General features: G+C 38.1%; 2 protein-coding genes across 2 annotated transcripts; both read left to right on the forward strand.

Annotated features, from left to right (window-relative positions):
- The first annotated feature begins 6,212 nt into the window (after positions 1-6,212).
- Positions 6,213-8,504, forward strand: LOC110733165. The gene is made up of 3 exons (XM_021913178.1): positions 6,213-6,780; positions 6,895-7,126; positions 7,838-8,504. Exons 1-3 carry the CDS (start codon positions 6,213-6,215, stop codon positions 8,502-8,504), a joined length of 1,467 nt encoding a protein of 488 aa, XP_021768870.1.
- Positions 8,505-39,529: 31,025 nt separating this feature from the next.
- Positions 39,530-55,450, forward strand: LOC110733166 (protein FAR1-RELATED SEQUENCE 5-like). The gene is made up of 3 exons (XM_021913180.1): positions 39,530-40,274; positions 41,833-41,839; positions 55,219-55,450. Exons 1-3 carry the CDS (start codon positions 39,530-39,532, stop codon positions 55,448-55,450), a joined length of 984 nt encoding a protein of 327 aa, XP_021768872.1.
- The last annotated feature ends 16,639 nt before the right edge of the window (positions 55,451-72,089 follow it).

The following is a 72,089-nucleotide window of genomic DNA, read 5'->3' on the forward strand; positions in this document are numbered from 1 at the left end:
AGATTACTAACACCATGTGGTTTGGAACCACGAAAAGAGGATCGGGGATGATGGTACGAAGTGAGTCATGGAGTCACATTCGCCCGTATTGGCCTCTACTCGATTCTTATAGTGAAAAGTGATTCCTGCGATCTCAAAGGCATACAAACAAAATATTCAATTTGCTCCAAACTATTATTAAGCTAAATTGGTTGAATATTAATGCAACACATAATTCTAAAATATTTGTGATCACTTGAATTAAATAACAAGATTAAAAAGGAACCTAAACCGGTCATCTAAATTATCTTATTAGGCGTGATTTTCAATACATATTCCCTATAAACATGCAATATAGTGATCATAATAACAATAGAATAAACATTAATATTGAAAGCAATTCAACAATAATATCATTAGTCAAATCAAATAATAATAACAACCCTAATCATGATACTAGCAATAAGAATAAAAATAAGAATAATTAAATTAACTAATTACTCACATTCCGCGCGTTCCTTTAAATTGATACATCATGAATAAATTGTTAGTAACTTCAATAAAAAATATAAATCGAATTGAAATAATTAAACTAAATAAAAGTAGAGTTAATTTGGTCCAAACCCTCAGTTAATTATACCTTTTATGCCTTGGTTAAAGTATAGAACTTCAGGTATTGTATGAACTCCTTGGAGTACTTAAGGGAAGTATTTTGAGAGAATAGGATGGCTAGTATTTAGGCTAAAGAGGGAGAAGAGAATTATTTTATGATCAAGCTTGTTGATTATTGAAAAAGGGGAGATATGAACTCTATTTATAAGGAAAAAAGAGGGGTCGAATCAAGAAAAGATAAGAATTCGAATTGGATAAAACTCTTACGATAGACAACAGTTTTTTGCAATTTTTGTTTTTATCATATATTTTGATCCAGAATTCGGAATAAGATGAATAAGATATTGTTGGAAAGATCTTGAAGTCTAATTTATAACCCAATTAGAATCAGTTAAAATATTTTTGAGAATAAAAGATATGGCCGAAATAGTGAGACGATGTCAATTTTGGATAGAGTTTGATATTTTATTTATATCTTTTCCGTTATAGCTCGGAATTGATATTATAATATATCATTGGAAAGATAATTTCAAGGGATATCCAACCATATAAAATTTGAATAAAAAATATGAGGCAAGAAAATAATATCTATCTATCTTTGAACGTTTTTCAATTCGGCTAGAATTAGGACTTTCGAAAAGAAAAGTTTTATTCAATTTCAAACTCTTTAATCTTATCTTTTCAAAAAGGATAATTAAGATATTTTAGAAACTTATAGAAGCTTCCAATTAATCCTAATTGGTTTAATAATGGGATTAAATAATTTGGACCCTCCACATAATCATTGGTTCGTAGGTAAGGTGAGCTTAGGTTCGGTTTGGGTTTAGTTTAATATTTTGGTTATAACTTATTCGTTATAACTCGGATTTGGGTTTATAATATATCGTTGGAAAGATCTTTTAAAGCCCCATCCAATTATTAAATCATTATATCCCGATTATGGACCAAAATAAACTGTATTAAATGTTTTTATAATAAGGACACGAAATGAATGATTTTAAAGGACACGAAATGAATTATTTTGGGTTTAAAGGAACATAAAGAGGAAAATAAGTTATAGTTTGGGGAAATGGGCTAGGAACTGGGTTGTTTTATGAAATGTAAATATGGATTTAAGTACTCCAAGATTAATTACTCAACCCGACCAATAATGGCGATGAAATGTTCATCATCGGGTTTGGTTTTGGGGAGACATTTTTAGGTGTCTACACATATGTATGTCAGTTCCAATTAATTATAATATGAATGTGTTTGTTAGAGAATTAATTCATAGTAAAATATGTAAGTGAAGTACATGCATTCACTTAAAAGTGTTTATGTAATTACCTATGCCTTGTTAAAAAATTATTTAATCTAGAAATTCCAACCATGAATGCATTTCAAAATTTTAGTATATAGTTATTAGTTTTTTTTTATAATACATGTACTTAAATATATTGTTATCATTTTTTAATTTTTTTTTTCAAGTACAATAATTTGGTTTATGATTTTATATTATTACCTTTTTAAACAAAATGATATTCGAAATCGTTCAAAATATAATCACCTATGTATAACCAAAACTAATATCATTGTTGATTTTCGAATTTGATTATACTTTACTATGATTTTATTGTGAGATATGATCTTTTATTATATTACGAAAAATTTAGAGTATTAATTGGGAAGACAATCCTTCAAAATATAATAACCAATATAACAAACTTAATTTATATAACTGCTAGATTTGTAATAGTAAATAGATTGAAAGATTGAAAACAATCTTGAAGAACACTTTTTTATTCCATTGTTATTTTTATTTATTACATCAGAATTAGGTTAATTTTTAAATTACCACCTAAAAATGTATCCATTTTCAAAATTACCACCCGTTAAATTTTTATTTTTATTTTACCACCCCTTAAATTCAAAAACTACTCAGATTACCACCCATTTCAAAATTTCGGTGGATTTCTCTTATGTGGGCCCCACGTAATGATTCTTAGTGGTAACAAGAAAAATATGATCAGTAGTAGTGGCAATTCAGATAACAAGCTCTTGATTTTTTAGTTGTTTTCTTTTGGTTTTAGGTTGTCTTGTACTTAATAAACTGGTTTAAAGGGGAGGTGGAGTGAAGACATGGTTGATTGTAATGCTTAGACATAGCCGTTTTTAGCCATTAGGTAGGTATACATACCAGAAATCCACTAGAATTTTGCAATGAGTGGTAATCTAAGTAGTTTTTTAATTTAGGAGGTGGTAAAATTAAATAAAAAAAATAAACGGCTGGTTATTTTAAAAATGGATACATTTTTGGGTGGTAATTTAAAAATTTTCCTTAGAATTATTATCAGATAAAAACATAAAAAATGTACATTATGTTATTACGAAAAAAATAAAACATAGAATATAAATCAAATTATTAAAGTCATCACCTATTTATATGTATATCAACACCAATAAACTGTAATATGTGTTTGTAAGAGTATTCGTTCATCTTAAAATGTTCAAAATGTGTTATATGGATTAACTTACAAGTTGTTATATCAATACCTATTTTTTTGACCAATTATTTAATGTATAAATTCCAACAATCAATATATTTATATTCATCTTTTGGGATGATTTCAGTTTTTCTATGACATGGTATGAACATAAATGTAATTTATATGTGCGTACTATAATTATAAACGGTCATTGTATTCATTAACCATATTGAGCGCCTATAATTATGGCCAACAGTGTATACCAAAAAAAAAAACACATGTACATAAACATATTGTAAAGATTTTGTAAATATCTTTTACAAGTACCATTATTTGATTTACCGATTTACCGATTATATGTTATTACCTTTTCAAAAAAATATGATATTCGAAATATATCCACAAAATAACATCATTATCTATATTGCCGTTTCTCGAATTTGATTCACCTTCACTATAATTTTATGCTGAGATATGATCCTTTATTATTTTATAAAAAGTTAAAGTATAAGAGTTTACATATTAATATGGGAAGATAATATTTCAAAATATAATGAGCAATGTAACCAACTTAATTTATATAACTGCTAGATTATTTATAGTAAATAAATTGAAAAATAAAATCTATACAAAAAAATAGATGATAATGTACTCCTTATTTTTCGGCTAATGTGGTGATACATGCCACACTTTAAGGGATAACTACCGTAATTGTATTTATTTCATTGAAAACAATCTGGATGAAAACTTTTTTATTCCATTGTTATTTTTCGTTATTAAATTAGAATTATTATTAGATAACAACATAAAAAATGTACACTATGTTATTACGAAAAAAATAAGACATAGATGAGTGAAATTAAGTAGGTAATCACTTATTGAATATAATAAAAACATCAACCATTAAAAACCCTAATGGTTTAATCGAAATTAAATAGGCTCATTATCAAATAAAAACATAACCAAAATAAACGACAATGAGTGTGATTAAAACTAGCTAATCCTCCAACGTAAGATTGATGAGTGGCATTTATGCCACTCTTTTATCCTTTTTCTATAAGGATTCTCCCCTCATTTGCACTTGTTTGGCCCTTTTTCTAAGCATTTTTACTTAGTTGTGCTTCCTCTTTTCTTTCTCCTTTATCTTCCCTTTTTCTTAGTCTTCTCGCTTTGTTCTTATTGTGATTTTCATGCTTATGCTTTGTAGGAACCATCGGGATTTTCAAGAGGAGGAAACTAAGCTCAAGGGAAGCTGGAGGAAGCATGATTCAGAAGAGGTTCGGCCGAACCTCCTGAAGGTGTGGCCAGACCAAGGTGTGGCCGAACCTGCTCAGTGGTTCGGCCGAACGTTGAGGCAGGGACAAGATGAAATTTGGCAGTTTTGTAGGAGTGGCCGAACCACAGGAGTTCGACCAGACCAGGATCAGGGAGGTTCGACCGAACCTACCCATGGTTCGGTCAAACCTACCCTGTAGTGCGGCCGAACCTACCCTGTAGTCCGGCCGAACCTTCCCATTGTTCGGTCGGACCTTTCCTTTTATCAGCTGGCTCTGTACGGACTATATAAGTCCCATCTTAGAACGTTTGGAGAGATTAGATTAACTTAGTTTTAATTTTTCTACATTTAGCTTAATCTAGAGAGAGAAACACTATTAGTGTTCATTGGTAGAGAGAGAAAGTGTGGTTTTCTTCATTGATGAACTTGGATTTTGAAGAAGGAGTTTGTTCAATCCTTTGTAGACCTTCATCTTCAATTAATGAGGAATTTCTTACTATTTCTCTTACCTTTGTTTTTGATTTTGCTTATTTGATTTGATTTTTCTTCTTTGCTTATTAATCATGTTGATGCTTATTGATTTGATGATTGATATTGTTTTCAACATGATTTGTGAGTAGTCACCTAGCCAAGGGTGTGGGGATGGTGTAGTTGCTAATTGTTCATGATTTTAATGTTGGGGTTATGTTAATGGTGATTAAAGTCTTTGCATGCTTGATATTCTTTCGCCTTTCTTGCAAGTGCACATTGTTAGTTGATCAAAGATGAGCCTTTACTAACAAGTAACGGAAGTTGACTTAGTTGAGATTCATTACTATCGATAATTCTTTGTTTGCACCTTCTAATATATGGTTCTAATGTGGAAACATAGAGGCTATGTTAGGAGAAACCAATTAACCCCGGAAGGCGGTTAGATTGGACCCCCTTACTCCGGTATTCATGCATGTTTAGTTTACCATTGATATGCTACTTTGTTATTGCATGATCAAGCGTCAACTTCACCTACCCATTTCCCTTGGTGCCTAGCTATATTAATATTAATCCATTTCGTTCTTAGTTTAACCTTTTAGTTATTCACACTTCTTGTTCCGAGATAGCTTAGACCCTAGGTAATGAATGCAGTGCTTAAGCATTTCTCCGTGGGGTTCGACCCCTCTATTTACCCTATACACGTATTAGGTCAGTAGAGCGTTATAAATTCATTTGATTTAGGTGTAGTCGCTCAACGACACGATTATTGCCTTGTCAAATTGGCGCCGTTGCTGGGGAGACGAGTTCCATTGCTATTTCATTGCTTGTTTGAGACTATCTCATCTTTATTTGTTAGTGTTTGCTACTTTTGTTACTTGTCAGTGCTTACATTCTTCTTAGTTTTGTTGTATGAACAGAGGACGAACCCGCTCAAGATCTTTGATTCCCATCGATCCAGAGCTAGAGAGGTCTTTGTCCCTACTTCGAAGATAAGCAAGAGCGAGGAGTAGAAATTCCCACACTTCAACGAGAGGAGTAAGAGAATTAGAAGATACTTCACCCTCTTCACCCTCAAGTGAAGAGTTAGATAGCCCTAAATCATCTTCGAGTTAAGAAATCAACCCTTTCTCAACCTATAAGTTTGAGAGTGAAGAAGGTTCTAAAATGGGAGAGAATACGCCTTTGAGTCGTCTTGGGGCCCCCGAAGCTTTTAGAGTGCAAAGTGGGATCCTAACTCCTACTCCCAAGCCAACAATTTCGAGATCAAGCCTAATTTGATTGCCTTGATTGAGAGGAAACAATTCTTGGGTGGAAAGTTTGAGACTCCTCATGAGCACCTAAAAGAGTTTGAGAAATATTGTGACACAATAAAGGCCAATGGAGTGACTTAAGAATATATTCGCCTCAAAATGTTTCCATTTTCGCTAACTGGGAGAGGTCTAGAATGGCTAGAGAAGGAGGTGCCCCCTAATTCTCTCACAACATGGGACCAAGTGACTACGGCTTTCTTGAGAAGGTTTTATAACGATAGGAAGACCGCCGAGGCTCGGTCTTTGATTCAAGGTTTTCGCCAAAAGAGTGGTGAGTCTCTAAGTGCGGCATGGGAACGATACAAAGAGCTTCAGCTTCAATGCCCACACCATGGGATACCCAAGTATCAACTCATTCACACTTTCTATGGAGGTCTCACACCTCAAGGAAGAACAAGCCTAGACGCCGCGGCCGGTGGTACAATCATGAACAAAGGAGAGAATGAAGTGGAGTGTATTATAGAGGAGGCCGCAAAGCACTATGATGATTGGTACGAAGGAGAAAGGGATGCTACTTCTAGTAAGGGTGTTTATGCATTGGAGCAGGCCAACACAATCAACAACCTTTCTACCCAAATCTCCAAAATGACCAAGCAAATGGATGAATTGATGAAAGAAAGGTCCAACCCTCATGGTAATACCTCCCCTTCAACCAAGGGAGGCAATGGTATGGATACTTCCTCCCCCTCTTCTTACAATACAATGCCCTAAGGATGCATGTTTTGTTCTAATTGTGAAACCTATGATCATGATACCTCTCATTGTGTATATTCTTGTGAAGTTCAACCCCCTTCCCATGAACATGATGGTAACATGGAAAATCTCAATGCTATGAATTTTGCTCCTAGAATGGGAAATGTAGGAAACTTGAAGCCAAACTCCAATAAAATGGGGAATTGGAATCAAGGTGGAAACCGTGGTTGGAACCAAAGTGGTGGTGGTTATGATAACCAATACCATGGTGGGGGAGGCCCTTCCAATTTTAATGGAAGAGGCTACTCTAACCAAAGGGGGTATGGTAATCAAAACCAACAACCTAATTCCCGATACCATGACCATCAAAATCAAAATTTTGGTGACCAAGGTAACATGGGAAATAATCAACAAAGCAATGTTCCTAACCAAGGCACCGCAGGGAATAGGGGCCAATTTGTTTCTAACTATGCCTAAACTAATAGGCCTCCGGGTTTCCATCAACCCCAACTTCCTCCACCTCAACAACCTCTTCAACTTGAAGCTCCTCTAATAGATCCCGTGATGGCTAAATTAGATGCTCTTTTAAAAATGCGCGAGGAGGATCAAAAGAAACATGAAGAGGCCCAAAAACGAACCAATGCTCATATGAAAATGCTTGAGACCCAAATTGCTGAACTTGCATCTTCTTCTTCTTCTTCTTCTTCTTCTTCTTCTTCTTCTTCTTCTTCTTCTTCTTCTTCTTCTTCTTCTTCTTCTTCTTCTTCTTCTTCTTCTTCTTCTTCTTCTTCTTCTTCTTCTTCTTCTTCTTCTTCTTCTTCTTCTTCTTCTTCTTCTTCTTCTTCTTCTTCTTCTTCTTCTTCTTCTTCTTCTTCTTCTTCTTCTTCTTCTTCTTCTTCTTCTTCTTCTTCTTCTTCTTCTTCTTCTTCTTCTTCTTCTTCTTCTTCTTCTTCTTCTTCTTCTTCTTCTTCTTCTTCTCACATCCCAAGTCAAGGAGTCAACTCAAAACCTTTGTATGCCGTGACAACTAGGAGTAGGAAGGTAGTAGGGAGTGACCCTTTAATTGAGGAAGAACCCCAAGAAGAGGTGGAGCTAGAGAATGAGGGTGAAAAACCCAATGAGCCATTGAGTGTTGAAAAGGAAAAACATGTTGAGGTGCCCAAGGAAAAAGAAGCCACCCCCTTGCCCCTAAATCGCCAACCTAGAGAGGAAAAGCTACCCTTTCCACAACTATTTGTGAGAGCTAAACTTGATGCCCAATTTGGGAAGTTTTTGGAACTCATTAAGAATTTGAATATTTTCGTCCCTTTTGTTGATGCTATGAAGCAAATGCCCCACTATTCCAAATTTTTGAAAGATCTTTTGAGTGGGAGAAGGGAGTGTGAGATGGTGAGTTTGACCGCCAATTGTAGTGCAATTCTTTCCAACAAACTACCTACCAAATTGAAAGATCCGGGTAACTTTTCCATCCCTTGTTCTATCAATGGCATTGAATTTGATAAAGCCTTGTATGATTTAGGAGCAAGTATGAGTCTCATGCCCTATTCCGTCTACCAAAAGCTTAGTGTAGGAACCCTCTCTCCCACTAACATTACTCTCCAAATAGCGGACCGTTCCGTTAAGTTCCCCATGGGCAAAGTTGAGGACATTCCCCTTAGGGAGGAAAGTTCACATTCCCCGTGGATTTCTATGTGCTAGAGATGGATGAGGATGAGAGGATTCCTATAATTTTGGGTAGGCCATTTCTAGCTACTTCTAGAGCTATCATTGATGTGAAGGAGGGGAAGATATGCTTGAAAATTGACAATGATTCTATTGAGTTTGATTTGAATAATGTCATGCAACAACCCTCCTCAAGTGGTGAATGCTTTAGGGTAGATGTTCTTGATACCGTTCTTAATGAATTTTCTCGCTCCCACTTGCATGATACTTATGATCCTCTTGAAAGTGTGTTGTTGAATGAATCAAAGATAGGTACTCACAAAGAAGACATACAATTCTATGAGGATTTGCTTGAGGAAAGCAAGAAGGAGTGCAAGGGCGCGAGCATGGAAGAAGAGGCTCCTTACATTCATGACCTCTTTCAAGTTGAAGAAAGTGAAGAGAGCCCCAATGGTAAGGGAGAACCAAAGGTAGACTTGAAATCTCTACCTTTGGTCTTGAGGTATGCATTTCTTGGTCCCGATGAGTCTTTCCCCGTGATTGTAAATTCTGACCTAACGGAGGAGCAAACCTCCCTCTTAATCAATGTTTTGAGAAAACACAAGAAAGCTTTGGGTTATACCATTGATGATATCAAAGGTATTAGTCCATCTTTATGTATGCACAAAATTGATCTAGAGGGAGATGCCAAACCCGTTAGGCAAAGGCAAAGAAAGCTTAACCCTTCCATGCAAGAGGTTGTGCGGAAGGAAGTGGCTAAGCTTCTTGATGCGGGAATTATTTACCCAATTGCTCATAGTGATTGGGTATCTCCCGTGAAAGTTGTGCCTAAGAAAGGGGGCATGACGGTAGTGAAAAATTATCATGATCAACTAGTACCCACTAGACTTGTTACCGGTTGGCGCATGTGTATTGACTATCGCCAACTTAACACAAGTACATGCAAAGATCATTTTCCACTACCGTTCATTGATCAAATGTTGGAAAGGCTTACAAAGCATTCCTTCTATTGTTTCCTTGATGGTTACTCGGGATTTTTCCAAATCCCGATTGACCCCAAGGATCAAGAGAAGACGACTTTCACATGCCCCTACGGTACTTATGCGTATCGTAGGATGCCTTTTGGGATTTGTAATGCCCCCGTAACATTCCAACAAGGTAAGGAGTTTGTGTTTGATGATGCTTCCTCCTCCCACCAACGTGAGGGAAGTGAGGTCTTTTCTTGGCCATGTCGGGTTCTATCGGCGCTTTATAAAAGATATTTCAATGATCGCTAAGCCTTCACATCCCTATTGCAACAAGGTAAGGAGTTTGTGTTTGATGATGCTTGTCATAACTCCTTTTGTAGGTTGAAATAAGCCCTTTGCACCGCTCCAATTGTCCAAGGTCCGGATTGGTCTCTTTCATTTGAGCTCATGTGTGATGCAAGCGACGAGGCCATTGGATCGGTTCTTGGACAACGAAAGGATGGGAAACTTCATGTCATACATTATTTGTCAAAAACTCTCAATGATGCCCAAAGAAACTACACAACTACCGAGAAGGAGTTCCTAGTGGTTATCCATTCATTCGAGAAGTTTAGAACCTACCTCATTGGTTCTAAGACAATTGGGTATACCGACCACTCGGCTCTCAAATATTTGATAGGGAAGAAGGAAGCTAAACCAAGGTTGTTGAGATGAGTTTTAGTCCTCCAAGACTTCAATTATGAGATGAGAGATAAGAAGGGAGCCGAGAATGTGGTGGCGGATCACCACTCAAGGTTGGGCGGTGCAAGGTTTGAAGATGATGGCTTGCCAATAGAGGACACTATAAGAGATGATGTTCTATATGTCCTTGAAGTGAAATCGGAGCCGTGGTATGTGGATATTGTGAATTACTTAGCTTGTAGTGCCATACCGCCGGATTTCACTTCGCAACAACGTCGAAAACTCAAGCACGAGGCCAAGAGATACATTTGGGATGATCCCATTTTATTGAAAAGAGGGGTCAATGGTTAGTTGAGGAGATGCGTCCCCAACGACGAGGTTTAAAGTGTTCTCCATATGTGCCACTCTTCTCCTTGTGGTGGGCATATGAGTGCTCAAAAGACCGCCTCAAAGGTCCTTCAATCTATGCTCTTTTGGCCTTCTCTATTCAAGGATGCTTGGATATTTGTCAAGACTTGTGATAGATGTCAACGGATGGGGAATATTTGTAGAAGGGATGAAATGCCCCAAAACCCCATCCTTGAGCTTGAAGTTTTTGATGTGTGGGCTATAGACTTCATGGGCCCTTTCATTTCTTCACATGGGAACAAGTATATTTTGGTCGCCGTTGACTATGTGTCTAAGTGGGCGGAGGCCGTGGCTTCTCCAACGAATGACTTTAAGGTGGTGGTCAATCTTTTCAAGAAAGTGATCTTCCCGAGATTTGGTGTTCCAAGAGCAATAATTAGTGATGGGGGATCGCATTTCAAGCACCACACCTTTGTTCGACTACTTGATAAGTATGGGGTGTCTCACAAGCGAGGGCTTGCTTACCACCCTCATACGAGTGGTCAAGCGGAGGTCACCAATAGAGAGCTCAAGGTGATTTTGGAGAAGACGGTTGCTAGGACAAGGAAGGATTGGTCCTCCAAACTCATTGATTCACTATGGGCTTATAGGACCGCCTTCAAAACTCCAATAGGGACCACTCCCTACAAGCTTGTCTATGGGAAAAATTGTCATTTGCCCGTGGAGATGGATCATCGAATGCATTGGGCAATCAAGCAAATCAACTTTGATCTCCATAGTGCGGGTGAGCAAAGGCTTCTAGAGCTACATGAGTTAGAGGAGTTGAGGATGAATGCCTACGATAGCACAAGCATGTATAAGGCACGGACTAAGGCTTGGCATGATGCTCAAATTGTCAAGAAGGATTTCGTCAAAGGCCAAAAAGTCATCCTATTCAACTCCCGCTTGAAGCTTTTCCCGGGAAAACTTAGGTCAAGGTGGAGTGGGCCGTACATTCTCACGGAAGTGTTTCCATATGGAGCCTACGAAATCTCCCAAGACGGCCACTCTCCTTTCAAAGTCAACGGTCACCGTCTCAAGCCCTATTATGAAGGATTCCCAAGTGATGAACCGATTTCTATGACACTTCTTGATGTGCATCATCAATTCGACCCTCCTTGATCAACTCAAGGAACGTCGAGCTAACGACGTTAACCAAAAGCGCTTCCGGGCGGCAACCCGAGTTTCTAACCCTTTTTCTACTTTTTCTTCTCATGTTGCTTCTATTTTTCCATCTAGAACTTTGGATTGTTGGATTTTTGAGTTTTGATTGTGTTTGGGTTTTTGATAGGCTTTGCATCTAGCATGATTGTATGGCGTTTAGATGTGTGTTAAGGACTATTTTTACTTGCGTGATTCTTTATGGGAGTTTGGCCAAACCACTTTATGTTTGGCCACTGTAGCATTTTCAAGGATTTATGGCAACATTCTGCCAAGAACAAAAATTTTGCATTATGGCAGAAGGTTCGACCGAACTTAAGGATAGTTCGACCGAACTTATACTGTAGTGCTGCTGAACTTTCCTAGGTTCGGTCACTCCTCAATTTTTAGAAAATTTCAGCAACATTCTGCCAGAATTTGCAAACTTGAAGTTTCAGCATAGGTTCGACCAAACCCCTGGATGGTTCGACCGAACTTATACTATAGTGCGGCCGAAATTTCCTGGGTCCGGTCACTCCTCAATTTTTGCGAATTTGCTGGAACTTTCTGCCCGAATTTCAGAAAATTAAGTTTTGGCCATGGTTCGACCGAACTAAAGGGGAGTTCGACCGAAGTTTCACTGTGGTTCGACCGAACATACCCTTGGTTCGGCCGAACCATTCTTCAGAAAAAAAAAAAAATGCTGTTGCCATAAGTTTTATGCTGCTATATTTTCGTGACCCTCCTTCTCACTCTAAACCTCCATTACACCTCCCCTTACAACCTCAAATCTCCATCAAAATCACTCCAATCTTCACCCTTTCTCACTTATTTTCCATCCTCTACTCCATTTCTACAATCTCCACCAAAAATTCCTCACAAAAAAACCCATCTTTTCATTTTCCCCAATTTCAAGGGTTTACGTGCTTTGGTGTTTTTGGGTTTTTACTTGCTTCCAATCAATTGTGGTATGTTTTCCCTAGCTTTTACAGTTTATTTCTTCAATTTCTTATAGTTTTGCCATGTTTTACATATTTAAGTATGAATTGTGGTATTCTTGAAATTGTTAGTAATAACTTGTTTGATTCATGTGGTTCTTTGGATTGAATTGTTGCAATTGATTGGTTGTTGATAGTAGAACATATTGTTATGATGATTATGCATGTTTGCCTTGGTTTTATTTTGATCTCAATGTCCTTGCTTAAGATTGTTGATTTCATACTAGGGTGTTCATGTTACCATTTTATGATTGAGAAATGCATGAGTTGGGTGTTCATGTTACCATTTTATGATTTCATACTTTGGAATTCCTTGCCTCTCTTCGCAAGGAAGTTTATGAGCCGGAAGATGTCGATGAGGATCCTCAACTCATGATTCACTTCAGATTGTTCAACAAGGATCACTCTTTAACGGAAAGTGATCTAAATGAGATCTTCTTTTGGCATGCCACCGGCCTTGATCACCCGTCTGAAATGACCTCCTCTCATCGCATTCCTTACAACGAGCAAGAGTGGTGGAGGAGTATCACCACCAAGGATAGGTTTCAAACCAATACCTCAAAGGTCAACAACATCATTCATATAGCCTTGAGGTATTTTGTACGGCTTCTCCAATATGCCGTGTTCTTCATAGCCAACCTCGGCTCCATGGTAAAAGACGAGGTTGCTTGCTTATTCTTGGCCGATAATCCTTAACGACTAAAATTTCAATGCTCCTCCACCTTCATCCAATGGCTCTTGGATACTAGGGATAACTGTCTCGGTGATGAGATATTTATGGGTGGCATGATTACTATCATTGCTCTTTCTTTGAATAATGGAGCATACAAAGATCAAATTGAATTGCTCCCACCCGTGCACTAAACCCGAGAAGAGCTCACCGACGAGTTCCCTCCCTATTCTCTTTCCATAAGCGCCCTCCGTCACAGCCGCTTCCTCAACTACACTAATAGCAAGCGCCGATTCATCCTCTTGGTTGATAGGGATATCGAATGGTGTGTCCTCCCGGACCCCGACCTCACTATGGTAGACCACTCCGCTCCTCTCAAATGGAAGATCCCTCAGCAAAACATCCCCAATGAGCTGAGGTGAACTAGAGCCCGGGGTGGAGTTCCTCAACCTCCCTAGGTCCTCCATCAGGAGCAAATCATTCCCCCCCTTAGCGGGGGAGGTGGGGCATCTTCTTCTTCTTCCATTCCTCCTTTTAACTTCAATGATCTTCGTAGTACCCTCAATGATATCCGTCGAGACAATAAAGCTTCCATTGAGCAATGGGGGTACTACGCGAGGGCAAATTATGACAATCTTGTGCAAGCGGGCATTCAAGCGCCCTATGTGAACTACCCTTACCACCCTCCTCAAGAGGGTCCGGTCAATCATTAGGGACCCTATGACCCTCAACACCCCACCCCCCCTTGCTACACCTATTGGGAAGGTCCCATCGACCCTACCAACCCGTTGGCACCCCCCCCATACGACCCCTATCGCCCGGGTGGGTGTGATCCGGCTTATGACCCGGCATCCACATCCACCCCCGCTCCTTTTGATGGTGGTTGGGGTGCCCAAGGGTGGCCCTATGAGCACTTTAACCAACCCTTCCACCCTTTCATGGACATTCCCTGGTTTGATCCTGATAACCCTCCGCAACCTAGGGGGCGAGGAGATGATAACCAGTGATGAGGGTTCTTTTCCCTCCTCCCCCCCCCCCCCGATCTTCTCGCTTGTAACTTTTGCTAGGGATGAGCAAAAGAATAGTGTGGGGGAGGATGTCCTTTTAGTTGGTTGAAGTGTACATAGGAAGGTAGAGTGGTAGGGTAGTTTCTTGCACATAAGGAGGATAGTGAGGATAGTGGCCTTGTGGTATTGATGTGGCGTTGTGATGGTGGTGATGATGTTGGTGATGTTGTGATGGTGATGTTGTGATGGTGATGTTGTGATGGTGATGTGATGAGATGGTGATGTTGTGATGATATTGATGTGGTGATGTGATGATGATGATGATGTTTTATGATTATTTTTGCTGATTTCTGATGATTTTCTTTGATGATTCCTAAGTTTTTGTAGGTGGAGATGCTCTCGAGAAAAAAAAAATCCAAATTTCCCGAAAATCCAAATCCCCTTAATCCAAACTTTGTAGATAGCTTTTTATTTATTTTTTCTTCTTTTGTTTATTTCTTTAGTCTTTTTTCTTTGTTTTCTAACCTTTTCTTGTTTTGTTGTAGTTTCTTTTGTTTGGCTCATCTTTATTGAAGCTTGAAGCGGAGATGTAAGACGTTAAGGAGCAACACTAGCTCCCTTGGTGAGATTGGATATATTACCTTGTCTTATATTTCAAGCGGCATTCGGTGAGACCTTTCCTCTCTTTCTTTTTCTTTTTATTTGAGTGCTTAGTTTAGGTCTAGTTTAGAAAGAGTTGAATGGTTCGAGGTTGATTGATTTTGGTTCCAAGGAACCTTGGATCGTTGATGTTGATATCAAAGATCACTTGTATGTCGATTGGGATTTATTTGATTTACATGCCTCGATTATGAACCTTTTTAATTTCTTCCTCCTTTTTGTGTGTTTTTCTTGTTCTCTTTTGTGTAAAAATCTTGACTATGGAAAGTTGAAATATTTTTGATGTGGATTTTCTCATTCATTTGGATTCGAGAATTTGTGTGCCTTTTTGATGACATGACTTTTAATGCTTACCTTCCTAGTTGATGAGGGTTTACACAGTTTAAGAATGCTTAAGGTTGAATTAGACACATTATAAGCTAAGGTATCCCGGTTTAGAACTTTTGATGACGTTTGAACCCCCCTAGTTCACGGGATAGTGGTAAGATGGTGTTGCTCTCCGTAGTGAATAGGATTCCCTTGGTTGGTATTTGCTTATTTTTATCCCGTGTGAGGGTCATTTGTTCTAGCCTTCATCATTCTTGTGAGCGGCGCTTTGGATCCTTAACTATGCATGTCTTAATATTTGTGTTGGTATTTAGCTCCCTGAGATCATGACTAAACAACTTTAAAGGAGGAAGAGGGCATTTATTCTCATTTTTCTTTGTTTTCTTTGTGTTTTGTTACAAATTTGGTTTTCATTTTTACATCCACCCACTTGCTAACCAATTTGGACCTCATCCCCCTTTCTTAATCTAGCCATATTACAAACCTATCGGCCTATGTTCTACCAACCCTTGTAGTCAGTGAAGCATTGGCTTTTGAGGTTCGAATTCGAGAGTGTTGGTTTTAGGGCAAGAAAGTTATGAATATTGGTTCAAGTGAGATTTTCAAAGTTGTTCATGAAAGAAAATTTTTGCAAAAAAGTTTGTGAGGAAGGATGCAACGTATGAAAACCAAAAGAAAAAAAAAAGAAATAAAAAGAAAAAAAAGAAGAGTTGAAAAAAAAGAAAAGAAAGAGAAAATGATGAGAAAAATGAAGTAATGTTGTGAAATTTTGTATTGACGGTTGCAATTTGAATTTAGGTTCAATTCTTAGGTTGTTCTTGAGAGATGGCCACTCTTTTGCTTCACTTAGGATTTGCCACCAAACTATTCAAATTAATTCCCAACCTTAACCCCTAGCCATGACATTACAACCCGAGTTAAGACCCTTGGACTTGGAGGAGTGCAGTTAAAGAACGGTGGAGAGAGATAGATTTCAACCCTATGGAAAGAGTGTGCATAGTTGAGATGTCGGGATAACCTTATGACTCCACATAAAATTTATTTTTCCGGTTCCCTCGAGGAATCATGAGGAGCTAACTTGGGGATGATTTGAAGCTAGTGGAGAGAACGCGGACCGTCTTGGTTGGAACTAGGGCAGAGGATGAAATCATTAGTTCTCTACGCTTAGCTTAGGTTTGTCTCCTTCAACCATGAGCATCTTAGAACGTGTTCCCCCTCTTTGAGTTGAGAAAAGTAAACATTCTTTGATTCATGTCCCCATGTTAGAGCCCATTTGGAGCATTTCCCATCGTGAAGCTTGATTGGTTTTCTTAACCCTTGTAATATTATGCTTGTTGTGTGTATTGTCTTTTTGTTTTAGTATTCCTTGCTTGAGGACAAGCAAAAGGCAAGTCTGGGGGATTTTGATGAGTGGCATTTATGCCACTCTTTTATCCTTTTTCTCTAAGGATTCTCCCCTCATTTGCACTTGTGTGGCCCTTTTTCTAAGCATTTTTACTTAGTTTTGCTTCCTCTTTTCTTTCTCCTTTATCTTCCATTTTTCTTAGTCTTCTCGCTTTGTTCTTATTGTGATTTTCATGCTTACGCTTTGTAGGAACCATCGAGATTTTCAAGAGGAGGAAGCTAAGCTCAAGGGAAGCTGGAGGAAGCATGATTCAGAAGAGGTTCGGCCGAACCTCCTGAAGGTGTGGCCAGACCAAGGTGTGGCCGAACCTGCTCAGTGGTTCGGCCGAACGTTGAGGCAGGGACAAGATGAAATTTGGCAGTTTTGCAGGAGTGGCCGAACCACAGGAGTTCGACCAGACCAGGATCAGGGAGGTTCGACCGAACCTACCCATGGTTCGGCCGAACCTACCCTATAGTCCGGCCGAACCTACCTTGTAGTCCGGCCGAACCTTCCCATTGTTCGGTCGGACCTCTCCTTTTATCAGATGGCTCTGTACGAACTATATAAGTCCCATCTTAGGACGTTTGGAGAGATTAGATTAACTTAGTTTTAATTTTTCTACATTTTAGCTTAATCTAGAGAGAGAAACACTATTAATCTTCATTGGTAGAGAGAGAAAGTGTGGTTTTCTTCATTGATTAACTTGGATTTTGAAGAAGGAGTTTGTTCAATCCTTTGTAGACCTTCATCTTCAATTAATGAGCAATCTCTTACTCTTTCTCTTTACCTTTGTTTTTGATTTTGCTTATTTGCTTTGATTTTTCTTCTGTGCTTATTAATCATGTTGATGCTTATTGATTTGATGATTGATATTGTTTTCAACATGATTTTGAGTAGTCACCTAGCCAAGGGTGTGGGGATGGTGTAGTTGCTAATTGTTCATGATTTTAATGTTGGGGTTATGTTAATGGTGATTAAAGTCTTTGCATGCTTGATATTCTTTCGCCTTTCTTGCAAGTGCACATTGTTAGTTGATCAAAGATGAGCCTTTACTAACAAGTAACGGAAGTTGACTTAGTTGAGATTCATTACTATCGATAATTCTTTGTTTGCACCTTCTAATATATGGTTCTAATGTGGAAACATAGAGGCTATGTTAGGAGAAACCAATTAACCCCAGAAGGCAGTTAGATTGGACCCCCTTACTCCGGTATTCATGCATGTTTAGTTTACCATTAATATGCTACTTTGGTATTGCATGATCAAGCGTCAACTTCACCTACCCATTTCCCTTGGTTCCTAGCTATATTAATTTTAATCCATTTCGTTCTTAGTTTAACCTTTTAGTTATTCACACTTCTTATCTTAGACCCTAGGTAATGAATGCAGTGCTTAAGCATTTCTCCCTGTGGTTCGACCCCTCTATTTACCCTATACACGTATTAGGTCAGTAGAGCGTTATAAATTCATTTGATTTAGGTGTAGTCGCTCAACGACACGATTATTGCCTTGTCAAAGATCAACAAAATCAATATATTTTGTAATCTTGGGGACTTTTTCTGGACGTTTGATGAAGGAATCTGCCAACCATGTTTCTTCATTTAACACAATATCATATATCGTTTCCGCCACCTCAAGAACACGTTTCCCATTATCATTCAATGACAACTTTTTGAACATGTATTGCTCTCTGTAGTAAAAGTTTAGCTCAGTCGAAAGATATTTTTAAGAAATTTTGAAATGGTTACCATTATCAATCAAAGACTCGGCTTGTGTAACACCACAAACGATGATTAGTCTTTTCATAAATATCTGGAATTCGATTAAATCTTTTGCATGACTTACACCATCACCCAATATTCCGGGAAGAGGCCCATCATCCAGGTTGTCATTGTAGGGCATTCCGTTATCCATACAATACACCGTAATTTTATCGGCAAAAATCATTTTACAACCGTAGGTAATTGCTGACAGGCAAGCAATATGTCACTTATCTTTTTTTTTTTCCCAATACAATAAAGTAAATGAGTGATAAATAACCTAAAGTCAAATATGTCAAACTCATGATCAAAGACTGCTTCTGGACTTGGAGGCATTTCTGAAAAAAATAAAATGATAAAGAGAAATTTTGGAGGTATTCACTAAAAGAGAAAAATATTGCGAGTGAAAAATTGTGACGCTTTAAACTGGAGATTTAGCTACGTATATAAAATAATAAAAATGGTGCCAAAATGATCAATTTTCACACCATTTTTGGCGCCAAAATGTGTAAATGTGTAATTAAAAAAAAAAAAAAAACAGAATATCTAAATTTTGTTGATGACCAAAATTTTTATGTATTATTACCTAAATTACAGTGTCACATAGTTCATCTAATTTATTATTAATTTTTTTTATTAACCTGGCAATTACTACTATGTCAATTATATACATAGCCCTAAATTGTAGTCTAGTAAATATCGTATGTTCAGCACAATAACTTTTTATTTATTCAATACAATTAGTTCTTGTTATCCGAAAAAAAAGGAATCATGACTTATCAAGCATAAATTTTTTTTTTAAAATTTTTTTTGAGATTCTATACTCATATTTCCTAATTTTAAGTTAACAAAACTAAGAAGGTTCCATAAAATGCGATATATTAGGAGGCATGCTGTAGGGAATATTTCAAGCATTAATCCCAAGCTTGAACACCACTGTGATCATACACTAAAGTACGGTCGCGTCCAAAGGGAAAGAAGATAGAGCAAAAGAGTTGCCAACAAGTTTTTTAGGAACTTCTAAACTGTTCACGAGGTGAAGGTTACACCCCTTAACGATCCAAGAGATCGTCAACTCCATAAGGTGTTGAACCAAATAGGGTTCGGGGATGAAGGTACAAATCTAACCTAAAAGAGATTGAACCTGCCCTAATAATAGGCCTCTACTTTATTCAGATCGTATTCATGTGCGCTTTCTGACTAACATGTAATCATTAGGTTAACCCTAAACCTGTTTAATCTATGTTGGTTGAGTATTAATGCACAGATAAACTATTATTGGCGATCACTTGAATTATAATCATGTTAACCCTAAACAAGATTATTAAATTATCTTATTAAGCGTGATTACAAATACCAAATTCCCCTTCAACATGCATAAAAGGCGTAATCAAGCAATAAAAATAAATATCAAGCAACATAATAATAATCATCATAAAAATAATTAAAATAATCATAATTAACATAATCATGTTAAAGCATAATAATAATAGCAAGATCCTAGGCATGATACTAACAAGATTAATAACAAATCCTAGCATGTCACTAAACAATAAAAATCAAAGCTTTAACCCTAACATGATACTAACAATAATAAATATTAGGAAGAACATAAGAAGTATCATACTTTTAATCATACTTGATATTAAAGTTACCCTAGACATGATACTAGGAATATCATAATAACAACCTAAGCATGATTTCTACATAATAACATTAATAAAAACCATTAAATCACTTACTTGGATGCCTCATATCTCTTTCTAATAACAAAATACACACATTAGTAACTTCAATGAAAATAATAAACAAAACAATTAAATTAAATAATTGAAAGAGAGATTTGGGACCAAACCCTCAGAAATTAAACCTTTCACGTCTAGGGCGAAGGCAACTTCGAATATGGCTAGGTGTATCTAAGTCTAATGACTGCAGAATTTTGTATTTGAGAGAAGGCTAGTTTAGAAAAGAGAGAGAGAGAGAGAGAGAGAGAGAGAGAGAGAGAGAAAGAGAGAGAGAGAGAGAGAGAGATAAAGTAATCAAGAAAATCTTGATGAGAGTTGGTGAATAAAAACGGAATTTTTAGGAAGCTATTTATAGAAAAAATCAACCAAAAAGATAGAAAAACCAAAATAGAGTTCTGACGTGAAAACCCAGGTTAGCGCCAGGCGCTAAGGCCAGCGCCAGGCGCCAAGCGTAGCGTCAGGCGCTACAGCTAGCGTTTGGCGCTAACTAAGAAATTGACGTGTTTTCTTAAAATCAGATAGAAATTACTGTACAGAAGGATAAAATCGTATTTCTCCTGAAAAAACGTTCTTTTATTTTGATTAAAACTCCAAAGAGTCAACAAAAGTGAATTTATCAATGCTAATTAAATTAGGAATGAAAAGAACCTTCTAGAAGAATCTAGAAGACTAAAACCATTCCTAATTGCATTAGGAAAGATAAATCCATATTAGGCCCTCCTCTAGATCATTGGGCCGTATATAAGGCTCAAACCTGGCCCAGTTCAGTAATTTGGCCATAACTTCCTCAATATTAATCGGAATTGGCTTATAATATATCGTTGGAAAGCTCTTTTCAAGCCCCATCCAACTACACTACCATTGGACCCATATCATGGACCAACCAAACTGGATTGGCTGTTTTCTTAAAATAGGTTTTCAAAAGCAGAGGAAGAGAAAAGAAATTTAAATTATCCGCAACACTAAACTTTCCACACTTTCACTTCATTCGATTATGATTAGACGTGAAAGGTACTTATCACTGGGTTTGGTTTTGGGGAGACACAAATGGGTGTCTACAGAAGCCCCCACTTTGACTGAGTTTGGAGGAACGCAAGTTTCGAAAATAAAAGTCAAAGTATCGATAGGGATGGAGAATGATTCAGAACGTTCTGCGATCCTAAATCATTCTTGTAACACCGATACCTGCAAACTAGCGTTAGTTAAACAAATAAAAGAGTTAAGAAACGCGTAGCTTGCACCGTCGAGCACACGTCTCTAAAAGTAACCGATTTGCTGCCGTATCTTTGTTTTGATGACCTCCTGCCGGAATGCCATCCCGCTTGAAAACCGCTACGCTTGTAATTGTCTCCAATATCGAAGATTGCTTCGCTTGAAACGATCCTCTTCCGCTTTGTGACCATCTTCCACATATTAGGTAACACGATCTAAGACAACTTCGCTTGAAATCACCTTCAGTTGTTTTTGACAACTCTCCATAATCTAGGGAACGCTGCCGAAGATATCCTCGCTTGAGGATACCCTCATTTGTTGCGATAATTTTCCAAAGGAAATTAGCGAAGATCTCCGCTTGTCGATCTTTAAAAGCTCGCTTGAACTTTGCTTCCGCTATGCATGTACGTTGGTGCTTTTGCTGCTTTGAACATGTATGTCGGTGCCTTTTGCTGAATGAATGAACCAATATGTCGGTGCCTTTTGCAAATGAACCAGTATGTCGGTGCCTTTTGCGATGAGCCAATACTTAGGCGCTTTAAGCTAAGTGAGATAATCTTTCATCAGGTCAATCACTTTATGTAATCAAGCCGATTACTAAAAATCGTGTCAAATTGCTTAGAGGGGCTAACTGGCGTACCAAGGAACCCAAAACATATTGCATAAGGATAAAACAACCGTAGTGAGTGGCTGAACTTTTCGGCGCCGCTGAAATAACATCAGCGCCACTTAACTGGCTGTAGAGCCAGACGCTGGAGCTAGCGCCAGGCGTCAAGCTTATCGATTGACGCCAAGGTCTGACCCTTGGCGCCAGAGTTGGGTTTTTCTTAAATACCCTTCTCTTCCTCATTTCCGCTGCTGCTCGTCGCGTTTCATGCTCGAAAATTTCAAGAACTTCATTTGATCCGTTCTTGCTCGCTACTCAACCAAATTCGCTCAAATTTGTTGCAAATCAAATCTTATTCCATCCATTTTCCCGATCTATGTAAGTTTTCTTCAAACTCACACCGGTTTTAATGAATTTTGCATGTGTTTATTCTCAAATTTCTTGAAAATTCGAAATTTAGATTGCTTAATTATCTTTGTTTATCAAATTTTATGCCATGAAATTGCTAGATTATGTTTTTATATTGTCTTGGGAGTAATTTGAGACTTGTTTGACTCAATTTGGTGAAGAAATGAACATATTGCCATTGTTGAACCTCTTAAGGTCGGGAATACAACGTGGCTTGTTCTTGATATTTTTGCTAGCAATTCTTGTCGAATTTGTCACAATAATTACCATAGTATTTCAAGAAATTGTTTGATTGCTTGAAAAATATCGTTATCCTCAATTTGAATTTGTGCTCTGTTTTAGTACTACGTACTCTGTTTTTTTTTTTTTGCGAACATAGTATCATGCGGCTAGGCGAACCTTAGATACTGTAGAACCTTAATTTATGAGAATTCTGCACAATGTATCATGGCTAGACAACGAGGTTCCGGTTCACGGTCCCGAGACGTTTGACGGGAGCATGAGCCCGTAGAGGACAATGCCGAGCCGTCCATTTCGCTTGGCCGACTCCCCGAGTGGGATGAACGGACCTTGTACTTTTCTCCCGTCCATCACATTTTTGAGATGGTGAGACGGGGCATCACTGTTGGGAGGACGCGCTGTCATGGTTTTGGTTGTGACGGCTTGGGCGATCTGTACAAGATGTACCTCGCCAGAGACGATCATACGAGACTTCTATGGGAGTCTTGCGGTCTTACTGCGCTGTTGGAGACCTCCGAGGCAATGGTTGCCTCTAGCGAGGGTCATCATGTAGTTCGTGCTCTGGTGGAGTTCTTTTGGGACACCACCAACACTTTCCACTTTCCCTGGGGTGAGCTGATGGTAACTCCTACAGACTTTAGTCTCATCACAGGACTGGAGTTTAGCTCCGTGCCACTGCCATACGACAGAGGGATCGACGTCTTTTTTCCTGAGGTCGAGGAGCTGTTGGGTCCGATTGCTATTTGGGCTCGAGCTGAGGTAGATTGGACTTAGTTTAGCGCTAGGAGGATTTGCCGCTCGACTCTAGCAACGGCTTTCGACGATGGTGCGACTACCCGAGAGCAGCGGGTGTGCATCTTTGCACTTATCTTGCTGTCAGGGACGTTCTCCCCTGACAAGGGTAGTAGGGCGCTGCTTTACTACCTTCCTGCCGTCCGCGATCTACACCGGATCGGGACTTATGACTGGGCCAGCTTGGCCTATGCTGATTTCATTCGAGCACTGCGGGACTCGTGTCGACATCGATCCTTTGGGTCGAATGTTGCTTTGTCCGGCTTTTGGAGGGTCGTAGAGGTAAACCTTATTCCCTATAAAGTTTAGCTCTACATTTTAGTTAGCATTTGCCGATAACTTTAGCTTCTTGTAGATCTGTTTCTACAAGTAATTCCTCTCTGCTTCGTGGGGCAGCCGCCGTGTGGGGATGTCCACTGCATATGTCCGAGATTGGATCATCTCGGTATGATTCTTTTCTTATTTGAAATTTTGTTAAGCCTTAGATAAATTTTTGCTTGATTGACACTCTTTGCAAGAGCCTGAGGTGCTGTACCGACCGTGGGTCGACCTGGAAGTCCCTGGGTTAGCCGCGCATTATATTGCAGAGCGTCGGTATTTCTGAGGAACCTATGGAGCGGTTGCGTACCTTGGAGAGAGGGTTTCTATTCAGCATTCCTCCGATACCTTTATCGTTCCTGCTCCTCCACCACGTCACATGTTTAACGCCACGAGGTTGGTGAGCATGTCAGAGGGAGCTGTTACCCCTTGGCGATCTTACATGATCCCTGGGCGATGCTATGGGGAGGAGCTACTACCGTTGTTAGCTCCAGTCCCTGTACCTGCTGAGGATGTGGCGGTACGATTTCAGGTTTTATCTTTCGTTATGTAGCCCCCAGGTGATGATTCAATGATTTTGTTTTTCCTTTGTAAGGACGATGCTGCTGAGTTCGTGCCACCCCGTATGTCTATCCATTATCAGGGGACATATGGGCCGATTGAGGAGATGATTCCTCCGGCTCATAAGGACGAGCGCTTCGTGGAGTGGTCGATTCCTCGCCACCAGACTCGGGTAAGCTTGTTTATTTGCAATTTTTGTCCATATACATTATGCATGTTTACTGACTTATTTCTTGACAGTTCTCACGCGAGGTGGTTTCGGCGATGGCACGATGTATAGATGCCTTCCGGAGCCAGCTTGCCCAGGTGAGGAATGTGGCTACTTACCGTCGGGACGACGCCGTTCAGGAGGTAGTCTTCCCTTTATATGTTTTTGTATTACCGCTTCTATTTTGCCTGTTTCTGATTTTAATTTCTTTTGCAGGGTCAGCCCATTCCTTCTCGTACCCGCACGAGACCTAAGGTACGGAGGGATCCGGCGAGGTCTAGCTCGAGACGTCGCCGCACTACTTCGGGAGGTCGGGGTGGTCGTTCTGAGGCTGCTCGTATCGAGGCCATAAAGGGCTCGAGTTCTTCCTCTAAGGGTGCACATGCTGCGCCGGTAGGCCAGGGAGAGGCTACCTCGACTCTTAGAGGTGGTGGGATGTACGAGGTTGGCTCGTCATCGCAACAGCCTCCGCAGCGTCAACCTCAGGTTGATCTTGGGTGGACGGGTCCTGTGTTGAGCTTTCCTCCTCCCGCGGAGACCAGAGCTGATGCTGGAGCTGGAGCTGGTGGAGAGGTTACTCCTCGTACAGCGGAGTTTTATGCGATGATGGGTTTACGTCCCCCGGCGCCGTAGTTTGGTCTTGTGCTTTTTATTTATTTTTTGACTTTGTATAGAACTTTGCCTTTTAGTTAGACTCATTTTTTAGACATATTTGTATATACATACTATTATGAGTTTATTATATTAACATGTTTTTTTCATTTTTTTTTATTATTATTATTATGTGCGTGTGTGTTCAAGGAAATGTGACAAATAATTTTGCGCAAAAAATTCCGTCATTTTTATTATTGATGGAGGGTATCCGGTTTTCTCCCCCAAAAAAGAAAAAATGAAAAAGGAAAAGTCAAATAAAATATTGGATTTATAAAAACTTGGAAATTAGTCTAAATAAAACCCCAAAAAAATAATATAATTAATATAATAGCTATATTAATTAAAAAAAGAGGAATAAATGAATATTTAGAAAAAGATAAGGAAGCTGTAAAGTCATTAGCAGACTCGAATTAAGTTAAAAACACGGTTTTTTAGAAAGCGCGTATGATGAGGCAAATTGGCGCCAGCTGGCGCCACGCGTTTTGGTGTAGCGCCAGGGGCTACACTTATCGTTTGGCGCCAGGCTCTGGCGCTAAAGAGCGCTGACTCCGAATCCTTCCCAGATTAAAACTGGTCCGATTTTGTGCATAAATAGCCCCCTGCCCAGCCGATTCTCTTCATAATTTCAAGAAATAAAATATTTCTTAGCTTTTAGAAAAATAACATCATGTCTCTAGTCACCAAGAGTTTCACCAATTACACCCATGAATGGTGTCGGTCTCTTAATGCCAAAGTAAGAAAAGAATTAGATGTATTTTACTTGGGGAGTATTTATGGTACCAAAGGGGTAGATCTTGACTCAGATTTTATTCATACCGCTCTAGAATATTGGGATGTAGATACTCATTGCTTTAGAATAGGGTATGATGAAATTAGCCCTTTGCCGGAAGAATTTTGTGCTATTTTAGGTTTCCCTGCAATAGATCTTGTAGTATTCCCTAGAATAGATGCATATTATTATAAGGATTTTGAAAGCTTCTTCAATTTAAAAGACAGAGATCTATAAAAAATAATAGATGGTAATATAGTTAATTTGAAAGAATTTGCTCGCCATTATTTTGATAGACCTTACTCTGAATCTTTACATGTTTATAGAAGAAGAGCTTTCTTGTTTTTTATGCTTAATCAAATTTTTCTTACTAGTGGTAAAAGTAACGAGGGTCAATCAATTATATCCACTGTATTAGAACAAATTGAATCAGGGAGAAACCCAATGCCTTTAATAGTTGGAGAGACTGTGCTTAGTCTTGATGAATTAAAGAGGAATCCAAAAGCACCTTTTCGGGGCTCTCCAATTTTTTACAGATGTGGCTAATGTTACGACTGGAGTTAATTAGCCCTCCAGACAACATTGAGAAGTATACTCCAAATTGCTTCGTGAGGCGGAAGAAACGCTTCTCTAAGATGGGGCGCCATGAATGGAAGAAGGTCTTCGAATCCTGCAATTTTTCCATCAAGTGGGTCATCCCTTGATGGAAAATAGAAAATATGGTTGGTGTCAACAAGCAACCATTATGCTGTCTTCCAAGCTTGTCCCGTATGACTTTTTACTATCCCTGCAGGATAAAAAGACAATACGGCCTACTTCAGACTATTCCTTCCGGAGATCTTTGTCGTCCCTATGAGTTCTCTGTCTCCTAGGAAGTAGACAAGTTTGATGCTTATTGGAGCGCTAGACCTTTATGGGAAGTAATTACCCAAAAGGTTCCCCCTTCCTTGTCCAATGATGTGAAAAGGTGGCTTCTGAAGAAACCCACGAAGGACATGAAAAAAAATCAGAGTAAAACAGATGTGAAGAGTCGTCTAGGTGACAAAGTTATTCCTGTTAAGGAACTCTTAGGTGAAAGAATTGAGTTCAAAACACCTACAATGCCTAGGAAGAAGAGTACTGCAAAAGATAAGGGAAAAAGGAAAGCTGACACCACAAAAAAGAAAGCTTGGGTAGAAAAGAAGCATGGAGTCCTAGCTGAGGGGGAAACTATTTACTCCAAGATTGAATGTAGATCCTCTAAAGAATACCTACTAGCTAAGGTTATGGATGAGGAGGAAGAAGCAGACAAAAATTGGAAAAGAGCTAAGAAAGAGAAAGAAGATTAAGATTATTGCTTAATTTCCAATTATTAGACTTAGTTTATTTTTTTTATTTGTTTAAAGTTAATTTATTTAAGCTTTATTTAAATTCCATCAATAATGTAATTTATTTTATTAATGAAATTCCAGCTTTTAATTAAATTATTTACTTTAAATTTATTTTTTTAAAGCAATGAAATTCGAAAAATTAATTTTCCAGAAATTTTTTCGAGTACGGAAGTCGAAAATTTTCCGAAAAACACCGAAATATTCCCAGACTATTAATTGTTAATTGGCGCCACCTATCTGCGACTGACGCCGGTTGCGGTAGTCTGGCGTCAGGCGATGGTTGCCATCGTCTGGCGCCAAAATTTTTTCTGTGCCGTTGTTCCGTCGATCTTCTGTCAAATTTTTAATTAATTCTGGGATGCGAGATTTTTTTAAAAAAATAAAGTGGCCACATCCGTAAAGGGTTGACTACGTATCCTTTCTTAAGGAATCAGGCCAAACGTAGCTCTCTTGAGTATCCTACTCAAGTAATTATGGGTAGTATTTCTTAATTTGGTCAAGATTTTTCATGTTCGAGAACTCATTGCCATCCATATCAGTTAGTTTTGCTGCACCTCCTGACAGGATTGTTTTGACAATGTAGGGTCCAGACCAATTAGGTCTAAATTTTCCCCTTGGATCTAAAACATTTTTCCTTAATGCTTTTAACACCAAGTCTCCTACTTTGATGTTTCTTGTCTTGACCTTCTTATTAAAATGCCTAGCCATATGAGTTTGATAACATTGAGTGTGATGTAGAGCTTCTAGTCGTTTTTAATCAAGTAGAATTAACTCTTCATATCTTGCCGTAGTCCATTCAACTTCATCGAGTTGGCTCTCTAACGCGATGCGTAGAGATGGAATTTCTAGTTTGACAGGTTGTACGGGATCCATTCCATAAACCAAGGAAAATGGCGTATTCCCTGTTGATGTGCGAATTGACATGCGGTAACCCCACATTGCGAAGTGAAGTTTGTCAGGCCAATCCTTATAATTTTCCGTCAGTTTCTCGATGATAGTATTTAGATTTTTATTAGCTGCCTCGATTGCTCCATTTTCTTGAGGCCTATAAGGGGAAGAATGATGGCGTTGAATGCCATATTATTGTAGCAATTCTTCACATTCGGCTTGAAAGGGAGTTCCATTGTCACTTATCATTTCATGTGGGACTCCGTATCGACAAATAATATTTATCTCGATGAAGAGTGCTACATGTTTTGCAGTGAGTTTAGCGTATGATTGCGTTTCGACCCACTTTGTGAAGTAATCAATTGCTACTAGAATATATTTGTGGCCTCCTGTTCCTGGGTGATTGATTTTGCCAATGATGTCAATTCCCCATGTAGAGAATGGCCATGGCGACGTGTATGTGCAGAGCAAGGATGGAGGAACATGTTGTAAATTGGCGTAGATTTGGCACTTAGGGCATCTTTTTACGTATTGATGAAAGTCCCTATACATTGTAGTCCAATAATATCCTTTTCGCATTATCTTTTGGACTAACATTTTACCATTTATGTGAGTGCCATAAATTCCTTCGTGAACTATCCTCATTGCTCTTTGAGAATCCTTTTTTCCTACATATATATAAGAGAGCTCGACCCTTAGGTACCCTTTTATGTAGCTCGTTGTCTATGAGCACATATTGGGAAGCCAAGAGTCTTAAAGCTCGTTTTGCTCTTTTGTCAGCATGGGGAGGGTATTCTCCTTTGGTGACATAATTGAGTATATTCGTGTACCACAGTTCTTCTTCTTCTTCTTCTTCGTCTTGGACTACTTGATCATCTTCTATAGCCTGAATGTATGCTGGTTGTGCCTTTTTTCTATAGTTAGAGGCATTTACTCGATTTCCGTGGGAATCATAACCATCGAGGCTAGTCTTGCCAAGGCATCAACAAATTGATTTTCTTCCCTAGGTAGATATGTGTATTCTACCTTCTCTAACTGATTAGTAAGAGTTTCCAGATAGGTTTGGTAAGGGGCTAGACTTTTGCTCTTTACTTTCCACCTTTTGGATATTTGATTGATGATTAATGAAGAGTCTCCGAATATCCGTACCTTTTTGACTCCCAATACCAAAGTTGTTTCAAGGCCCACCATGCATGCTTCGTATTCAGCAGCGTTGTTAGTAACGTCGAAGTCAAGCTTTATAAAGATTGGGACATGCTCTTCTTTAGGTGATACTAGTAATAATCCAACGCCACATCCCTTTTGGTTTGAGGCTCCGTCGAAGTATAAGGTCCAAGTATCATCTTCAGTGACCATTAAGTCTTCATCTAGAAATTCATTGTCTTGTATCGGCGTCGAGTCTTCTATTGGAAAGTCCTCTAGAAAGTCTGACACCACAGATCCTTTGATAGCTTTTTGCGGCATAAACCTTACATCAAACTGGGCTAAATTGACTGTCCATCTCGATATGCGTCCATTTAGTGTAGATTTCTCGAATAGATACGTGAGTGGATCTAATCGGGAGACCACGAAGACGATATGCACTAGCATGTAATGTCTTAACTTGGTTGTGGCCCACACCAAGGCGAGGCACAATTTCTCAAGTGGTGTATAACGTGCTTCATATTCGAGCATTTTCTTGCTTAGATAGTAGATTGCATTTTCTTTGCCTTCTACTTCTTGTGCTAGCATAGCTCCCATTGTCTCTTTGGTAACTGTTAAGTACAACCTAAGAGGTATTCCGGGAAGTGCTGGTGCTAATACGGGAGGATTTGCGAGATAGGCTTTGATCTTTTCAAAGGCTTTTTGACACTCGTCACCCATATTACTTGTACATTCTTCTTAAGCTTCTTGAAGATTGGTTCACATATCGTTGTTAATTTTGATATGAACCTACTTATGCATTGCAACCGACCAATAAATACTCGAATCTGCTTCTCAGTTTTTGGCGGTGGCATTGACATGATTGCTTTGATCTTGGTTGGGTCTATCTCTATTCCTCTAGAGCTTAGAACATAACCCAAAAGCTTGCCTGAGGTGACTCCAAAAGCACACTTAGATGGGTTCAACCTCATATTGTATTTTCTTAGCCTTTCATAAAATTTCCTTAAGGCTACTTGATGGCCTGGACGGTCTTTTGATTTTACAATCATGTCGTCTACATATACTTCGACTTCTTTATGCATCATGTCATGGAGTAAGGCAGTCGCTGCACGTTGGTAAGTAGCACCCTCGTTTTTCAACCCGAATGGAATTACCGTGTAGCAGTAAGTGCCCCATGGTGTTATGAAGGTTGTTTTCTCCATGTCTTCTTCTGCCATGAGAATCTGATTATAACCTGCATATCCATCCATAAACGAGAGAAGTGCGTGATTTGCTGTGTTATCTACCATAATATCGATGTGTGGTAAAGGGAAGTCGTCCTTTGGACTTGCCTTATTCAGATCTCGATAGTCGACACACATTCTTACCCTTCCATCTTTTTTCGGAACTGGTACGACATTGGCGACCCATTCGGGGTATTTGGATACCTTGATGAAACCTGCAGTTATTTGGTTTTGGACCTCTTCTTTTATTTTAAGAGCTACGTCGGGTTTCATTCGACGTAACTTTTGTTTTACAGGTTTCATTCCTAGAATTAGTTGTATAGTGTGTTGAGCTATTTCTCTATTAATTCCTGGCATATCTTCGTATGACCAAGCAAATACATCGATAAATTCTTTAAGTAAGTTAATTAAATTGGTTCTTTCTTGTTCATTAAGTGTTAGTCCGATTTTAACTTCTCTTTTATTGGTTGAATCATTTGAGATATCAACCGTCTCAGTTTCTTCAATTACCGATGTTTTCTTTTCAAGTGTTTCCATTGCTTTAATAAGTTCTTTGTCTTTTTCATTGTTAGTTAAGCAATAATTGTCATCTTGGGTTAGAGAAGAACACAAGAAGTAAGGAGAAGAAGATATATTATTGTACTCTGAGATCATTACATCAAAGAGTGATATGTCCTCAAGGACTTGATCACTAACTATTCTAGGAGAAGAGATAGAAGGGGAAGGTGCTACTACTAAAGACCTAGATGACTCTATAGGGAGAGACTCTGACTCTGACTCTGACTCAGACGACTCTTTGAACATCGGTCCTTGCCCTGTCGTGATGGATATCTTTCTTCCACTTGGAGTACTCACCTTGACGGTCTTGCGCCACCCTTATAGTGATCCTTCTGTTGGAGTGATTAGCTTTGAGGGATCAATGCTTTCCCTTTGTAGGACTGTTTGAATGAGCGAGGAGTTATCCTCTTTGTAAGTTGGCTCATCCTTTTCTCGCCCAAATAATAATTCCATGACGTTAAAGTCAAAGCATGGGGGTGCTTTCTCCTTATGGACAGGAGTTGGGATTTCATATGTGAAATAACACAAAAATAAAATTTCAAATCCCGGTTGCCTTATGCCGTTTACGACAAATGGTTTGAGAAATTCATGGCATGGATAATCCTCTACTTCTTTTATGAATTGACCATTAAGTGTGAGAGGGTACTGGTCCATTGGGATTTCTTTCTTTTGGATGCGAGCGTCCCTACGTGCCTTGGATTTTTCCTGGGCTCGCTTAAGATCTTTCCGAGTCGGTTCGAAACCAAGTCCGAAAGTATCTAATTTAGGGAGGCCAGTGACTCCAGCGACTTTGCTATTCCCTTTTTCTTTCCTAGGGTCATCCTAGGAAAATATCCTTGTTTCTTAAGAATAACATTTACAATCATGTTAGAATAGGGGTCATGGCAAAGAGGGGTCCTTTCATCTTCCTGGATTAAGAAGACCTCTTCGTTAAAGCTCCATAAATCTTCATCATCCTCGTCGTGCTCCACATTCTTGATTGGATTTTCTATAGACTTGATTCTCATAGGTGAAGCATCGATGGTGAGAGGGATTCCCCTAACTATGGCTTTTACTTGTTGGTGGAGAGATGAGGGGACGACCTTTAGGTCATGAAGCCAAGGGCGTCCCAACAGTAAATTGAATGAAGCTTTAATGTCTACTACTTGGAAAGTAGTAGCATGTTCTATTGGTCCCGCCGTTACGTTCATGGTAATTTTACCAAGAGCTTGACGACGAGTGTTGTCGTAGGCTCTTATTCCTTGTGTTGACGGAGTTAAATCTTCATCCCCTATGCCTAGAATCCTCGTAGTTCTAAGTGGATAGACGTTAATGGCCAATCCATTGTCTACTAGAGTCATAGAGACGTTCGTTCTCTTGCAAACTACTGTGAGGTTTAATGCCTTATAGTGTTTGTCACCTTCTGGAGGTAAATCTTTGTCAGAAAATGTGATAAAATTTATGGGACTAGGTATATCACTCGTAAGGAAATTAGCCAACCCCTCAGGAGTGGTGTCAGAATCTATCTCTATTTTGTCCAAGGCATTCATTACAGCCAACCTATGTTCTCGAGATGTCGCCAGAAGTTTCCACACGTTCATTTCAACTTTCGTCTTCTTGAATTTTTTGAGATATCATTATCTTCAATGATAGGTATGGGAACTTTTTGTGTGGTTGGCATGGGTTGTGTTGAAACGGGAGGTTGCATTCTCCCAGATCTTGTGAGGACGTCTATCGATGAATCTTCTTCAGCCCAAAAGTCATCCATGGCGTATGACACTGAAGGTGGAGATCCTACCATGTCTTTTAAGAAGACGTCTTCTTCGTCACTGTCCCAAACTTCATTAATACTTGCATCCTCTTCTTGTGGAACTTGGACTAGTTTCTTTTCATCAATCATTTTCTGAATTAAATACTTAAATTTAAAACAGTTTTCGATATTGTGACCCCCTGATTGATAATACTGACAATAATATCTATCTGTCCTTTTGAATGATTCAAATGGTCTCGGTTCGAGAGGTTTGATCTCGCCACTCTCGGAGAGCATTTCCAACATTTGTATATATATATGGGATCCCAATTGGAGTGTAGAGTCTATTACTCTTCTTGGGTTTTTCGGTGACTTGAAAAGAAAAACGTTTTACCTCATAAGTCGTTCCCATGGGTGTGAATTCTCTCTTAGGTTCATCTTTCGGGAGTGGAACCTCGTCATATTTCTTCTGAAGTTCTTTCATAGCCTTGAGAGTTTCACGTAGCAAATGCGATCCTTCCATCATAAATATTGTGAGCGATTGTATGTCTTCTTTGCTTGCTGGTTCTGGAAGGTTATCCATAGCGTCGAAAAAGATCTCCTCCTCTTCTTCGATGGCATGGATTTCTTTAATAGGTTTGATGAGAGACGAGGGGTCAACCTTGTTTTCCTCATCAGAGATAGCCAAGGAATGAGCGAGAGGCGCATTATCAATACTTTGCTTCTTACTGGCATGGGGCAATGGTAGCTTGTTGTTATCGATTAAGTCTTGGATAGCTTCTTTAAGCTTCCAATAGTTCTCGGCTCGATGGCCCCTACCTTGGTGATACTTGTAGTGTGCATTGGGGTTCTAGTTAGCCGACCTATTTTCGACTAGTGGGTCCCCAAATGGTCCAATGGGAGTTATAAGACCTTTTGCATGTAATCGATCAAATGCGGTGTCATAACTTATGCCAATAGGAGTAAAGTTTTTTCTAAATGGTTTCTTTTGTCCTTGACTATTCATAGCAAGGACTTCGCCTAGGTTAAAGGTGCTAACGTTGTTAGTGGTTGGTTTTGGAAGAAGATTGATTGTCGTTCTTCTTTCCTTTTCATCCGCTGTTGGAGTTATTGTTGGCAGCTTTCAACTTAGCCAGGTCGTCTTCAATATTGATTCCAATGTCGTAGACGGCCTTGAAGGTATGGAGATTATTTTGATACTTGAGATGCTTGGAGTATTTTCTTGAAGGTTTTTGATGAATAACCTTACAGATTCTTTTTCACTCGGCACCTCAATCATCTTAGCTAAGGTTTCTCTCCATTTGTTAAAGAAGGAGGTGAATCCTTTGTTCTCCTTCTGCTTGAGGATTTCAAGTTCCCTATGGTCAGTCTCAACTTGAATGTTGCATTTGTATCTATCAACGAAAGCGTTTGCTATGGAATCCCAGGTGGAGGTCTTTTCTTTCTCGAGAGAAAAGAACCATTGTTGGCAAACGACCTCGAGAGATAGTGAGAACAGAGAGGGGAACACCTTCTTGTCGATACCCTTCATAATCATTATCGTTTTGAAGGCTCTTAAATGAAAATAAGGGTTATCGGTCGCTTTGAATTTCGGGATGTCGTTGGCATTGAACTTCTGCGGAAGAAGATCTTTGTCCACCGAGACCCCTTGTGAACTTATCTCTTGAAACTTGTAGTCGTTAGATAGCTTTCTTAGACTCTCTTGCACGAGGTCCATCTGTTGTTGTTTCACGGGATCATCAATCTTAAGTGTTAGGAGCTTCAGTGCCTCAGTCACGGTTACCAGTTGGTTCCTAAGCTCATTGACTTCTTCTTGTGTTGCCATTACTGTCCTAGCTTTCCTCTTACGAGCTATGGGTTTATCAAAAAGTTGGACTTTTATGAAAAGCTTATCATTGATTAACTGCCCTTCCTTTCTTGACCACGCGCTATAATTTAAACCATTTTGCATTTTAATTACTTGACTCAAATCGACCATGACTTTACGGTTTTAAAGAGGAAAAATAAAAAAATGGGTGCATTTTTTTGGCAAAAATAATGTATATATTTTTAGGAACTAATTATGGTATTTAAATTGGAGGATTAATATCCGACTTACCCCCCTAAAAAATTGACGGAAAAACGCGCATACAAGACTCTCTTAGACATGGTCAAAGTATGTGTATTGGTGTGTGCGTTGAGTGTAAGTGACATGCTTGGACTCTTGTGTAAGACCATGGGACTTAGTGCCTAGACTCAATTAATGACTTGACAAAGTATTATTGACAGTAAAATTTAACCGAATTACTTAGCAAATTGGTTAATTAGACATAAGGTGATGACTTGATCAATAATCCGAACTGTCGTCAAAACGACAAGACTGGCGCCTCTCTTTGCAGTGTAGCGCCAAAAGACAGAGCTGTCGCCAGGCGCCACACTCCACAGAGTGGCGCTACAGTTCAAATTTTGGCGCCATTGCTGGAGCTTCAATCTGAAACTGTTTTTGGTGTTATTAATCAAAAGGGGTATGCATAAAGTCGTACTAGGTCAATTTTGATTAAAACATTAGACTTTATTTACTCAAATTAATTAATTAATTAGGAAAATTTCTTTTAGTCATTAATTTATTTAATCTTAACACAAGTCAATCAAACGGTTAAGAAAAACATATATCATATGCACCACAAATAATGCACAATTAGTCAAGTAGGCACAATATGATGCAACGAGTTTGCAACCTAACCATGGCTCTAGTTCTCTAAACTTCGGGATATGGGTTAGTCAATAGAGGGTCCATGTTTAATTGTCCGGATGCACTACGCGGAAGCCTAACCGTGAAGGGTTGGCGTGAGTGGATGGGAAACCGCGAGTTTTAGAAAAAACTCGATTCCATGGTTTGGTGAATTCAACAATCTCGGATGTACCCTTTGTTGCTCAGAGCGTTCAATCAGGTAGATGGAGCATGAATTCCCAGAGGGTTATGTCCATACGTAGAACACATATGGGTTTCAGAAAAGTGAGAAAAACTCAATCAGGAAGTAGGATCGAGCAAACAATGCGAAAAACCGGTCGAAATTAGAACGCATATTTTTGGCTCGGTATTGGACGAATTAGGCGCCAGCAAAAAGATATTGGCGCCGGATTTTAGCTGTAGCGCCTGGCGACAGAACTGTTGTCTGGCGCTACAGTTAAAAGTCTGGCACTAATATTCTGTTTGCTGACGCTTATTCCTACATGCCTCAGCAGCTCTCTGTGCTCGATAAAATTTTTCCAGTTTCGCGTAGTGTTATTTCGGTCCTAGTTGTGAAAGGTATTTCTCAAATTTCCTACGTGTAAAATCCTATGTTTTAACTCATTACGGAGGGTCTTTCCAATGAGATCTTTTTTATGCATATGACAATAATGTTAATCAAAATTACGCACATGAAATACTTAGAACGTTTCGAGTCTCATCTACTCATTCTAAATCATTGCCAAAATAAATTTTAGGAATTAAAGTAGAAATACTCCCCAGCAGAGTCGCCAAAAACTGTAGGGAATATTTCAATTTTTAATCCCCTAGCTTGAACCCCACTGTGATCATACACTAAAGTACGGTGGCGTCCAAAGGGAAAGAAGATAGAGCAAAAGAGTCGCCAACAAGTTTTTTAGGAACTTGTAAACCGTTTACGAGGTGAAGGTTACACCCCTTAACGATCCAAGAGATCGTCAACTCCATAAGGTCTTGAACCAAATAGGGTTCGGGGATGAAGGTACAAATCCAACCTACAAGAGATTGAACCTGCCCTAATAATAGACCTCTACTTTATTCAGATCGTATTCATGTGCGCTTTCTGACTAACATGCAATCATTAGGTTAACCCTAAACCTGTTTAATCTATGTTGGTTGAATATTAATGCACAAATAAATTATTATTGGCGATCACTTGAATTATAATCATATTAACCCTTAAAAAGATTATTAAATTATCTTATTAAGCGTGATTAAAAATACCAAATTCCCTTTAAACATGCATAAAAGGCGTGATCAAGCAATAAAAATAAATATCAAGCAACATAATAATAATCATCATAATAATAATTAAAATAATCATAATTAACATAATCATGTTAAAGCATAATAATAATAGCAAGATCCTAGAAATGATTCTAACAAGATTAATAACAAACCCTAGCATGTCACTAAACAATAAAAATCAAATCTTTAACCCTAACATGATACTAACAATCATAAATATTAGGAAGAACATAGGAAGCATCATAATTTTAATCACACTTGATATTAAAGTTATCCTAGACATGATACTAGGAATATCATAATAACAACCTAAGCATGATTTCTACATAATAACATCAATAAAAACCATTAAATCACTTACTTGGATGCCTCGTACCTCTTTCTAATAACAAAATACACACGTTAGTAACTTCAAGGAAAATAATAAACAAAACAATTAAATTAAATAATTGAAAGAGAGATTTGGGACCAAACCCTCAGAAATTAAACCTTTCACGTCTAGGGCGAAGGCAACTTCGAATATGGATAGGTGTATCTAACTCTAATGAATACGGAATTTTGTATTTGAGAGAAGACTAGTTTAGAAAAGAGAGAGAGAAAAAGAGTAATCAAGAAAATCTTGATGAGAGTTGGTGAATCAAAACGGAGTTTTTAGGAAGCTATTTATAGAAAAAATCAACCAAAAAGATAGAAAAACCAAAATAGAGTTTTGACGCGAAAAACCAGGTTAGCGCCAAACATTGACGTTAGCGCCAGGTGCTAAAGCTAGCGCCAGGCGCTGGCGCCGAGCGTAGCGTCAGGCGCTGCACCTCGCGTTTGGCACTGACTAAGAAATTGACGCGTTTTCTTAAAATCAGATAGAAATTACCGTAAAGGAGGATAAAATCGTATTTTCCTCAAAAACGTTCTTTTATTATGATTAAAACTCCAAAAAGTCAACAAAAGTCAATTTATCAATGCTAATTAAATTAGGAATGAAAAGAACTTTCTAGAAGATTCTAGAAGACTAAAACCATTCCTAAGTGCATTAGGAATGATAAATCCATATTAGGCTCTCCTCTAGATCACTGGGCCGCATATAAGGCTCAAACCAGGCCCAATTCAATAATTTGGCCATAACTTCCTCAATATTCATCGGAATTGGGCTTATAATATATCGTTGGAAAGCTCTTTTCAAGCCCCATCCAACTACACTACTATTGGACCCATATCATTGACCAACCAAACTGGATTGGCTGTTTCTTAAAATAGGTTTTCTAAAACAGAGAAAAGAGAAAAGAAATTAAAAATATCCGCAACACTAAACTTTTCACACTTTCACTTCATCCGATAATGATTAGGCGTGAAAGGTACTCATCACTGGGTTTGGTTTTGGGGAGACACAAATGGGTGTCTACACATGCTCAGAATAAATAAGGTAAACTGTGTAATTCTATATCTTTAATTCCATAACTTATCAAACTAAAGATTTTGTAACAATCTTTTTAAAATAAACTAAAATTGTAAAATATTTTTTAAATATTTTTCTTTACATGGTTTTCATATGTATAAATATATTCTTGTTTTTTTTTTGTATTTTATTAAAACAGAATATCTTAATATTTTATTCTTTGTTTCACCAGAGAATATTTTTTTATCACCTAAGGGGTTTGTGTAATCGAAAAAAATGGAGTCGGGAGGAGAAGAAGTGGTAGATACAGAAATTAATAATCTGGACCAAACTGATTGCTTTGAATCTGAGGTTGGTAACATTTTTTCAATGTTTTATTTGTTAAATAAATTCAATTTATATAAACATTAATTTTTTTTTTTTTTATAAATTTATAGATTTTAATGATTTATTCTTATTAAATGTTTATTGTTTGACATGGCTCATATGACAAGCTTAAAAATCAAGCGGAAACTAAGGATCATGGAGAGGTACTAACTTTTTTAATTTATTGGTATTATAATTATCTTAAATGGGAAATTACATATACACTTACATTTTCAAATATTTCATTTGATACAGGACATTGACAATGGAAATGAAAGTAATGTTGACACGGACACCGACACTGATGAGATTCCTGTAAGTTTTCTAGACCTTGAAGTTTGGGCAAAACTTGGGAAGAAGCTAGAAGACTTTACTTAAGCAGAAATGAAACAACTGTCCTTTAGAAGCCACTGCACGTGTATTCAGTTCTATAGGATGTACGCTAAGGTCAAAGGGTTTGGAATCTGTCACAAGCATACAACAACAAGCAAAATTGACGGTAATCCAACTTCCCAAAATTTTTGGTGTAATAGGGAAGGGTTTTGAGAAGAAAAACATTTGAATATACCTGATAGGCTGCGTAGGGGAAAGGTAGTAACACGCTGCGGTTGTAACACATCAATCAGTTTCAAATGGGATCACAGATCCGATTTATGGTACGTGAAGGATTTTGTACCTGAGCACAATGGGCACCCATGAATCAGATGTATTTCAAAAGGTCAGTTTTTTAAAATATGTTAAACCGAAAAGAACTTGATATCTAAATGTGTTATATTTTAAATTATTTATAATTTATTGAGTGTTTAAATTTTATGACAGGAGACATAGAGAAGTCAACGAAGGTGAAAAGATTCGTATTAAAGCTTGAATTAACTCTGGACTGAAACCGTCCATCACAATGAGGAATTTGGCACAAAGTGCTGGGGGAACACATGAAGTAGGATTCCTAAAGAAAGACTTATACAACACCTGTGAGAAGTTTAAAAGAGAAGAAATAAAGGACGGAGATACAGAAATTGTGTTGCCTTATTTACTTGGAAAAACGGCCTCAGACCCATCTTTTTTTCTTAGATACACACGAGATGACCATGATGGGATTGACAAAATGTTTTGGTGTGATGGAATATGCCAAGCAGATTACAAGGCTTTCGGGAAGGTAATAGAGTTTGACACGACTTACAAAGTCAATGCATACCAGAAACCATTCGTTGTTGTCGTTGGAGTAAATCATTATAGGAAGACTGTACCCTTAGGTGTTGCGTTGATTGGGACTAAAAAACCTGACACATACATATGGGTTCTAGAACCATTAAATGAGGCAGGTGGCAATGTTACTCCATATATTGTAGTCACAAATGGGGACAAGGCCATGGCTATAGCTATTGAGGAGGTTTTTCCACATGTGCATCATAGGTTATGTCTGTGGCATCTTATGTGCAACATCAAGGGCCACACAAACAAACGGTTTTGCAGTAGTTTTATGAAATGTGTAGACGGTGCTCGTACACCAGCTGAGTTTGAAGAGGCTTGGGAAGACTTAATAAAAGCATACGATGCAGTGAGAGATAAAAAGTGGGCACAAGATCTGTACAATAACAAGGAAAAAAGGGCGGATGCTTTCATGGTGGGACAATTTTATGTAGGTAAGTACATTTTAATTATTAATGTAATTACATATATTGATTTTTATCATTACATATTTTAATTTGGTAGCGCTTATTATGTTTAATAGTGTTTGATCACTACCTATATCACCCAAATAACACTTTGGTTATATGTATTCACTTGAATAAGTAAATAAATATTAATTATTATATTGAATGTAATCTATAGTACAGTAATGTATGATTACATTAAAGATTTTCAGATTAATATTTGCATAGGTAATCCTTAGTAAACCTAAGTGGTATTTCAAATCTTTATTTCTAAATGAAAATATGTGTGATTTTATTGATTACAGTATTGGTTAATACACATTTGTACGCAGGCATAAGAAGTACCCAAAGATGTGTGTCCATGAATAGTACATTAAAAACGGTCATAACATCATAAATAATATTGTACCGCTTTGTGGAGTTGTATGACCAAGTCCTTGAGCATATACGATTTGAAGAAGATAAAGATGATTACATCTCAACACATACATTTTCAGTAATAACTGGGGTGTTGCCTGAAATAAAGACACAAGCAGCACGAACCTACACAAGGAACGTGTACCATTTGTTTTTGAAGGAACTAAGTTTTAAATCAAGACACATTGTGACCAAGACTAAGGAAGAAAAATGACATCGTAATGGGGCTTTAACCACTTTTTGGTTAAACAACTGTGTGAACAATGATTGCAATTATGTTGTGTGTTACAACCAGAAATTGCAACAAATGGTTTGTTGTTGTATGAAGTACAACTCCATTGGTTTACCATGTTGACATATGTTTGTAGTAATGAAGTTCAAAGGAATGGTTGAGATACCAGTTGGTTGTATTCTTTGTAGGTGGACTATCAGAGCCGAGGTGCCTCTGAAGAATACATTCAAGGAACATGATTTTTAAAAGAGAAACGACCAGGCATCAGCAAATGGACGTTATGCATTCCTCGCTCGATTAAGTGCACAACTTTGTAGAATGGTTTCTTCATCATATGATCGATCAACTTGGGTGAGAGACAAGTTAGCAAAAATGTTGTTGGAAATAGAAAATGAGAAAATAAATCTCAAAGAAAAGGACATCATAAAAGACTAAAAGGTTAATAAAGGAAAAAGTAGTGTTAGACCCAAAAAGAGTGAAATCAAAACCACTAGGAATGAAAATATTGTCCAGGGTGTTCAAATTGGTCGTGATGTTCATGATATCACTCACGTGGTTCATAATGTTCCAGCAAGAAACAAAACCGTCACCTGTTAAAAGCGGTGGTTTCGTTGAGCTATTGAGAAACTGCCTGCCAAGGACATACAATATTGGCGATGCAACAAACGCGACCGATTGTTATGAAGTCAGTGCATTTGAAAAGTTTCCCACCATCTTTGATTGGGACCCAAATACGGATTTTTAGATGCCATAGTTTGTTTTAATTTTAAATTAAGACTTTTTATAGTTTTTGAATAGGTGATTGAGGTTTTTATTTTAATAAAGTTACAATAGGTATTGGCCAATTCATCTATATGTTATTGCATACTATGAGCTTTATTTTTTTGGTAATTTCAGAATCGCAGTAATTTTTGGCACTGAGAATTTCTTTTGGATGCTATTATTTATAATTCTACTGTTTGAATACCTTATATAGCACATTTCGCATTGACATTAAGATTTAAATGCTATTACATTATCATCATTTTTTACTTTATTTATTCAGTATCGCATTACTCTTACAACCTTTTTTTTTTTAAATTTTATTTGCAATGACATATATATGTGTAGACACCCATTTGTGTCTTCCCAAAACCAAACCCGGTGATGAGTACCTTTCACATCGAATCATAATCGAATGAAGTGAAAGTGTGGAAAGTTCAGTGTTGCGGATAGTTTTAATTTCTTTTCTCTTCTCTCTGTTTTTGATAACTTATTTATAGAAAACAGCCAATCCAGTTTTTTTGGTCCATTATATGGGTCCAATAGTATTGTAGTTGGATGGGGCTTGAAAAGAGCTTTCCAACGATATATTATACGCCCAATTGCGATGAATATTGAGGAAGTTATGGCCAAATTACTGAACTGGGCTCGGTTTCAGCCTTATATGCGGCCCAATGATCTAGGGGAGGGCCTAATATAAATTTATCATTCCTAATGCAATTAGGAATGGTTTTAGTCTTCTACATTCTTCTAGAAGGTTCTTTTCATTCCTAATTCAATCAGCATTGATAAATTGACTTTTGTTGACTTTTCAAAGTTTTAATTAAAATCAAAGAACATTTTTTTAAGGAAAGATACGATTTTATCCTCCCGTACGACAATTTCTATCTGATTTTAAAAAAACGCGTGAATTTCCAGATCAGCGCCAAACGCCAGCTGTAGCGCCTGGCGCTACGCTAGGCGCCTGGCGCTAGCATTGGCGTCTGGCGCAAATAGCTAGCGTTGGCGCTAGTCAAGTTTTGTGTGCGCCAGAACTCTGTTTTGATATTTTATATTATTGGCTGATTTTCTTTATAAATAACGTCGTAAAAACTCTATTTTCATTCACCAATTCTCATAAACAACTAGGATTCATCTACAACCTATCAGTTTTTCATCAACAATCTATCAATTCATTCTCTCTCTTTTCTAAACTGGCCTTTTACAATACAAAATTCCGCATTCGTTAGATCTAAAAACACCTAGCCATATTAGAAGTTGCCTTCGCCCTAGACGTGAAAGGTTTAATTTATGAGGGTTTGGTCCCAAATCTCTCTTTCAATTATTTAATTTAATTGTTTGTTTTTATTATTTTCCTTGAAGTTTAACGTGTGTGTTTTGTTATTAGAGAGAGGTACGAGGCATCAAAGTAAGTACTTTAATGGTTTTTATTGATATTATGATGTAGAGATCATGCTTAGGTTATTATTTTGATTCCTAGTATCATGTCTAGGGTAACTTTAATATCAAGTATGATTAAAAGTATGATGCCTTTTATATTCTTACTAATATTTACGATTGTTAGTATCATGTTAGGGTTAAATATTTGATTTTTAATGTTTAGTGACATGCTAGGGTTTGTTATTAATCTTGTTAGTATCATGCCTAGGATCTTGCTATTATTATTATGCTTTAACATGATTATGTTAATTATGATTAATTTTATTATTTTAATTATGATTATAATTGTTATAATTTATAATGATTATTTTAATTATGATTATTATGATTATTTTTATTATTATTTTATGATTATGATTTATGATTATAATTTTATTATAATTATTTATTATGATGTTGATGATATTCACTGTTATTGCTTGATCACGCCTTTTATGCATGTTTAAAGGGAATTTGGTACTTGTAATTACGCTTAATAAGATGATTAATAATCTTGTTTAGGGTTAATTTGATTATAATTAAAGTGATCGCCAATAATAGTTTTATTTGTGCATTAATATTCAACCAACATAGATAAACAGGTATAGGGTAAACCTATTGATTGCATGTTAGTTAGAAAGCGCACATGAATACGATCAGAATAAAGTAGAGGCCTATTATTAGGGCAGGTTCAATCTCTTTTAGGTTGGATTTGTACCTTCATCCCTGAACCCTATTTGGTTCAAGACCTTTTGGAGTTGACGATCTCTTGGATCGTTAAGGGGTGTAACCTTCACCCTGTGAACGGTTCAAGACCTTATGGAGTTGACGATCTCTTTGATCGTACTTTAGTGTATGACCACAATGGTGTTCAAGCTAGGGGATTAGCGCTTGAAATATTCCCTACAATATGGTTGTTATATTATCTGTGTTTTCCACTGTAAATTTTCCCTTTGTTTTTTTATTTTTTTTAAGCAAAGCACAGGTTTAGTTAAAATTACGTATTATATGACATTGTTTATAGACAAATGAAAAAAATAGTATTATATGAATTTTTTTTTGAGGAATAGTATTATCTGAAATTGAATACTTACTTAATATTTGAAAAAAAAATATTAAAGATTCTAAGTATTTCATGTGCGTAATTTTTATTAAAATAATTTTCATATGCATAAAAAAGATCTCATTGGAAAGACCATCCGTAATGAGTTAAAACATATGATTTTACACGTAGGAAATTTGAGAAATATCTTTCACAACTAGGACCGAAATAACACTGCGCGAAACTGGAAAATTTTGTCGAGCACAGAAAGCTGCTGAGGCATGTAGGAATTAGCGTCAGCGACTAAAGCATTGGCGCTAGACATTTAACTATAGCGCCAGACAACAGGCTTGTCGCCAGGCGCTACAGCTAAAACCTGGCACCAAGCTCTGTTTGCTGGCGCCAAACTCTTCCAATACCGAGCCAGAAATATGCGTTCTAATTTCGACTAGTTTTTCGTATTGTTTTCTCGATCCTACTTCCTGATTGAGTTTTTCTCACTTTTCTGAAACCCATATGTGTTCTACATAGCAACAAAGGGTAAATCCGAGAATGTTGAATTCACCAAAACATGGAAGCGAGTTTTTTCTAAAACTCGCGGTGTCCCATCTACTCGCGCCAACCCTTCACGGTTAGGCTTCCGCGTGGTGCATCCGGAAAATTAACCATGGACCCTCTTTTGACTAAACCATATCCCGAACTTTAGAGAACTAGGGTCATGGTTAGGTTGCAAACTCATTGCATCATATTGTGCTTACTTGACTAATTGTGCATTATTTGTTGTGCATATACTATGATTTCTTAATTGTTTGTTTGACTTGTGTTGAGATTTAATAAATTAATGACTAAAAGAACTTTGCCTAATTAATTAATTAGAGTAAATAAAGTCTAAGATTTTAATCAGAATTGAACTAGCGCGACTTTAGGCATACACCTATTGATTGATAACACCAAAAACAGTCTCAGATTGAAGCTCCAGTAATGGCGCCAAAGTCAGGACAGTAGCGCCACTCTGTGGAGTGTGGCGCTTGGCGACATCTCTGTCGTCTGACGCTACACTACATAGTGCGACGTCAGTCATGTCGTTTTGCCGACAGTTCGGATTATTGATTCATCACCTAGTGTCTAATTAACCAGTTTGCTAGTAAATTCGGTTAAATTTTGCTGTCAATAATACCTTGGCAAGTCATTAATTGAGTCTAGTCACATAGTCTAGCCACATAGTCGTGACACGAGTCCAAGTATGTCACCTACACTCATTAGTCTTAGCACACACTTTGAGTATAAGTCACCATGACCATGTCTTAGGTTCATGCATGAGTCGGTTTTTTCCGTCATTTAAGTTTGGGGTACATCCTATTCCTAATTCTTCATATCCCTCCATCTACATCATCTTTCTTCAAATTCTATTCCAATCTTTCTTCACTTCTTCCACCCCTTGCATGTTGAATAAATTTTGAGTCAAATAATTAACAATGAATATCCCCAAATTCCTTTTCCACAGTACTTGGTCGAGGAGAGAAGGGCAATTAATCAAGGACAACCTCTTTATTCCAGCCTCACTTTTTGATAAACCAATTCGTCAAAAGAGGAAGGCTAAAAACATAATGGCAACTCAAGAGGAAGTTAATGAATTTAGAAGTCAATTGACTGACGCGACTGAGGTGTTAAAGGCTTTAACCCTCAAAATTGATGACCCTGTGAAGCAACAACAAATGAACCTCATGCAAGAAAGTTTGAGCAAGCTATCTAGTGACTATAAATTTCAGGGCATGAGTTCACAAGGGGTCTCGCTGGACAAGGAACTTCTTCCGCATAAGTTCAATGCCACTGACATCCCTAAATTCAAGGCAACAGATAACCCTTCATTCTCTATTTTCTCTATCTCTTGAAACCGTTTGCCAACAATGGTTATTCTCCCTTGACAAAGAGAAAACCTCTTCCTGGGAATCGATAGTAAACGCTTTCATTGGTAGGTACAAGTGAAATATTCAAGTTGAAACCGACTATAGACAACTTGAGATGCTAAGACAAAAAGAGAATGAAGGCTTTACTTCTTTCTTTAATAAATGGAGGGAAACTTCCGTTAAGATGATTGAGGTGCCCACTGAAAAAGAATATGTGAGGATGTTTATCAAGAATCTCCAAGAGAAGTATTCGAATCATTTAAAATATCAACACAATTTGAAAACTTTCAAGGCCGTTTATGACATCGGAATTGAAATCAAAGATGACCTCGCAAAACAAAAACCTACTAACAATAGAAACCACCGTGGCTGGAAAGGAAAGAAGAACGACAATCCTTCTTCTTCTGAAAATGCCCACTCTAGTAATAATGTTAGTACCTTTGACCATAATGGTGTCTTAGCCATGGAAAATCAAGGATCTAAAAGGAAACCCAGGAGAGAGTTCACACCGATTGGAATGACCTACGATGCTGCTTTTGATCGTCTCTATGATCAAGGATTAATCAAACCTATTGGCCCTATCGAGGATCCAACGCTAGAAAATCGATCTTCGAGATGGAATCCCAACTCTTATTGCAAGTACCATCGAGAACACAGTCATACCACTGATGAATGCTACAGGTTTCAAAACCTCATTCAAGATCTCATGGAGGCAAATAAGATCCTATCACCTCTAGCTAGCGAGAAGATTGGATGATGTCGGAGCAAACAACACAAGACAAGAGGCGAGCTTCAACGACGAGATTTCATGACATCATTTTTTTCTTTTTCTTTATTTACTCTTTCCCCAATAAGTCTAGCATAGGCACCTTTCTTTTCCCTTAGATTAATTTTGTATATTTTTTCTTTTTTCCTTTAATAAAATTAGCATTTATTTCTTACATATGATCATTTCATTATATTGCACTAAAAAAAATCCATGTCGAATTAAGCACAAGGTATACCAATGATTTGAGGCACCCCTTGTAGCCACATCGTATAACCTTTCACCCTTCAACTATACATACTTTTTTTGGTAAACCACTTTGAGCCTCGTCTAACGATAGACCCTTCATTTTTGTAACCCATATCTACCTAACCTTGGGATGGGATGGTGTGTAACTTATGCAACCTCAAAAGCTTGAGTGATTTCAAAAGATTAAATTAAAAAAAATAATAAAATAAATAAAAGTGTACAAAAGGGTAAGTGTTCCAATGTCATTGACATAAACATGTCTTTGATATGAACACGTCTCAGATTGCGTCTCTGTCGAGTGCTCGGTATCGTGCCTGAGAAACATGAATGCCAAGTGAGTGATAAACCGCATGATTGGGATTGCCCACAATTATTAAAATGAAATAAATAAAGAAAAAAAAAGAGTAGAAACATCAAGCATAAAAATACAGATATTCAAAAGCGAGGTTGCACACCTTGGGGGCTTATCTAGGGTCTTGAGCCTTTATCCCCTTCTTCTATAAACTTTATCCTAACCAAGTTACAACCCTTAAAAAGACCTTTTTGAGGTATACACATTTGTGGGAGGTTCGGCTAGAGCTACGTTCGGCCTGATTCCTAACGGATACGTAAGCAACCTCACATCGAGGTGCCGCCGTATTAAGCATGCATTCATATTGAAATTCACACACTTACACCATGATCATATCAAAAGATCTCCTATGCTCATCCATTTTCACTTAGAGTTAGACTTGGGGGCTTGATCCCTACATCATTAGCCTACCTAGCCTAAGAGTCACCATTATTTGACTCTTCTAAAAATAATATCTTTCCACACACTTAGCCCTTGCGGCCTAACTTTAGTGTCACTTTCACACACATCAGAGATACATGACCAAATATACCTTCCATTAGAAACTCTTTGTCATGGAATCTTAACACAACGTTGAAGCATGCCTTTTCATATCAACATCACTCATCAATCATAATTGTCATTGCATCACGAAGTATGAAATGCTTAGCCTCCGTGTCTAAGTTACCCAAATACTTTCATCATTGAGTCAACCATTGAGATAGCTTAGGATGGATTAATCCTTGCACCTCGAGAGATAGTATCAAACAACATTTGACTAAGCTCATTCAACATGCACCTTCAAAAACTTCGCTTCTTTCTTTTTTGCGTCTTTCTTTTTTGGGAGAAAGTCGGTACCCTCCACAAAAATGACGGAAATTTTTTGCTTTTTTGCATTTTTGAGTCGCACAATCAAAACTATGCACACACGGGTCATGAGTCACACGTGCCATTTCAGTTCGAGTCGAGTCAACCTCGAGTCAGTCACAGAGAGTCAAGTTTATACCTTGAGTCGTGTCAAGTCAATGAGTCAAGCGACATTAAACCTTAGGTCAACTCGAAGATAATTAGAGAGATTGGCAAAGTTCAAAAATAAATATAGATGCAGCAGAATGGGGAAGACCCTACTCCAGCGCCAGATGACAACATCTAGCGTCTAGTAGCAGGTTTTAGCGCCTAATGCTAGATCTCAGCGTCTGGCGACACAGCCAATTCTTGGCGCCAGAGATATTTCAGCAACGACAGAGATCGAAGCCTCTCAGAAAGGTGATTTCGACCTCATACAGCGATTTTGGGTTCCTTGGTACGCCAGTTAGCCCCTATAAGCAATTTGACATGATTAAGTAGTCGGTTTGATTACAGTCTAAGTGATCGACCTGATGAAAGATCGTCTCACTTAGCTTAAAGCGCCGAAGGATTGGCATATCACGGAGACACCGGCATACTGGTTTTTAGCGGAAGCAAAGTTTGAGCGAGCTTTAGAGATCGGAAAGCGTTGGTCTTCGGAAATTTTTCTTCGGAATATTATCGCAACAAACATCCAATTATCAAGCTCTTTTGTTCAAAGACGCGTGGACATTTCTTCCAAGATCTTTTGTTCAAAGACGCGTGGACATGTATTTCAAGCTCTTTTGCTCCAGAGACGCGTGGGCATCCTATTTTCAAGCTCTTTTCTTCAGAGACGCGTAGACATTTCCTTTAAGCTCTTTTGCTCTAGAGACGCGTGGGAATATTAATCAAGCTCTTTTGTTCAGAGATGTGTGGACATATCATTCAAAGATCTTTTGTTCAGAGACGGGCGAACATTTCATTCAAGCTCTATTGCTTAGAGACGCGTGGGCATCCTATTTTCAAGCTCTATTGTTCAGAGACGCGTGAACATTTCCAACAAGCTCTTTTGCTCTAGAGACGCGTGGGCATCCTATTATGAAGCTCTTTGTTCAGAGACGTGTGGACATATCATCAAAGCTCTTTGTTCAGAGACGCGTGGACATATCATTCAAAATCTCTTTGTTCAGAGACGCGTGGGCATATCATTCAAAGCTCTTTTGTTCAGAGACGCGTGGACATTTCTTTCAAGCTCTTTGTTCAAAGACGCGTGGGCATCCTATTATCAAGCTCTTTGTTCAGAGACGCGTGGACATATCCAAAAAAATAAACAGGCTCTTTGTTCAGAGGCGCGTGAACATATTAAAAAAAAGAGAAGCTCTTTGTTCAGAGACGAGTGAACATTGAAACAACAAGATGGCGTTCCCTAAATTGTGGAGAGTTGTAACAAATAACTGAGGATTTTTTCAAGTGAAGCAATCTTCGATCATGTTCCCTTAGACGTGGAAGATGGTCATAAAGCGGAAGAGGATCGTTTCAAGCGAAGTAATCTTCTAAATTAGAAGCAGTTACAAGCGTAGCAGTTTTCAAGCGGGATGGCATTCTCTTGGCAAAAGGTCATCAAAACAACAGTAAAGCGGTAGCAAATCGGTTACTTTTAGAGACGTGTTCTAGACGGTGCAAGATACGCGTTTCTTAACTCTTTTATCTGTTTAACTAACGCTAGTTTTGCAGGTATCGGCGTTACAAGAGTGGTTTAGGATCGCAGAACGTTCTGAATCATTCTCCGTCCCTATCGATACTTTGACTTTCGTTTTCGAAACTCGCATTTCTCAAAACTCAGTCAAAGTGGGGGCTTCTGTAGAAACCCATTTGTGTCTCCCCAAAACCAAACCCGGTGATGAGTACCTTTCACGTCGAATCATAATTGAATTAAGTGAAAGTGTGGAAAGTTTAGTGTTGCGGATAGTTTTAATTTCTTTTCTCTTCTCTCTGTTTTTGAAAACTTATTTTAAGAAAACAACCAATCCAATTTGGTTGGTCCATGATATGGGTCCAATATTAGTGTAAATATATGGGGCTTGAAAACAACTTTCCAACGATATATTATAAGCTCAATTCCGATGAATATTGAGGAAATTATGGCCAAATTACTGAACTGGGCCCGGTTTGAGCCTTATATGCGGCTTCATGATCTAGGGGAGGGCCTAATATAGATTTATCATTCCTAATGCAATTAGGTATGGTTTTAGTCTTCTAGATTCTTCTAGAAGGTTCTTCTCATTCCTAATTTAATTAGTATTGATAAATTGACTTTTGTTGACTTTTCAGAGTTAGAACATTTTTTTTTGAAAAAAGATACGATTTTATCCTCCTGTACAGAAATTTCTATCTTATTTTAAGAAAACGCGTGAATTTCCGGATCAGCGCCAAACGCCAGCTATAGCGTCTGGGGCTACGCTTGGCGCCTGGCGCTAGCATTGGCGCTTGACGCTAATGGTGGCGTCTAGCGCCAATAGCTAGCGTTGGGGCTAGTCAGGTTTTGTGTGCGCCAGAAATCTGTTTTAATATTTTATCTTTTTGGCTGATTTTCTTTATAAATAACGTCATAAAAACTCCGTTTTCATTCACCAATTCTCATAAACAACCAGGATTCATCTACAACCTATCAGTTTTTCATCAACAATCTATCAATTCATTCTCTCTATTTTCTAAACTAGCCTTTTACAATATAAAATTCCTCATTCATTAGATCTAGAAACACCTAGCCATATTCGAAGTTGCCTTTGCCCTAGACGTGAAAGGTTTAATTTCTGAGAGTTTAGTCCCAAATCTCTCTTTCAATTATTTAATTTAATTGTTTGTTTTTATTATTTTCCTTGAAGTTACTAACATGTGTGTTTTGTTATTAGAGAGAGGTACGAGGCATCAAAGTAAGTAATTTAATGGTTTTTATTGATATTATGATGTAGAGATCATGCTTAGGTTATTATTTTGATTCCTAGTATCATGTCTAGGGTAACTTTAATATCAAGTATGATTAAAAATATGATGCCTTTTATGTTCTTACTAATATTTATGATTGTTAGTATCATGTTAGGGTTAATGATTTGATTTTTAATGTTTAGTCATGCTAGGGTTTGTTATTAATCTTGTTAGTATCATGCCTAGGATCTTGCTATTATTATTATGATTTAACATGATTATGTTAATTATGATTAATTTTATTATTTTAATTATGATTATAATTGTTATAATTTATGATGATTATTTTAATTATGATTATTTTTATTATTATTTTATGATTATGATTTATGATTATAATTTTATTATAATTATTTATTATGATGTTGATGATATTTATTGTTATTGCTTGATCACGCCTTTTATGCATGTTTAAAGGGAATTCGGTACCTGTAATTACGCTTAATAAGATGATTAATATTCTTGTTTAGGGTTAATTTGATTTTAATTCATGTGATCGCCAATAATAGTTTTATTTGTGCATTAATATTCAACCAACATAGATAAACATGTATAGGGTAAACCAACATTCAATCTCTTTTAGGTTGGATTTGTACCTTCATCCCCAAACCCTATTTGGTTCAAGACCTTATGGAGTTGACGATCTCTTGGATCGTTAAGGGGTGTAACCTTCACCCTGTGAACGGTTTACAAGTTCCTAAAAAGCTTGTTGGCGACTCTTTTGCTCTATCTTCTTTCCCTTCGGACGCCAACTTACTTTAGTGTATGATCACAGTGGGGTTCAAGCTAGGGGATTAGCGCTTGAAATATTTCCTACAATATGGCTGTTGTATTATCTGTGTTTTCCACTGTAAATTTTCCCTTTGTTTTTTTTATTTTTTTTTAGCAAAGCACAGGTTTAGTTAAAATTAAGTATTATATGAAATTATTTATAGAAAAATAAAAAAAAAAGTGTTATATGAATTTTTTTTTAGGAATAGTATTATCTAAAATTGAATAATTACTTAATATTTGAAATAAAAATATTAAAGAATATTTATATGTTGTTAATGTTTCCAAAAAATTAAAATTACAACTAAATCTTTGCCAAAAAAATAGATAAATAAATAAAAAAAAGACAAAAAAAAAAGATTGAAGTGTAAAAATATACAAAAGGGTATTCCGGATTTTGCGTGCATGTAGTTGCCAAAAGTAAAAAAATAAATAATAAAAAAATAAAATTTAAAACAAACTCAATTGCAACCGTCACTTTTCAAACTTTTTTCCTTTTGTGAAACAACCATTTATTCGAGTAAACAGGTCGGTCACTATTCACTCTAGTTTATCTCTCTCCATTAATATCTTTATCTCTCTAGCTTTACCTCTAAAAACAAACTACATCACACTACAAGGCTAAAAATAGTGAAGAAGGCAGCGATTGCGACGGCAAGAGTAACTAAGGAACTACACTCGTTTGCATTGTAAGTCACAGTGACTAATTTTACTCTAATTTTTATAAAATATTTTTGTATTTTGTGTCTATAATTTTTGTTTTGTTTTATTTTTATTTTTGTTTTGTTTGTATAAATATAAAATTTGAAAACTAGAATAATTTAAAATACACTGTTTTGTTTTGTTGTAGAACCAATTTAATTACCGCCTCTTTAATTGGGTTGTAGGATGTTTGATTATCATTTCATTTGGATTTTTTTTGTGGTGTTGTTCTATTTTTTTGTTTATATATAATTTGCAAACTAGCATAATTTACAATGCACTTGTTTTGTTTTTCTGTAGAAATAATGTAATTAGAGCCTCTTTAATTGGGTTAGATGATGTTTGATTATTGGTTCTTTTGGGTTTTTTTTGGGTTGTTCTGTTTATTTATTTCATTCTTTTTTAGTTTTTTTTTTTTTTTGTTAAATCATGAATACAGTTGGTTATATGTGCGTTTGTGAAGATTTAAATTTACATGCAATTGGTCATTTTCACAACTATTGGTTATAAGTGTGATATGGTAGTTAATTGTGTAGTTCTTCACTCTGTTTGTATGCTAATTAGATAATAGTGAATGATTTTGTGAAAAAGTGTAACATTCATTTGTATGCTAATTAGATAATTGTAGACATCTAAAAATGTCTCCCAAAAACCAAACCCGATGATGAATAACCTTTCATCGCCTTTATTGGTCGGGTTCAGTATTTAATCCCGAGAGTGCTTAAAAAATCATATTTACTTAAATTTAATTTTTTGAATAGTCCATGGATCAGTCTTGATGTTTAGTCAAAGCATAGTTCATTTTTAATTTTAGCCCAAACCTTATATTTATTTTATTATTTATTTTGGCCCAAACCTTTTATTTATTTATTTATTTATTTTGGCCCAAATAATAATAAATCAAAAATGGCTCGAAATTATCAATCGGCACTTAAAAATGCTAAACGAAATTAGTGTTAAAAATGAATGTAGATGGAAAAACGGACTAAAGGCTCCTGCGTCACGGCAATTGTCCATCGTGTCACGGAAATTTGCCTCGTTTGACGGTGGGATTCTTCGTGACACGGTGCCCCTGCTGTGACACGGGGCAATTCCGTAACCTTTCCGTGTAAAACCTTCACGCGTTTTATTCCCCGTACCCTAAATATTTCCCGCGTCACATAGCTGTCCACAGTGTCATGTGATTTTTTTTCTGTCTGACGGTGCCAGGCACCATGTCACGGTGCCCTTTGTCGTGTCGCGGTGCAATTTTTAGGGTTTTTTTTTAATCTTTTTAGGGTTCTATGTATTCCCTCAGCACATTTTTTCTATAAATACCCCCTCATTTCTGATGTACGGGGAATCAATTAATTCTCTATTTTTCTATCCTCTATGCTCTAGCCTAAACACTAGCCTACCCTTCTTCTTTCAAAATTCCCTCTTCAAGCACTCCAAGGAGTCCATACTATACTCGTGGTTTTGTTTATAAGTCAAGGCGTGAAAGGTAGACCTGTTTGAGGGTTTGGCCCCAAAATCAACTCTATTTAATTTAATTTAATTATTGTTTTATTATTCTTCCTTCAAGTTACTAACTCGTTTATTATTTTATAGTTTCAAGCAAACAGAATCAAAGTAAGAATTATGTTCCTTTTATTTCTATTATTTTTCTAATGATTTTATAGTGTTGGATTTGTTGTTAAATTGCTTCCAATATTAATGTTTATTCTATTATTATTTATTGATCACCATATTGCATGTTTAAAGGGAATATGTAATTGAAATTCACGCCTAATAAGATAATTTGGACAACCGGTTTAGGTTCCTTTTTAATCTTGTTAAATCAAGTGATCACCAATATTAGAATTATGTGTTGCATTAATATTCAACCTATTTAGTATAATAATAGTTTGTAGCAAATTGAATCTTTGTTTGCATGCCTTTGAGATCGCAGGAATCACTTTTCACTATAAGAATCAAGTAGAGGCCAATACGAGAGAATGTGACTCCATGACTCACTTCGTACCATCATCCCCGATCCTCCTTTCGTGGTTTCGAACCATATGGAGTTAGTATTCTCATGGATTATGAATGGGGTGTAACCTTCACGGGTCAATCGTTGTTGCCTTCGTTGTCCCTTTATCGTGGTTTCCTTTTATGATCCGTGAACGGTTTACAAGTTCCTTAAAAACTTGTTGGCGGCTCCCTACTTTATTTGTCCCTAATTGTATTATGTCAATTCCCACTTCCTAGGAGTTCCAAGCATATTCACAACATGCTTAACGTAGGCGCACTTCGAACGACGCCTTCAATAATAGGGATGATTTTGTTTGTTTAACATTGGTTAAAGCAAACATGTCTACAAGGAAAAATAAGTCAGGACCTAGTAGTGCATCTGCACCTGCAGAAAAAACCTTGAGGACATTCCCTACACGAGTTTCCACAACAACGACGGTATAAATTTATATACATTTGGTTTCATGTTGTTATTTTTATAATGTTCAGTAATTTAAAAGTTAAAAGTGTTAAAGTTATCTGTATGTAGGTACCTTGTAACATTGTGTCAACTAGAAGAATTTATGTCATTAGTAAAAGGTTTTCCAAGAGAGAAAAAGGATAAAGTAGAGGCTTTGGGTTTTGGGTTTCTGTTACACTACAACACTAAGAAAACGAGAAAGACTATGGTCAAGCGGGTTATAGTCCACTTTGATCTGTCAACAAGAACATCAGGTGTTTATGGGGATAAAATACAGATCACAAACACCCATGTTGAGTAATTGTTGGGATTTAAAGATCATGGATTTGAGATTGATAGTGCGGAGTTAACTAATGAGAATGCCATTAATGAAAAACTATTGAGGTTTACAAAACTGAATGTCCAAGGCATGTCATCCGAACTAAGGAGAATTGTGTATGACGATCCATAATTTGAACGTATGTTTGCTGTTTTTGTCATAACTTCACTAATATACCCAAGCATTGAGGAAAAGCCAAAGATGGGATGGCTTCATCTTGTTGTCAAAGTTGATTATATACAGCATTGGAATTTCACAAAATTTGTGCTAGATAGTTTGGTTGATGTTGTAGCTAATTTCAAGTCCGAGGAGAAACCTATACATTTGGGAGGTTGTTCCTTGCTCTTGATGGTAAACTACTTTTAATTTTTAAAATTTATATTTATCATACTTTTGACAACTTAAAAAAAAATTGTTCTGTTTCGCACCAAATGTGTAGTTAAGTTTTGTCAAATGTTGCAGTTAAAGATTACAGTAGTAAATATAGGTGTATTGTCTTGTATTTTATATGTTAGGTAAAGACAAATGATAAATCTATTGATTACTTAAAACATATTTTGCTATAAATCGTACTATATCATGTAATATTTGTATAAATGTATTGACATAATATATATTTGGTGATTACCTATGCCCTGCATAATATATTCTTTGTTTACACACCGATGTTGTAGTTGTTGTTTCCAAAGTAAATATTAAGCTTTAGAGTAATGTATTTTATGTTTTATGTAATGACAAATGATACATTTATTTGATTACCAGTAACACAATGTTTGTAAATCTTACTCTATCATGGATTCTCTATGTGCATGTATTGACTTAATTTGTTTTTGAGGATTACTTGTGCAATGTATAAAATGTTTGTTGTGTACACACTTATGTTGTAGTTGATGATTACCAAAGTGTATTCACAATTTTAGTTAATGACACTTGATGACTTTATTGATTACCATTAACATAATTATTTTAAATCCTAGTATAGCATGTACTCTCTGATATCATGTAGTGCCATAATATGTTTTGGTGATTACCTATGTACTGCATTTCAAGAGATCTCTTGTGTAAACCTAAAACCAAAGTTTGGTTGTTATTCTTGATGTAGGCGATATTTTGTGAGTTTTCCCCTAGAGATGGAATGTATAACATTTGGAAGTATGATTTACCTCGGATTAGGGACTGAAGTGATGAGAACATGAAGAATTGCATGACTTAATCAGCGGTTTGAAGGATGGCTACAAGACAAGTAAAGTAAGTGCTAATATGTTTTTTATAACATGTTTGTTTATATTATGTTTGTTTATAATGTACACTAATTTTTGTGTGCAATGCAGTTAAGGGGGGTGATCGACAGGGAAAAAGCACAAATTGTTGGAAAGGCTCCACCACAATTTCAAGAGATCGTCAAGAAGGGTTTTCACTTAATTTAGGATAATATTGATAGATTGGGTTAAGCACGAATCAAATGTGGAGGTTGTTGGGGAGTTATGTAGCAGATTTGTACGAGGCAAGTGAAGAAACTATTGAGGAACAGAAGTTGAAAAAGAAAGGTAGGGAGAAAGGAAAAAAAGCGGAAAGGGAAAGTGAAAGTGATTATGAAGATGAGGATGATGCCGGTGCGGATGATTTTGCTGATGATGATGAAAGTGAGGAAGAAAAAAAAATAAAAAAAAGGCAAGGGGAAGAAGGCCATGAAGGCGGAAGATGAAGAAAGTGAAGAAGACGAGGTTGAAGAGGAGGCTGAAAAAAAGAAGATTGTGTCGAAAGGAAGGAAGAAGAAAAATGTTAAGGAAGTTCAAGAAAAAGTGGATGAAGCAAGAGGGAAGGTGAGAAAGAGGACACTGCATGAAGACGGTGGAGTTGGGGTTGGAGTTGACGAAGAACAAACAAAGAAAAAATCAAAGAGTATGAAGGAGAAAAACACTAGGGAAACCGAGGAGAAATCCTTAAGGAAAAAACAGAAGGGGAAGAAGGATGACAAGAAGCAAGAACGGAAACTCCTTGAGGTTTTATTAATGGAGGAGGGAGAAACAAATCTGGCAAGCATTGAATATGTCATTTCCCGGTTAACATCATCAATTGATGTTCCAAACACGGGTGTTGCCTTCGGGTCAGAGGCATTAGATGACAAACCCTCAGAAGAAATGCTTAAAAAGGAGATTGAAAGCCTTGAGGTTGAGAAAGCTAAGGACAAAGCATTTGAGAAAGCTGAAGAGTTGTTGCATGGTGGAGAAGAAGGTGGCGCCAATGGTAGTTGTTTTGGGTGTTTTTGTCTCTCGTGAGAGTTACGGCACAAAGATTGGTCCGGCTGAGTTGTACCTGCAAAAACAACGGAGACTTTGGGTGGTAGGAGCTTCGCCTCCGACGATCAAGTTAGAACATGAATGAAAGGAAAAAGTGTGGAAATTTAAGTGGGATCTTCTCGGATTCCGAGATCAGGTTTTCTCTGATGAGAGAGAAAATGGATGTAATAAGTGATTGTATGTGTTTTCAATTTTGGGGGAATATCTCCCTATTTATAAGATCATTGGGGAAAGTGCCCTTCCCTAGGTCACTGTGACCTAGGTTTTATGGGTTGCGCCGCAAAAAGCTGATTCCTTAGGAATTGGGCCTTTGAAGGCCGCAATCGTAATTCTTCTCTAAGGTTGCCACATGTCAGGTAGTGAGTGGCCTATGGTGGCCTGCTAGAGCTTGACACGTGGGCCTCTCTCATTGGTCCACGCGTCTAGGGTATTTTTACCCTAAACATTTGCCCCTCACAAGGGTGATGTGGCAGGCCATGTGACGCCTGTGAGACGCGTCCCCCTGTGAATGATGAATAGTTTAACGACTATTCACCTTCTGGGGTGTGACGGGGATGCCCCCGTTTTACCCCTCTATAAAAAGGGTTTTACCCCCCTTCTCTCCCCATCATTTAAAAATACTTGAGAAATTTTCTAAAGAGAGAAAGTGAGATTCTAGTGAGAGATTCTCTGATCCCGTCTGCATTAGATTTTTCAAGATTTCCGCGTGCTCACTTACAACACCCGGTCATCGTCTGTTGTAGTTTTTAGAAAATTCAGAATCAAAGTAAGGTAACCGCCTGTACCCTCTTTCAACTTTTTTCTTCTTTTTCATCTATATACATTCTTGTTTCGTCTGTATACATATTCTTAAAAAATAAAAACAGACTCTCAATCCACACACTCGGCACTACCTAGGACATTCAGCGGATTTCCCGATACGGCTGAATCAAGAACATGGGGTTCCTTTTCTGGACTGTCAGAACTATTGTGCTCATCCCCAAATTCCTCCCTCTCTGTTTCTGTGCAGGACATAATGGCTAGAGTTAAACAAACGGCTATGAAGCCAAGAAGCCGACGCGCTAGGGAAGTGCCCGCGGATGAGCTTGTTTCTGATGGGGAACAAGAGGAATCGGAGAAGAGGAGTGGTTCTGATGATAGTTCAAGCGTGAGGGAGGTAGGCGGTGAAGAGGCCGCCTCCTCTCATGGATCAGGGGAGGAGTCAGGCGGCAACAAGGCCATCGAAAGATCGAGGGAAGAAACATCTGGCTCTGATTTACACGATTTTGCGGCTGACTACCAGCAGCCGGCTAAAGCTTCAACGTTCCTAGACCCCAAAAAGACTAGTATGCTGCCGGGTGACATCGCCCTGTTACATAGTGGCTTTGAGTATTTTAAAGAGAAGCACCCCTTTTGAAAGGGGTGGATTATTGAGGTCCCGCATGGGGATGCGGTAATGGCCTAGGTTGATGGAATAGAGAATGCCGACAATTACTTCGTCTGCTACGAGGCGGTAATTGCAGCCGGCATCCGCTTCCCTCTTTATAGAGGAATTAGGAAATTTCTCAAGGGGTATGATGTAAGCGTTTGGCAGCATACCCCAAACTCTTGGGTCAACATCTTGAGCTACACCGCCGCCTGCGAGTTTCAGAATTTAGAGCCTAATTTTTCCACCTTTTCTCACAAGCATTACATGAGCAAGGGCCAAGGCGGTCATGGGGCGTGGCATACACTTACCACAATTCCCCAATATCTGATGTCCTTGGACAAAGTGTCCAAATGGACCAGCTGGAAAGAGAAGTTTTATCTGATCTCCTCACCAAGACTGAGTCAAACCCGGACCCTACGCTGGTACAATAATGGAGCCGAGATTTTTTGAGACCAAGACTAAGCCCTTAGGGGATGGGACTCATATAGTCATGCCAAAGAACTGGATCTTCCATCCGGATTTTTTCAAGGATGAGGCATTCTTGTCCACATGCGGACTTAGCACAATGTTCACCAAGGGTAGACCCACTATAAATCCGGCGAATTGCCGTCTCTGTATATTTAATTCAATTCTTTTAATTGATTTATCTAACTATTTGTTTGCTCCTTGTAGAAGAAGCGCGGAAAATGGTGGACTCGGAAAGGACACCGGCTATGTCTGCTGCATTGCTGCATAAAGAGCAGCTACAAGCCAAGAAGACTGTTGCTGAGGCCAAGGAGGCCAAAAAGGGCGGGTAAGTCCGCCTGATTTGCTTTTACTTTACCTTTTCTCTAGCATTTTGCCGGCTGAAATCTTATTGACTCCTTTCTCTGCAAGGTACTAGTAAAACTATGCCCCGCTCAATTTTAAAACTTATCAAAAGACCAGGGGATGAGTTGGAAAAGACTCCCGGTGCTAAGGCTTCCAGGAACAATCCTTCCCAATTAACCTCTTCTACAAACCTGGATCTTCTTACGGCCGGGGGCAAAACTCCTGCAGCCATGAAGACTTTGAGTGAAAACTCAGAGCGGTCAAAGAATGCATCGGATTCCTCTACAGCATCGAAGGGTGGCCAGCCACCCATTGTTGCAACAGGTGCGGCAACGACTGGGGAGGAGGATGCCCTAAAACCCTAGCCTCAAACCCAAGGTAAGAATCGGATTGAACTTCCTTCGCCGCTTGACTTTATGCGAGTCAACACTGTGGTCGACCCTTCGGGAGGTTCAGTTAGCAACTAGCAACGAATGAATGCCAACTATTTTGCATCCCTCTCACCAAGTACTGCTTATGGTGTAGATGTTACATCCGACGCAGTCGATCTTCCTGGGTTTGCCAAACGGATGGTGAGGACCCTCACCCGGTCTGAGAAGAACTTCGTACCTGATCTGCAGGTAGTGGATTTTGACCGGATAATGGGCCAGGTGGCGAAGGTAAGTTGACCTCAACTTAACACTATGTTTTCATTTTTATTTTGTTAAGTATTAAACTTTCCGACTGACCCTCTCTCTTTAGGTAATGCTGAGGGTGGATGGGCTACGGGGCCCCTTCAGGCGGAAGCAAGAAGAGGTAAATGATGCAAAAAAGAGGGCCACTCAAAATCTCAACTCTGCTGAATATTATAACTATATGTGCGATTTAAAGAATAAAGCAGTACAGTTGAAACAGGAGGAGCTGATCCAAAATCTAACGGCTGCTAACGATGCTGCCAACAACCGGGCCAATAACCTTGAGCAACAATTGAATAATGCTCAATCTGATCTCAAGGAATTGGAGGAGGCTGATCAAGAGAACTCAAAGCTCCGGGCGGATGTTGCCTAGTTGGGGGTAGAGCTGGTCAACCTGAGAAGAAAGGCCTCCTGGTAGAGGAAAACGAGCGCGCCTGAAAATTGCTTGGAGTCTCATTTACCCAGACGTAGAGTTTGAGGTCTATAAACTTCGGTATGACTACGCCACTGCGGTGTATGATGCCCAATTACTGGGAGAGGCAGCTCCGCCTCCATTCAAGACCTTGGCAGCTGAACTAGGATATGAATTCTTAGATGATGATGGGGAGCCAGCTGAAGGCCAAGAGAATCAAGCCTCCCAGCACCAGACGGTTGATGCCATTGCTGAGGCCCCAACCGATCAATCCCATGAGGCTGATGCAATTGAAGGATCGCTCCCCACCGGTCAAGACTAGCCGGAGAAGCAGCCTTAAGCCAGCCACCTGTTCTTTCTGCGGCAGTATGGCATTAATCTTTGTTTCCAGCCTGTGTACCGAGTATGTTGTTATTTTACCAATTATGGAGTTGGGTTGACAATTTTTCTTTTCGTTTTCACCGGATGTATATCCGGTTAACAATATTATTCAGCATTTGTACCGATTATTTATGAAGTGTTCCGACTAAGTCGGTTTTTGCACATATTTGCATTTGTGTTTGAATTTTAATTTTTGAATTGAATTTTGCTTATATACTTGATATTTTTGATATTTTGCCTAACCTATGAAAAGCATGTGATAGATTGTAATCTGGCTGCTCTTGCCCCTAGATTGTTGTGTGGTTTTGTTTCATTTCAAATTGATTGATTGGCTTGGAAATATTTGATACTTTGAGAAGTATGAGATGTTTAGAGGCCAATCAATCACAATGGTGATTGCCCCAAACCAAGTGCATAGCCGGCCATTAAAGCAGGCGATTCCAGCCTCTTACTCAGGCGGTAAACAACCTTCTGGATGGTTGCATAGCCATTACACAAAGCTCATTAATCCCATTAGGGGATCTGTGCAATTTAGGAATAAATAATCTAAGTATAAACTTCGGTAGATAGCCGGTTGATTGTACGAGGACATCTGATTTCTCGCGTGCTTAGTCATTTTTTAGATTATCTTGGTCAAACGGCTATGAGTTTACCAATTAGGTCGTTCAATCTTTGTCGTCTGCATGTGGACGTAGAGCAAACTACAAATTGCTTTCTGCGACGATTTCACCCTGAGGGGTATTGCCGGACTCCAAGTTTTATACTTGAACAGACGATTTTGTAAAATGAGCAACCATCCGGTCATAGGCCTCACGTCTTAATCAAGACCGGTTGTATATCTACTAAGCCTTTTGGTGCTTAGTTTGTTATGGTGTCAAGTTTATAACTTTACTTTTTAAAGTAAACATTAAAGGTCCGTCTGTGCATTGCCCAGATGGCGTAAAGAAGAATAATAATGTAATTGAAACAAAAAGCAACTTTTCATTGATAGACTTCTTGTTTACAAAATATTTACAACCCTTAGAAGTAGTACTTTTTTAAGTTGTCTACATTCCAAGTTCTAGGCAGGCGTCTGTCGTTGGTGTTTTCAGGCGGTAGGTGCCATTCCTAACTTCATCATAGATCCAGTAGGGGCCTTCCCAATTAGGAGTTAGCTTTCCAAGCCCATTGACCCTACCGGTTGCCTCCAATTTTCGTAACACAAAGTCCCCAACTTTCAAAGGCCGCTTGTGCACTCTCTTGTTATAGGCACTGTCAAATGGTAAATCTCATGTCGCAAGGCAGCTTTGCCCCTGCGTTCCGGGAGTGAGTCCAATGCTAGCTGCATGGCCTCCCAGTTTGCCTCTTCATCGTAAAGCATGACTAGTAGAGTCGGCTAATAATTCTCGATGGGAAAGACAACTTTAGCACCATACACTATGAGAAATCGAGTTTCACCGGTTCTCCATTTCGCAATTGTCCGGATGGCCCATAGGTCATGAATTAACTCTTTTGCCCATAAGCCACCGGCTCTTTCAATTTTCTTCTTGATGCCGTCAGAGATGAGTTTGTTGAAGGCTTTAACTTGGACATTTTCTTGGGGCAGCCTATTGATGCAAAATTATTTGAGATCCCTTGATCTCCAACCTAAGTTTTGAGTTGAGGCATTTCAAATTAAGGGCCATTATCAAACACCATAGACATAGGTACCCCAAACCGGGTGATGATGTTCTTCCATATGAAAGAGATAACATCCTTTGTCTTGATGTTTTTTACCGACTCCGCCTCCACCTACTTGGTGAAGTAATCCATAGCCACTAGAATATATCTTTTTCCGCTTGGTGCAGGCGTGTACGGACCTAAAATGTCCATGCCCCCTTTAGCAAACGAGACTGGGCTGTGGATTGCCGTCAGGTCAGTAGCCGGACGATGAATGAGCTTGCCAAATTTTTTGCACTTTTCACATTTTTTCACCATCTCTTTAGCGTCTAACTCAAGGGTGGGCCAAAAATAGCCTTGCTGCCTGGCCCTGACGGCTAAGGATTTGCCGCTTATGTGGGAGGCGCAATATCCTGCATGCAATTCTTCGAGTACTTCCTTCCCCATTTCTGGGGTAACACACTTCAAAAGTGGTTTTTAAAACCATTCTTTGAAGAGTTCTCCATTTCTCATCTCGAAGTTTTTAGCTCTTTTCTTCATGACGGCTGCCTCCTATAGTGAATCCGGGAGCGTGCCGTCTGTAAGGTAAGCCTGGATGCCATTCGTCCAGGTAAAGCTTCAGCCAAGGATTCCAATGGGCTCTTCATATATGCTTCTCTTTTCAAGAACTTCCCAAAAGACTGACCAAGGTGTTGCCAGACCTAGGCACTTGATATAGATGAAACTCTTAAAGTGTCCCGGCCTCTTCTTTACACTGCCTAAAGGTATTTGATAATAACCGGATGGGTAGCTTCATACTGACCCTGATACTGGCTTACGACCAACTGTGAATCAGAAAAGGCATCAATTTTTGTTGCCCCTGCTGCCTTACACATGCGAATTCTAGTTAGCAGGGCTTCATATTCTGCCTCGTTAATCGAGGTCTGAAACTTAAACCATAATTCATATTCAAATTTATCCCCCTCAGGAGACTCATATATAATTCCTGCACCACAACCGTTTTTTGTTAAGCTCCCATCTATATACACTTTCCAAACCTGATCAATGTTATCTGGAGGAACCGCTCGTGTCATTTGAACAATGAAGTCGGAAAACGCCTGACCTTTCACTGCCTTTCTTGGTTTGTAAGTGTTCCAGGTGTGGATCCAAGGGTTCTGCTGGGTGAGCTGGGCCCCGTCGACAAGCCACACAAGGCAACACACGTAAACTGCCCTCGGGGGTGGCTCAAGGAACCCCCCTCCGATGCTTAAGTTAGAGAGTGTTTAGAGAGAGAAAGTGTATTTAGAGAGATGTAGAGAGTGTAATAACTTGCGTGTCTAACCTCTCTTCCGTTGTACTTTGCCCTCTATTTATAGGTGTATAATCTCCTTTGTGGAGAGTTCGGCCAGGTTAGCTCTGCGGACTGACTCCATCGGGTTGGTGAGCCTCTCACAGTTGTTCTCTCTTCAATGAGTGCGCACCCTAGGGAGCTGGGCGATAGTTCAGCAGGAGGTATCCTATACGACTAGCCCCTCAAGAGGTGGTATGAGGTCACTCATGCCGACTCTTCTTTTCATGGCGGAGCCTTCCTATCTTGAGCCCTGATGGAGGGAATAGCTCAGCAGGAGCTATCCCCTACAACTAGCCCATCAAGAGATGGTATGAGATCATTCATGCTAGTTGTTCTGAGCTTTTAGCCTTATCGGCAACGACTTTACGGGTTGTCCGGCCAAATTACCCTACACACTCCTAGCCTCTCCAGTCTCTGGGTTGGAAATGCGATCTAGACACTTGAGTGATCAATTTATAATCTTGGTGAGGACTCTATCGTATTAATAAGTGCTTGATGGCTCTGTTTCTGCCTGCTGGGCCCACACTGGGTCGCCGCTTGCTAAAACTGCATGGGAAGATTTTGATCACTCCCGCTAAAGTCTGAGAAATGACGATTTTGCGGAGGGGAATTTTGATCACTCCAGCTGAAGTCCAAGAAATGACGATCTTGCGGAGAGGAATTTCGATCACTCCCATTGAAGTCTGAGAAATGACGATCTTGCTGAGAGGATTTTCGATCACTCCCGCTGAAGTCTAGAAATGATGATCTTGTGGAGAGGATTTTCAATCACTCCCGCTGAATTCTGAGAAATGAAGATCCTGCAGAGAGGATTTTCGATCACTCCCACTGAAGTCTGAAAAATGACGATCTTGGTGAGAGGTTTTCCGATCACTCCCGCTGAAGTTTGAGAAATGACGATCTTGCTGAGAGGATTTTCGATCATTCCCGCTGAATGACCACGAATCTGGCCTTAAAATGCCGAAATGGGCCGATTAAGGCCACCGAGCCCCAAAACCGGGCGATTTCGGCCATTTTTGGCGTGATTCGTGGCCGTTTTGGGGAATGAGGGTTTTGGGTTTCGGTTTTTTCGGGGGCGACAAGGTTGCGGGAAAGGGAGGGGGAGGGTTCAGGTGGGTTGGGGCCGGTGGTGCGACGCTAATGGTGGGTTCAAGGAGGCAGTGTTGGGTTGGGGAGAGGGCGGTGGTGGTGACTAGGTAGTTTTAGGTTTTTCTTTTTTGGCCAATAATAACACGACACGTGGCTTATGGGCCCACTTAACAAATTCCTAAACGAAATCAGATAAGTGGTGGTAATTCTAAATTTTTGGAAATTTATCTGGTGTGAAAATCCATTTTCTTATGGGGGTGTTAAAAACAATTTTCGCGTTTTTGTGTGGTGTTAAAATCTAAAATAACAAAAAAAAAAAAAGATTTTTAAATGACTTATGAATGTTGCATACCTTAATAAAAAAACAATTAAAGGACAAACAATTGCACCAACCAATACACATATATCTGGTAGTACTTTTAGATGACGTAAAAGAACTGAAGACATAAAACTCACCACATCTAGGCGCCGAATGAATTCACTATCGCCATTGAGGCCTACCACGGAAAATGGAGAGTCTAACTCCATACCTCCCCAACCTAACTTTTTTTTTTTTTGGAAAATAAGATTTTATTACCAAAGAGAGAAAGTTACAACTTACAAAAGCTAAGTTATAACTACCACCAGAACACCAAAAGACCTAAAAACAACAGGTCAACCCCACAACCCGTTCTAGATCCAAACCTAGCCACCTTCTAGGAAGGGTTCTAGGAAGGACCTGGAACAACTGGACTCAGATTTCCGGCCACCTTCTAGGAAGGGTTCTGGAAACCAGGACCAGACAACAAACACCCAGAAAAACAACAAAACCAAACACCCAAAAGACAACAAAACCAACAGTCAGTAGCAGACAAGCCTGCAAACTGACAAGAAAACTAAAACAACAAAAAGACAGCAAAAAAAAGAACCAAAGTTAGCCTCAACTACAGAAAATGAAGCACAAAACAGCAGCAAAATGAAGCAAGGCAGACAGCAGAGCAGCAGAGGCACAGAACAGCAACAAGCACTGCAGACCAGCAACAACAGCAAGCAGCAAGCACAGCAACCATCAGCAGATTGCAGCAGCCAGCAAACAGCACAGTAGGACAGCACAGCAGGCAGCAGAAGAAGCAGACCAGCAAAAACAGATCAGCAGCACCTGCAGCAGACTGCAGCAGACAGACAGCACAGCAGGCAGCAGACTGCAGACTGCAGCAGACAGCAAACCACAGCAGGCAGCAGAACACAGTAGGCAGCAGCAGATCAGCAACAGCAGCAACCAAACAACAGCAAAGAAAAAGCAGCAGCATATGTATATTGAACATTTTTTTCTATCACAGGGGTCAGCAATAACTCAACAAATGCCGACCAAATTAAAAAGTACTTTCAACACCACTTACACTTCATTTTACGTAAGTTTACAAATACCTCATTTTTACAAAAACCTACAATAAAACCTAACTTTGTCACTCCTATATGACTTCTTAAAAGGAAAAAATTCACAAAATAGGAACTTTAGTGGCCCAAAAAACACGTGTCAAGATTGAGGTGCAAAGGTTTTGATAGAGGAAAGTATTAAAAGAGAAAAGAAACATGACTACCCGAAATACAACATATGCTGTCAAAAATGGATGGTTATACTCCCACTGCTTACCGAACCACATGACTACTTAAAGTCGCTTCCCGATCCTAATATTGGGTCACGCTCAACAAGGTTCAAGAAATGCATTAAGAACTTACAATTCTATATTTGCATTCATGTCAATTGGAGACAAAGTGGACAACACTATTAATATAAGGATGGGTCATTATGTATACATAATCCATGGTAAAAACTATTACCATAAGATTGGATCTTTGTTACCACACAATGAGAAGCAACCTAGATTCACCCAACTCTATGTGCAAGACACCGATGACAATGAAATTCAAAATATAATTAACTCACTATCAGCAACCGACCTTGATCCTTAAATAGTTTATGGACATTCAAAAATGTTATATGAGAACAATTAACTTGCAAAAGTGTTCGAAATGGCCAAGGGGCGATTATCTAATGTTGAAATACAACCTATTTAAGTTGGCCTGATTGGAACATGTTTAAAGGATGGTAGACAGTACAACATAATGTCTAGTAATGAACTAATTGCAGCTTTGATTGTGGGAAATGGAGAAAGTGAAGGAGGTCAACGATATGTCATAGTTGAAGAAAAGCGTCGTGAACTTCGAAGGTTATTAGAATACTACCCCAGTTTCACGGCTTTACCATAGCCACTTTTATTTCCATGTGGAGAAGATGGCTATAGAATTGTAAAAATTCTAATGTGGTCATTCTTCTTTATGACCATCACTATTCTTAAATTTGATTGGCTAATCTTATCTCTCCTAAAATAGTTGGTCAAACCCCCTTTTTTATTTTTCCTATTTTAAATTCTTTTGTGTTGTTTGAAAATTACTTTTTATTTCTTTGAAAATCTATTTTTTTTTCCAAAATTATTTTACAAAAAACAACTTTTAATTAAATCCAAAAATAAAATTATATTTAAAAAAAAAATCAAAAATTATTCTTCAATGTTCTTCGTGTTCTTCATGCTTATTCAATGTCTTTCATCTATGGTTCAATCTAACATGTAATTAATCATCTGTTTCCTTTAGTCGTGATTGCGCAACGACTGACATCAAAGACAAGGTCGGATTCAAACAACAAATTCGAAATCTAAATTTTGTTGAATTTTGATATTGAGCGCAAATGGGGTTGATTTTTAATCCATGAATAATTGGTTTTTATTGTTCAAAGTCCAACAAGTGATGCGAAATCACTGGTTTTATGCAATCTAAATCAAAATTTACGTTTCCATAATTTGGGTTCTATAGAAAGTTCTAAGAAAAAATCGATGCAATTTGTTTGCGCAACCAGTTTGATCTAAAAAAAGCATTTGTTAATTTAAATCTGTTTGTCTATATGTAATTACCAGAACTTCATGTTGGACATTATTTGTGAGGAAACATCTCCATTAGTTATTGTTTACGACCACACGTTATTTTGGACATTACCAAACACTACTTTTTAATTCATTAGTATTTTGTAATATTATGAATTGATAGTAAATATGACTTTGGTCTTAACTACACAAATCACATTTTATATGCTACTATACCTATCTAGGGTTTGATATGAATGATTACTTATACACTTACTTAAGCAGTTTTAAACATATACTTCAATATAAGTAATTAAAACATCCACTTATCTTCAACTATAAGTAATCAAAAGATTAACCTTTAGAAGATTCCACGGACATAATTTATGCGATTTAGTCGTACTTTATTACTAAATAATTAAAATATTAAAATTTAGAATTGTAAATAAGAATTAAGTTATACTTTATGCGATTTAACATTATGGGTTACATTGATATATATTCCATATATGAGTTATACCTATTAATAATGTTATGTTGTTGAAGGCCTAATGTTGATAAGTGACTTTTATGTCACTTTTAGGGTGTTTATTGAGTCGCTTTCCGGCTTATTTTCCAATAATTTAGCCCATTTTGTCCTTTATTTCTTTTATTTTCTAATTCTCGTCTTTTATCTTTATTTTGAGTATTTTAGTAGTTTTTAATAGTTTTTAGTTTATTTTCGTATTTTTAGTTAATAATTCCTAGTTTCTCTCATTTTCTTATTTTATTTTATTTTCGTATTTGTTTACTTATTTTATTTTATTTTATTTCTTTTGATTTTATTTTTAAGTTATTTTATTTTATTTTATCTTTATTTTATTTTATTTTATTTTATCTCGTCGTAATACCCTCGTGTTTTTGGTTGTAGGTGTTCCGGGTTTCAAAGTCATATCCGTGTTCGGGGTTCGAGGTTTGAGGCAATTGCACAATACTCCATGCACAAACAATCTGCTGCCCCTTTTGCTGCCCTCTTATCCTTCACCACACCTCACCTTAACCTCCACCGCACCAAAACACCAAAATCCCCTGCTCCCTCTACTTCACTTCTCCCCTGCTCTCTGCTTTCCTCAACAATACCAACAGCAACAACAACAAACTCTCTTACCACCACACACCACCAGCCACAACAACCCAACAACGACAGGAAGCCACGCAAACCACTACCTCTGTTCGCAACCCACAGCACAACCCACCGCCAAAACCGCCAACAATCACCACCACAATCCCCTGCTCCCTCACGCACTCTAGCCATCAATCACCACCAAACCACTCACCAATCAAACCCCTCAACTCACATCAGCAAACCACCATCAACAACCACCCATCAATTCGATCCCAGCCTGCCACCATCTCCTCCAGCCAAATCGTTACAGCCACCATCACCTCCAATCAACCTACGCATCCACCACGCCAATAATTAGCAGCGACAGCCCCTCCAATCACCAATCGCAACAGCACCAAAGTAGCAGCACCGCAGCAACGAGGAGCTACCAAGACCACCGCGGGCGCGCATCCCTGTCAGAAGGCGCACACAATTGAAATCCAAAATCATAGTCGAGACAGTAGCTTTGCGCGACCTATGCGCGATGACTTCACGGGCGCGCATTTCTGGGTTCATATTGAACCATATCACGAGCTTCGCACATGATAATTAATGAGATCGAACGGTTGATATTGAAGGTGGAGGATGAAGCTTGATGATTACCGTTGATGATTGTTGTTGATGGTTGATGGGGGGTGATGAACTGATGATGCGTGGTGATGGTGATGAAGGAAATCGGGAGCAGCCACGAAATGAAATTTGTGGGTCTGGTGGGAATATTAGGGGTTTTGGGGTTATTTTCCACTTTATTTTTCTTTTATTTTATTTTAGTTTAGTTTTATTTTTGAATTTAGTTTTAGTTAGTTTTATTTATTTTATTTTATTTAACTTATATTATAAATATCCCCTTTGGGGTTATTTTCTCTTAACTTTCAATCAACATTTTATTTCACCTAGATTAGATTAGTTTAGCCTCTTTTATTTTCTTTCTCTTAGGGTTAGATTAGGGTTTTCTCTCTCTAGTTTAGGAGTAGTTTTAGAGAGAGAAAGCTTGGATTTCCATGGAGTTTTTGAGAGGTTGAAGGAGCAACTTTGTGGAACTTCTTCTCATCTATTCAATGAGCATTTTCTAACTTTCTGTCATCTTTATTGCTTTGCTTAATTCTTAGTTTTTTCTTTTTGTTTGTTGATTTGAGTAGATTAATTAGTTTGTTTGTTTAATCTTATTTTTATTCTTATTTTACCTTGTTTTCCATGTCTATCTTCATTATGTTAGCTTAGGTCTTATTCTAGGGAATTGGATGAAGGTTTTATTAATGAATTGAATGATTGATTGTGATTAGTATGAAATTGTTTCTTGATTATTGTGTATGGATGATGCTTTTATGGATTAGAATCTTTCTAGCTAATCGATTCTATGCTCTTAATTGTGCGAGAGTGAGTTGGTTGAGAGCCTAAATTCTTCCATACCTTTGCTAGGCTAGTTGCAGGAGAGTGAATTAGTTTAGTAGGATAATTAACATGATTAATTGTGCGAGAGTGAGTTAAATATATTGATGTTCCTAATCGAGGTAATTTTCATCTTATTTTTTTAATTTTTTTTTAAGGTAAGAAAGTATATTGATCAAAAAAGTTGTACAAAATAATAGTGTACAATCCTGGCCAGTAGGAACCTAAAGCTACACAAGCCTTGACAACAAAGGCAAACAAACACCATAGTTTGAAGTTCAGCTTTACCACCTTCTAGGAAGGGTTTAAAGCAGGAACAAAAAACCAAAACCAAGTCAAAGATATCCCTGGTACCTTCTAGGAAGGGCTCAGGGAAACCTAGACCTGCAAAAGGAAAAGGACTTACACCCAACTCCCCATACAACCAGACTAAACATCAAACAAGCAATAAAAAAACAGCTAGATACAAGACTTGAGGTGCTGCAACCACTTACAGTTTTCAATCTTCCAAGTATGATTGATCATTTGCTGGCATCTAATCATCACTTCTCTCTTAACACCTTTTGAGAGCAAATCTAGACTTAGAACAGCTTTAAACCAAAAAGCATGGTTTCTAGCCATCCTGATATTATAAACAATAGCAGACAAGCAAGCCATGATCATTTTTTGCTGGATACAATTTTTACCTCTCATTTTCCAGTTCTTCTTGCTGTTAAGAGACTGCAAAAGGGAACTAGGGAAACCAAGCCAGTGAGCAACATCATCAATGACCTTTGTACTATAACTACAACCAAAGAAAAGATGATTGTTGGTTTCAGCATCCTCTCCACACAAAAGACAGTCAATAGAGTTACAGACCCCAAACTGAACTAGCCTGTCTCTAGTTCTGAGCCTATCCAAAGTTGAAAGCCAGTTAATAAAAGTATGATTAGGAATGTTGAAGGGATTCCAAACCCAATCATACCAGTTAACTTTATCCATGTTACCCTGGAGCCATTTGTAGCCATCTTTGATTCTATACTTTTTATTTAACCAATCCTCAGTTTCAAACCCCTGTCTAAGCTCATCTTTGACCTTACATAATAGCTTCTAGGCCCAACCAGCATCTTTCTTTGGTTTATAATCCCACCAATCTTCCTCCTTGAT

Source organism: Chenopodium quinoa, unplaced genomic scaffold (genome assembly GCF_001683475.1).
Source record: "Chenopodium quinoa cultivar QQ74 unplaced genomic scaffold, ASM168347v1, whole genome shotgun sequence".
Classification (NCBI taxonomy): domain Eukaryota; kingdom Viridiplantae; phylum Streptophyta; class Magnoliopsida; order Caryophyllales; family Amaranthaceae; genus Chenopodium; species Chenopodium quinoa.

What these genes read in the sequence shown, in the direction of transcription:
- LOC110733165 (XM_021913178.1), top strand. Translation starts at nt 6,213, where the DNA reads ATGTTTCCATTTTCGCTAACTGGGAGAGGTCTAGAATGGCTAGAGAAG. An exon ending in TTCAACCAAGGGAGGCAATG is followed by an intron (nt 6,781 to 6,894) that starts GTATGGATACTT and finishes ATTCTTGTGAAG; the next exon opens with TTCAACCCCCTTCCCATGAA. An exon ending in GGCTACTCTAACCAAAGGGG is followed by an intron (nt 7,127 to 7,837) that starts GTATGGTAATCA and finishes CGTGACAACTAG; the next exon opens with GAGTAGGAAGGTAGTAGGGA.
- LOC110733166 (XM_021913180.1), top strand. Translation starts at nt 39,530, where the DNA reads ATGAGGAATTTGGCACAAAGTGCTGGGGGAACACATGAAGTAGGATTC.